Here is a 70,737-nt window from a genome sequence, read left to right as displayed (position 1 = left end):
TTTGATATTAATAAGATTGCTAAGAATAAAGATATTAATACTTTGACTTTTTTTCTTAATATTAAAAAGGAGAAGAGCCACTTTACAATTTTTTATTATTTTTATTATACAAAGAGGAGGGTATTTTCTTCTAAAATTTTTTAACTTGCTAAGTTGGTTTAATGGTAGGATAAATTGCCTAAAATATGACTCTAGGGGATAAATTGATAATGAGACTATAGTTTATGGGGGTAAAGTGATAATAATTTTAAGGGTTAAACATGTCTTTTTACTTTAATTAACAAATTCCGTTAAGTTGGACCGTTAGTTTTGGGGGTAAAGTGACCAAAAGATAACGTTAAGGGGGAAATTGACAGTGACACCAAATGTTAAGGGGATAAAGTGATAATAACCCTAATGTGATGTTTTGGACATGTATAGTCATGGTTATTATAGACAAAAGAGCTGGTTTCTCTATAGTTAAATTACAGACCATAAGCTTCCCACGAATCCATGGTAATGGATGGTAATAGTACATAAAATGTTAGTTTTACTTCCCTAATATACTTACACACACCAAAGTCACAAGAGAGAGGATTCGTGGTACAGAAGGACTAACTTCTCAGATCAAGATATTCGTATATTTGGTTGTAGTGTCATGGGAAGAGAAGTAAGTTATGGCCAATTGACCAAGCTTGAAATACAAAAAAAAATGGCTAGAATTATTATATTTTGTTCAGTGGCGACAGCCAAATGAGGTTATCTACTCAGAAGCCAGATTCCTAGCATCAAGTATCATTGTAATTGTTGGACAGGGGCAGGAACAGTTGCAGCCGTTCCTGAAGGTTTTGTGCAAAATACACAGCATATAATTCTATATGCATACAGTGTAATCAACTTTCAATAATGTATAATTATAGAACAAATTTTTTGTGTACCCCATGCATGGTATGAAAAATGATATACAAGATACAATTTGCATCTTATATATTTTTTCGTGATCAAATCTTGGCCATGAACCTTCGGAACGGCTACGGTTCCTGCCCCTCTTCCATAATTGTCAACCTGATCACTTATCTATTTGGCAAATGCTGGTTGTTTGCTCCATACTTTTTTTTTTTATTATTGTTAAAGTCAACTACGAATTTTGTCATTTATCAAATGATGACGTTGACCAAAATAAGCTTCTTATCTCTTAAGGTTAATATCAAACGCAAAAATAAACCTAATGGAGTTGAGAGATTGTACTGCATTGCAGACAAAAAAAAAAAAAAAAAAAAAAAGGTGAAGATCATGAAAACCAAAATAGCAAAAATTGTATAATGCAGTACTAAAAATTCATAATTGAACAAAGACCAAGTGTATGTAAGCATTTTTCCGACAATACAGGCCATTTAAAATTGAAAACACTACCATAATACCCATACTAATTACTATTATTCATGTCCTAATTGATTTAACGAGAGCAGAAATATTCCAATCCGAGACAAATATAGTTCAGTTACCACCTATGCTGCTCAGTAGCAACCTAGCAAGAATATTACCCATGCCACCAGGCCACAGAATTCTGCGCAAGTTGTTCAGTTTAAATGGATCCTGTCCCTTTCCACATCCAATTTTTGTATTCTATTTGGGAAAATAATCCCTATTTAATCACAGCCCAGAAGAGCTCATTTCTCCATACATACAGAAGGGGCGCAATCCATGTTCATGGAGGCGAATAGTACAGAAAATGCTGGCAATAATTCTGCAAGGGTTCTCATGTTACCAATGTTGGGGCATGGTCACACATCTCCATTCTTGCAGCTAGCTAAGAAACTCACTGAGAGAGGAATTCACATTTATCTTTGTTCTACACCTATCAATCTCAATTCCATCTCCAAGAAAATCACAGGCAAGTACTCAGAATCCATTCAACTTGTGGAATTTCATCTTCAAGAATTGCCTGAACTTCCTTCCCGCTACCACACAACCAATGGCCTCCCGAGTCATCTCCTTCCCATCTTTTTCAACTTCCTGACTGTCCAATCCTGAAATACACAACATCGTAGAATCTCTCAAGCCAGACTCGGTGACCTACGATAAAGCATTCGCTCGGTTTTCAGTAAGTCCTTTGTACACCTTGCCATCCGTTTGGCTCCATAATGTTAGCGCTGCATCTTTGTCATACACATTTCATTTGACATCCAACTCTGGCACCGAATATCCATTTCCAGCCATTTATCTTCGAGATTTCGAGTTACGCAGACTTCTTACTGCAGTTGGACGCAATGCTTTGGACCCTTGTGAAGATTCTCCCATTCCTTTACCGGTTAACACTTGTAGAGCCATGGAAGGGAAATACTTGGATCATCATGCTAGTTCGATGAACCTGAAAGTTGTCCCTGTTGGTCCATTAATTCCCAGTAGTCTTAATTCCACTGGTGAATCAGGTGACGACGATATTGAGCTCATGAATTGGCTTGGGCAGAGAAGTGAACATTCACCTGTTTTTGCTTCCTTTGGCACAATGTATTTCTCGTCAAAGGAAGAGATAAAAGAGATAGCTTTCGGTTTAGAGCTGAGCAATGTAAATTTCACCTGGGCTTTGGGATCTCCAAAAGGTGAGGAACGTAGGCTCGACGAGATCTTACCAGAGGGTTTTCTTGAAAGAGTGAAAGATAAAGGGAGAGTTGTTCAAGGATGGGTACCGCAGGCGAAGATTTTCAGGCCATTCGAGTATTGGTGGCCTTTTGTCCCACTGTGGTTGGACATCTACATCAGAATGCATAGAATTTGGTGTCCCAATAATGGCCATGCCTATGGCCTTCGAACATCCCATTACTGGTAGGGTGTTGGTGGAAAATGGTGTGGCTATTGAAGTTGTGAGAGATGAAAATGGTAGACATCAGAGGGAAGAGATAGCAAAAGTGATCAAGGAGGTTGTATTTGGGGGTGCAGGCGAAACCATGAGGCAGAAAATTAAAGATTCGAGGAAGAAGATCAAATCAGAAGAAAAAGAGAACCTGGATGGACTCTTAACATTGATTATCCAACTTTCCAAGAAAAATTCAAGTCACGATATCAATATCGCAAGAGCATAGTGTCTAACAATTGACCGGGGACTCTCTCCCTCTCCTCCTCCAATTCCTCTTTTAATTTCTTCATTTTTCAAAGGGAGGGAGACCATACCATAGTCTTCGTCCCATGAATTTTATTTTATTTTATTTTTTTAATAAAGTCTCTCTTAAATTTTCTTAGTAAATGCCACCTTGCCAAACAGTTGTTCAAATTCGAAGTTCATTATTTGTTCATTATAAATTTATTATTTTACATTGATCATGAACCATTAGTGTAATTTTAATTTAATGTACCCCAACGAATCCATGTAACATGCCCTAATTCTAGTACCTGAACACTAATTTCTACAAATAGAACTCTAACAAAATTGTGAGGCTATAAAAAATCATCTCATCTCTGTCAATTGTTCCAAGAAGTCAAAACTCAAAAAAGGCCAAAGCAAACAAAAGAGAACAGTACTGCCTATGGAGGATGCTAATCTCTTCTCCGCTCTGCAAAATCAAGAATCTACCCAATATCTTGTCAAAAAGCTTTATTAGAAGCATTTTGTGCTCATAGCAGCAAATTGACTAGATAAACCTGATCTAGCAACAAAATTCTCTGCCTTGTTTTCCTTCTTCCCATTAGAAGCTGATGCTGTCAATGTGTCAAAATTGGATGAAATATGCTCACCAACCATTGCTTCTTTATTGCCTAAGCCTACTTCTCTGCTAGGATTCAAAGGGATTATTCTTTGGCAGTTACTAAACCATTTGGACTGCATATAAGTGATTGTCCTCCATGGAGGAACATGCAGACCCCTTTCTTTAAGTGAGTTCTTAGCTTCTGAGCAAAGGATGGAGATTATCTTGTTCAATTTCTGAGCATCACCAACAAAGATTGCAGGAAGCGTATCTGTGAGCTCTTTGTAGGATGATGTAGGCCTTGCTAATTCAAATTGTGACTTGAAATCAATGTCTAAGATCAGCCTCAATGAGCTGCATTTTTTATCTTTAATCACAACTTCAATGTATTCATAATCACCTGTTTACCATTAGAAAAAGAAGTTTAGATCATTTTGCAATTAAAGTTCACAGAAAAATAGCAGATGGAAGGTGGATTCCTAGAATGTTAGTATGACTTATCTTGTCATCCCTTTAATTATCAAAATTTTTGGAGGTTACATGCTAATTTACTACATCCCATCTTACAAATTTGGATCTTTTGTGTTTTATCACTCTGGTCCTTGAGACTTAAACATAAAAGAGATTATGCTCATAACATGGAAAAATAAATATGCAAAGTTCTAAAGTAAACCAAATAATAATTTTAAAAAAAAATTACTTACCAGCAGGGCAGCCTAAAGTAGTAGGCCAAGAAGTTTGACATAGACAAACACCATGATAACCATCCTTTCTTAGTCTAATCACAAGCCATTTCTTGAGGCTAGTAGTTTTCTCTGCTTCGATTTTGTGCCTCATGTGCTTCAATACACAACCAAGAAGACCCTCTTCAGCTGCAGTTCTACTCGCAACAATCTCCTGTAATCAAGAAAGATTTTCATACCCTTTCAGAATTACACCAAATACAAAATGATCCAACTAAAAACAGAATTTAGTGTTTAGCACATGCACAAAAATGAATGATCAAGAAACTTAAAATGAAAAAGGGGAAAACAAAATACCTGCAAAATATATTGCTTAGCATGATGATTATTGAGAGACAGATTTTGAGAGGAATAAGAGGGATTTTCTGAAGTTGATTCTGGTTCAATAAAATCGTGCACCATTTGAAACAGCTTCTCTTCTTCTAAGCTACCCATTTTTGTTCTCTCTCCTTTTTCCCCTTTCAAGCCCACTTTGTATTTTCTTCTCTCGTTTGTAAACTGAATTCTGAGCAGAAAAGGGTCTATGTTCAAAGCGCAATTTTCACCTTATCCTAAGTGGAATTAAAACGGTGGAGGTCCATGTATATGTTGGCAGTGGGCAGATAAGGTCAAGATAACGATGAAAGGACTTTAATTGTGGACTCTAGTGGCACTATATGGTATATCCTAGGAACTTTGGCCGTGGCACACGGTTTTGATAGAGCATATCCTAAAAATTTTTGAAAAAGGACTCTGAAATTGACGGTTACAGGCCATCCTGGTCCAGAAGCAACCTCAAAAATAGACATCTTCCCAAGAATATTCTTGTCATAAACAAGTACGTACAAGCAATCTATTGTAGTACATGCATATCTTCTTGCCTACATTACGTAGTACAAAAGTATTAGGACGTAGTAGCTCAGTGCTTTAAGGCTTAGGATAAGGACATTTAAAAAATAAAGGGTATATTATTTTTTTTTTACTTTAACCATAGAGACAAAATTTTTAAAATACACACTTCAACATACAATAAATGTCCAATGACGAGCCATTTCTTGTCAACGAAGCTTTTAAATGTTTTTTTACAATGTCAAAATCTTTATTTAATGTTGAGAATTTGTTATTAGTAAATTATAAATTGAATATTTTTTTCCCATTTTGCAATAAGAAAGCACTAGGCGGGCACCATGAAATATTAGTTCTGAAAGAAATATATAAGTAGTTTGTATTGTCAAATAAAGAAGATGTCCAATGAAAAGTTAGAGGGCAAACACATTCCTTGTTTTTGTCATTATGTTTTTTAGATAGATACGGACCACCATTTACTTGTATTTTGTCATTTGTTCTGTTTCTTGCATGTTATCCATTTTCAACTTTTGTCACCTGACCGACCTACAAATGTTGATTTCCTTTTCTTTTTTTTGTTGCCCCTTTTGCACAATTGGTCAATTCGTAGTACATTGTTTTCAGTTTGTCTGTTGGCTTGGCTACACATATACGCCATCTGGATTAGTTTTTGGTGGGCAGGTGGATAAGATAAAAATAGTAGTGTCAATTAAAAAAGGAATTTGTTGCAGACATAATTCTTGAAAGGTCCAGTGGAGTGGATAATACGGGCATATCCTTTTTTTTTTTTTCAATAGGGATAATTTCAAAAACCTCCCCTGAGGTTTTTATCAGTATGACTAGCCTCCCTTGAAGTTTTAATAATATCATATACCTCCCCTAATTCATATGATTTTGTAACATGTCTGCCCAAGTGAACCAAAAAAACTAATTTCATAAGAGAGATAATAATTTAATCCCCTAAATGCCCTTTTGCTGCTATCCTCAACATTAGTTTGTTTATAAATCTAATTTTTGACTTTAATTCAAATTACCCCCTACAATTACAAGTCCATAGCAATTGCATCATGTGCTTTCATGCCCATATTAAGAATTTCTTTCATGCTAAAATACATTATTCCTTAAAAAATTTTTAATGGCCATAATTAATACATAAATGAAAATTTATTTAGAAATCGTATGTAACTCTCTTTTTTTTAATTAACAACCTCATATTGTTCATTAAATGTCAATAACGATAGAAGTTAAATATTTGGTAACAATGTTGCACCTTCAGTTTTAAATATATATTCTTGTTTTTCAAGAAGAATCTATAGTTATTGCAATTCAAAAAAGAAAAGTATAAAAGTTTTATAATTTTTTTTTATTTTTATAAGTGATACCTAGTTATTATCATACATTACTAGAATTGACTTTTTCAAGAAGAATATATAATTATTACAAATCCGTATAATAAAAGTATAAAAATTATATAATTTATTTTTATTTTTATTAGTGATTCCTAGTTATTATCATACATTACTAGAATTAACTTTTGTAACTTTACTTTTTATTAACAATTAATGTTTTCCCAAGAATTTAGTAATTTATTTTGAAAAAACACCAAACCAATAAATAAATAAATTGTTAAAAATGGAGAAAATATGGAGAAAAATGCTATTCACCCCTAGTTATATTGGTGCAATTTGTAATTGATCCAAAATATATATCTCAAGCAAAGGCAAGGCATAAGAGTTATTTTACCACTATTGATGTCAATAATGGGTGCCAATTAACTGAGAGGGGAGGTTTATGATATTTTTAAAAGTTGAGGGAGGAGCACAGTGATATTGTCCGAAACCTTGGAGGTTTCTGAAATTATCCTTTTATTATTAATCTTTCTTACATTAATAATATATAGGTTAGCTAGTTTGAATGTCTATCATATGTGTAAAATTTGGAGTTCAAATTTAAATTAAAATGACATAAACATAGATCTAAACCAGCAAGTAATATATAGTGTCAATATATAGAAAAAATTAATTCATTTTCAAATCAACGACTTTCTTGTTTGCAAATAAAGAGATGTTTTAGTTGGGCTTTGTGAGCCAGCTTTAGGAAGTTAAAATTGAGAACGAATTATAAGAGCAAACTTCTAGCCCATATTGAATTAGATATAAAAAAAAAAAACCAAAATTGAGCCCTTTTAGTTTGTTGAGTGTTGGTCTAGGACTATGATGGCCCAAGTTTAAGTCATGTATTTTAAATCTTCAAAAAATTCACTATGTCGTCAAAAAAATCATGTGCAAAACTTTAATCAAGTAAATCAAGTTATTTCATATTAGCAAGAACAATTATTTAAATAGTACTAACTTTTTTTTGGTTAAATGAGAATCCAACCTTGCAAGGGGAAGGGGAAAGAAAGGGTTTGAAAGTTGAGTTAGAGATCCTAAAATGACCTAATTAATTTTCTTAACAACTAAATTGGGTCTCAAAAACGTATTAAAATTTCATTAAAAAAATTTGCACTATTGATACTAAAAGAATTAATCTTTTCAGTCCATTTATATTATAGTTTTCCATTTTGGACCATCAAATACTCCCTCCATCTTATTGAAAGTAAATGTTTCAAAATATTTATTATCTTATTAAAGTCAAAGTTACTTTTGATTTCTTTTTTCAATGTTATCCCTCCTCCTACCCCATCTCGCCTCACCCCAACTAGACAAAAAACATATGGTCTAGTTATTTAGATCTGGTCTAGCGTCTTTGGGCCAAAATTTAGCCCCAAAAGGCGAATCTACTTTAAACCCAAATAAGTGTAATCCAATTATTTTGTACGTTTTATACCTACATGTTACTAAATCCCATCCCTTTCTTCACCTATTTTTCTTGGCTCTACAAATGTTTTGTATGTCTGATCCTTCAAGCTAGAGGTGGCAAAATAGGTGGGATGGGCGGGATTTGCTTGGGTTTGAAATGAGACCGAGTAATATGAGTTTGGACCCAACTTTATCCATACATATTTTGAAGCTAATTTGGATAGGATTACTTTAGAATGGTTTAGATTGATCCCACCCAATATCCAAGTCTATTTTTCATATTCTTTTTTCCTTTAATTCTTTTTTATTTTTATATAAATTTAATATTTTTGATTTATTAAATTTCTTTTAGTCTTATTGTGAATTTATATTTTTCTGAATTCTTTTCCCCCACAAATTTTCTTTTATTTATTTTCTATGTATATATTCCAATGTTGCTAAATTTTAGTTGAGGAAAAAAATAAATCCTATAAAAACTTAAAAGAACTTGTATTTATGAGTACAAAGAAATGGCATGTAGAACTATGAGCCATCATAAAACTATCAAAACTAGACAAAATATTTTCTAATAAAATTATAGATTAATGACTTTCATATTACTCCTAATATTCATTTTGATTAGTATTCTACTAGAAAAGAAGTTCAAAATTTTGATAAGATAAAATTTTGATGAGGTACTTGGGCCCCAATGGGTACCCAAGAATTTCCCAAAAATTCCCATCAATTAATGGGTATGAATAGGATTCGTCCCATTTCAAGCTTAATATTAAAATTAGAATATCTATCTCATCCAAAGTTCCTTTGCGTATGAGTAATCCGTTGGGGCTTGAGACATATTGCCACTTCTACTTCAAACAAAACAAGATTTAAAATTTTTCTTGCCATTCAAATGCCATACATATGGGGTTTTAAATTTATAAATCAGAAGCATAGGGAATAAAAGATAAACTCCAAACTGTTGCAAAATGAGAATTTAAATAGTGATTTATATTCTTGTATTTCATGGTAACGAGATATTTGTATTTTTCCTTATTAATGAATGCTCTTATGTTCTAATATAAAGTCATTTTTTAAAATATTCAATTTCTTATGGAAAAAAATATAAATGAGTTGGCACTAGATTAATTTTCATATATAACATTTGAATTCAAAATATTCACTTGGTAGATGTGTATTTAGAATTTTAAAAAAAAAGGCAACTTTTTCAAATGACAAATTTGCAAAGCAACTAGCATTTTCTATTAATTTCAAAATAACCACTCCTGTTTTTTTTTTTTTTTTTTTTTATGTATATTAACAATGAAACAGAGGGAATATCCGAGAAAAATGAGAGCACTTGAACCAAACAAAGACAAGTGAGATTTCAATCCTTTACCACTTGACTGGCGTTAGTATCCATCAACACTTGCTTCACTCTTTTTATCTTCCGCCAGCCGTTTTAGTTTCAGTTTTCAGTGGCATGGGACATCAATCATGCACTTGTGCTTTTGTGAAATGTAACGTGCGTCAGGCAGGAAAAGTGAGAGCTTCTTAGCCAAAGAGGCAGACATCTAGGTCAGCTTCTGCCCAAGTCATGCATGTTTTTCTTCCAACCTCTGATGAGATGAGCAAAATTGGCTGTACTATATCTTGAATTTCGAAACGAGTTGTGATCTTCTGTTACCCTGTTTCCCTTTACAAGTTTATTCTGAAAATAGGGCTTCTTCTTCTCACTCGCTTCAACTCTTTCAAGGCTGTTAAAGTTAAAGGTGATGGTTGAAAAGATGTTTTTAACAAATATGAACATACATTTCAGTGAGATTTGAAAGGTAAAAGCTGTTTTAGAAGCAAAAGCTGTGGACTTGTTTACAAGATTTGTTGCAAGCTCAAGTGCACCTTGCAGAAATTCTTTATTCAAGAGACTCAAAGGCTTTATATCCTTCCACTAATTTACCTAACTTGTGTGCCTAAATGAATTAGAAGCCATCAACAAAGATAGCCCTCTCTGCCCTACACTTTCAAGCATGTGGACTTGTTTGTTTCCTTCTTGTGTATTGCCAGCTACTTAGGCTGACATTCAGAACATGAGGATTGCTTTTGAGTTGGCTGTCCAAACTGTGGAACATGCTACCAAAGCCTTTAAATCACAAATATGCTTTCAAATTTGACTCCCTAAACTGTAAAGTATGCTGTAATCTTTTTCTTCCTACCAACTTTGGCGTCCTATCTTTTGCAAAACATGATCACCATGTCTGCTAGTCTAACCAGAATGGCGTCAGGGCTTGCTTGACAAATAAGTTCTCACATTATAGTATCTCCTATCTCTAGAGCATTTACCTTTTGTACCTGTATCAAGACCAACAATCAAGGTCCTCCAAGAACGAGTACATTTGATAGTCACGATGATCTGAGGGACGGCACCATCCAGATATGTAATGGATTAAGTACTAACATTCGATATTTGCTAGTAGTAACTCGGATACTGCAATAACATATATTACTAGGAGAGTTTTCACAATTAGGGAGTTGGTTTTGGGGTTTGTCTAACGAGTGTCTAATCAGTACTCAATATAAGTGGCTAACGAGTGTCCTAATGCAATGCAAAGAATGAATGTATGTCTATTTGAATGACAAGTAGGCGTAAATTAGACGTACTATAAGTGCTCATTAGGAACTGGTTAGAAAATCGAGTGCTTTAGTTATAGATAGGATTAGACATATTAATGCATTGGCCATTTCAAAACAGCATAGTCAGTTTTTACTGAACTTTGACTATAAGTCTGTGCTTGTAAGCAAGAATTCTCCAACCAAATAAACTCGCAGAAAAGGGGAGAAATTGATGCTGTGTTGTGGAGATGATGCACAGAAGACATGCAAGTGTGGTATCTAAAATGATGCCTAGCATATGGGAAAACTTGCAGATTGCTTAAAAAGTCCCTGTGACAGAACAGTCTTTCTGTACCAATACATAATCTGAAGCATTAAAAGAAGTTGATATATCTATCTATCTAGAAAATATTTCGAATGGCAGAAAAATGGAATCAAGAAAAGCAGAAGATAAACAATTTTTGGATAAATATCACTGAAGTTAAATGTTGTGAGGTTCCATTGTAACTGTACTACATAAGCATGTAACCTGTCTAACATTTGATATGTCAAATCCAAAAAAAACATCCTCTTTGGAATTTGCACTATCATGGCCACAATGATGGCCAGCAGTACAGCTACCTACTGTTAGAGAAAAATTTGCTGCTGCTATGTATATCTGAAGACAAAAATGAGAATTCTATGGTCCTGCAGTCTCATTGGCAAAAAATCCGTTGCTTCAGAACTTAGATGAAATGATGAGTTGGATATTCATGCTCGTGCCCATTGTAATCATAGTACAACCTCTCCCCCTTAGCAATATCGCGAGTAGCAACCAAAAGGACTCGGCATTTGCCATCTACATCATACCTCACGCACTTAAGATTCTGCTTCTTCTTACTTTCCCTGCACAAAAATGGACTGGTTTCAACAACTGTAGGCTGAATGTCAAGTTGTAAGTATTTCTGACATGAATAAAGATAATTTCGTTTCACTAAGGAGGTTCAGCTAGACATAGAAGTAAAAGTTTATTGAAGGGAGATATCACAGGAAAGAACACAAAAGGATGATAAGAACATTGTATAGATGTCTTGACAAGAAAAGAACACGGAAGGATAATAAAAACATTTGTATAGGATGGTTGCTGCGCTCTAAGCTTACGGCAAATGGTTGTTTATGCCGTTTATAAACCGGGCAATGTTGCCACGCTTGTCCGGGCAGACAACGAGACTCCTGGATGGCTGTTTTGCTGAAAGGAGCGTCATTAAGCTGTCACAGTCATCACATTCCCTTTTCTTCATATAATCCACATCTCCTGCATACTCTGCTATCAAAGTCAAGTCCTTTATTGGACCATCAGCCTCTACCGTATAACTGCAGCATTCAAGAGCAGTACATTAAACAGGCAAATAACAAATGACTGGGGGCTAAGACACAGAGACAAAGCACGGATGGGAGATGTACCCTTCACACGAATCAAACACAACCATAAGTGGGGGACATAAGCCACTTTTCTCCATAAGTTTACAGTACTCCAATGTTTCAACATTTTCTTTGCAAAGGACCTGATAAGAGAAGTGAAAGAGGAAATTAGATGACTGAAAACAAGCATTTTTTAATAATTACCACTAATTGCCTTGCAGCATTTTAAAGATTTTGAGTAAACTAATTGACAAGAGGTATTTAAGGTTGAACCTGCATTCCACCCTTTTCAAACTTGGCCTGATTGGCAGACCTAGGAGCCATGCCACGCACATAAGTAAGCTCAGCACTGAATTCAATGTTCATTGCGGTCAAAGCAGAAGCAAGAGATCCCATTTGCTTTAGCCTTAGATCAGCATCTTCCGTCGGTATATATGGCAGAAGTCTTCTCCTTTTCTTGTGGTACACCAAAGGCCCAGAACGCTTCCGACGTTTTCTAGTATCTGTAATTTAAATGAAAAGGATGAAGAGCAATAAAGGAAAATCAACAGCTGAAGACAGCTAAATGAATATGACACAGATGTTCTTTAAAGTTTAGAAACATAATACATTTTAGAAACATAATGCACTGGTTTCCTCATCTGAGATGGTAGTTATGTCGCGGAAATCATAGCTAAGTTTCAAAGCCAAAAAGGTAAGCCTCATTAAAATTGTAAATCAGCAGCATCAAAAAGTGCCTAGAGGAGAGAAAGGAAAGTCAAAAATACCACGAAAGGAGATTTAATCATATCTTCAGTTGGAGCCAGTTTGGGGGGGGGGGGGGGGGGAGGGGGACAGAGATTTTGTTTTTTTTACAAGGGATTCCAGGGTTCACTAACTCCAGAAAAAATGGGCCAAAAAGAGCAGCTCTTAGCAAACTATAGAAGTAATAGACATCTTTTGGCTTGAATTGAAAACCAAACTGAGACTCCCACCGAATCAGTTCAAGTTCCTGCATCCCATTCTTTAACTTGCCTGTAAAGAAAGTTAAACAGAAATGACCACCACGTTGGACACAGTTCATGGACATTTACCCCAGAGAACCAACATAGAAAACTCAATGACATGACAAAAGAAGGAAATCTTCATCTAGTTCAGAAACAGTAATCTCTATGTTACACTGAAAATTAGCATTTAGATGCAAGAACGGAACATGAACAGACTTCAGTGCCTATGTATTGTGAGAAGAACTACTGGTCCAAAAACTCAGCCTAAATAGGGAATACTCCAGTTAAACAACTTCAGGAAAAAAGAAGACTAGCTCACAGCAGTAGCAACTGAAGTGTAGATTGACAGAGTAATCATACATTTACGAGTAATATATATATTTTTTCTGTCAATGTACATTTATGAGTGACAAAGATCAGGTTTATTACAGAAAATATACATTGCACGTGTGTAGGTTTATAAATGTAGGATTTGATTACATAAAATATTCTTTAGGGACAATCACATGGAGTCCTGTAAGTTTCTGCATTTCAGCTATCAATGCTGTGATCATACAACAGGTCTCATGAAGGTAAGAAGGGATCATTGGTCACAAACAGACCTGTTGGCTCTAAAGCACTATCATAACTAACCTTTTCTGCATCAAAAAGAACTTACACCAGAAACAACTTTGCAAGATTACTTCAAAGCTTTCATTGGGAAACCATTGCACCAAAAATAAGGTTGTGGAGTTCTGATCGGGAAAATTATGCGATTGACACATGGGAACTGCCTCTAAGCATTTCTAGACCTGGACCTTGTGTGCCCTAGATAAAGTGTATCATATCTTTTTAATTATATCATCATTGACGCTTCATGTTCAAAATTATGAAGTGACAACAGCACTCCACCCCATCCAAAGATATGGTCAAACAATGCTGTCAAACATTTTAGGGGTTTGCACAAGTATCATATAGACTAGGCAAGTATATGCACTAACGGTTTTCTCATAGTGAGCATCAACAAGCAAACGGTGCATTCCACTCTTTCTCCTGTAATGATAATATTCTTTCTTCATAAAGATTTTAGGCTTGCGTTAGTCAGTAGAAACACTATTGAATTTGATAACATTTCATTTGGCTTCGCATTCTGCCATATTTGAGAACCACGTCGTGGTTCTAACGTTTCATTCTATACTGTCAAGAAGAAGAAGGGGAAACTGCACATGCAGTTCAAGGTCTAAAACCATCATGATGAGCAAGGGATTATCCATCAACTTTCGGAAGATTTTGAATAGGAAGGCTCCTGCTGAATTTTCTTGTCAAAGTCAATATACGTATCTTCTTTTCTCATTCTCTTTTAAGAAAATGAAAAGAAGTCAAGCGTTGGAAACTATCCAAGCAATAATACATAGAATACAGTTGCCATGCATAAAAAGGAGGCGAGGACAAGTATCAGCACATGTCTGTAAGGGAAACTTGGAAGTTATGAAAATTAAAAGCAAAAGCATTTCAAACTGTTCCCGACTAATTGCATTAACTTCCATAGCTAAATGCAGCAGCAATAATCACAGTCAACTAAGAAATACATGAACTACATTCACCAACCTAATCTTTTAATTGTACGACCAAACGGTACTCCTTATTGGGAAAAAAGGTTCTGCTTTATCGGAGCCTATATAACTATATTTTGTGGCAATCTTCTGGGATCTTTTGAGATGAGATACGTACTTTCAGTCAGCTGATTTACACCCTAAACCTAACTCACATCACCATAGAAGTCGCTTAAGCTTCTATAATACTGCTTAGTATATCTTCAGCTGATACAAATTCTGGTACTAAGCAAATGCAGAGAATAAATTGCCAGCAGAAGTTTTTATGCTGGCAAAACACTTATTTGATTGAAGCAGAACTCAAGGTTTCTACAGAGCAGTGCATGAATTCGGCTAAAACCAAGAGACAAAAAAGTATCTAACTTGCACCATTCCCTCCCTCAACTATCCTAACTGCACTAATCATACTGACAATTAAAGCCATCATCCAGCATGTTTCCAACATGAACGCTCAACTTTAACCTTACTTCCACTTCTCTTTCCAAATGATGGCTTCGACAAATCAGAAGCAAGATAATCACAAGTAAATCAACTAAGAAAAATGATATGTTCCCAGACAAAAAGGATTCACACGGATACATGGACTCCATATTCCAACCATACTGTAGCAGCCGTCCAAATTTACCTAGAGCTGAAGTAAAATCCGCCATTGATTCACTGCATTTCTGAATCCGAAAGAAATCAAGTATGGATGTCTGCGTAAGACCTAAACACAATCAAGAAATTAAAGGGTCAACAAAAGTTAACATTTTTCTGTACTTTCCAGTAAAACTGACAAACTGTACCTCCCTCAGTGGGAGAGAAAAAAAAACCCACACAGAGACATTCCCACACACTCACCCACGGAGTCAGTCATTCACACACAAACACTACATTGCTATCAAACAGTTAATTATATCCACTTGCATTGAGCTGACCTCCCAAAACAATCACTTGCATTGAACTGTATAGATGGAACATACACGACACATGGGCTAAAACACAAACACCAGCACACACAGGAACACATCTTTTTATTAAATTTTTGTACGAACACAATTGGATTAAACTTTTTGTGGGTTTTTTTGAATTAAATTAAAGGGTTTATCATACTTTTAGCCAGAGCCATGCTGGGACGAATGTGATCAGAGCAGCTAGGGCAGTACCAGTGCCCAAATGGCACCCGGGGCACAATTGGCCTTAGACAATCCAAATGGTACCCTTTATCACATTTATCACACAGCAAAATCTCCTCCTCGTTATCCCCTCTCCCACATTCCTGACACCCCAATTTGCTATAACAATCATCACCATCACCATCATCAACATTCTCCTCCTTCTTTATCTCCACCGTTTGATCAAAACCATCATCATCATCCTCATTTATAAGTTGGACCCTTCTAGCCACCCTCATTATTGCCACAATCGACCTATACTTCCTCACCCGCCGGGGCCGCCGGAGACGGTCCAGCTGATTGTCGTCGTCCTCCTCGTCAGCCCACCTCCGGTTGGCCCTGGCAGACGGCGCCATTTTGGTTAGGAGGACTAAATTGTAAATTAATCAATTGTACGAGGTTAAATTCGGAAAAGAAAATGAGCTCAAAATTTCATGTTTGTGTTTGTTTTTTCTTTTAAAAAAATTTTTTCGTTCTGGTCTGAGGTTGTAAGAAAGAAGAGCAAAAAAGAGAAGGCTATATAGGGAGGTTTGGAGATGGAGATGGGGCCCGCGGGAATGGGGTAGGCGTCCGTTACACAGATGACGTGGCGGAGGGAGAGTGGAATTACTAATGTAACGCTGTCTGTGACGGAGAAGAGACGAGAAGGAGAGGGGGGTGTGGCGTGCGCGCAAGGCGTAAATTCGGCTGCTTTTCATTTGAGCAAAGAATAGCCGTTTCTGATTTGAAGGCTTTTCTCAGCAGAGAATGCGAGTAGAGTAGACGGCTTGGAGAGAGGGGTTTAGGTGAAAGGTTCGTTGGATTTTTGGGGGGTTTTGTCCAATTTGGAGGAGTTTAGTGGGGTGGGTGGTTAGATGAATTTGAAAGGTTTACGTGTCCGAAGAGGCAGAATTTGTTGCGAAGCACATCAATGCATCATATGTTTGGGGGTATTTGAATCAGCTCATACGTATTATAGCTGTAAACTATTAAAGCATAAATTTTACGGTATCATTTAATCTATATGCGACGTTAAAAACGATGTACAAAGATTTTCAAATGTTATATAAAAATATGTAAAAATTGATTTTCAAATTCAAATTTTGTACAGTTATCAGTCATCCAAAATTGACGGTATATACACTGTTAGTGTATAAAAGATTAATCATTGTATATATTTTTTTTCCAAATTTTTAACAGCTCGTGAGTAGAGTTATTTTCCCAAATCTAAAAATTTGCACGTTAAATATATTCCTTTCTTATGTTTCAGACACTCACTTTAACTACTCATGCAATAGAGTTGTAAATTGTAATAGGGAATTTTGAATTTGGTCGGTGTGTACCTTTTTTCAAATGAAATATGCGTAGATGGAACAATTTATACATTTGATATTCTAAGCATCAAATCTAATTCAGTTTGGTATAAATATAATTCAAGAACAATTAAGGAAATTAAGGAAGAGGTAAATTGTGAAGGGACCAATATAATGAGAGGCAGGTACTTAATGTGCAGTAAATCGTTTCTATCATGGGTGGGATACAAGCCAATCAGTGATGCTAAAGTGAAACATCCAACTAATGCTGATATAAATAATTACTTGTCACGCTAGTTTCCATGTCTAGATTGTGTGTGCTTACACATAATCAGTGTTATGATTATTTGTTTAATACACATTTAGTGGTATTTAAATAATTACTTTTTATTACCACTGGGATCGATCCAGAGTGGTTAGGAAAAGGCTCCTAGAGTTTTCTGTGTTACCAGTTTTAGGATTCTAATCCTGGCAATTGCAGGTGGAAAGGATAAAAAAAAAAAAAAAAAAAGAGTAATTAACCCTCATATAATGATAAGGCAAATTTACATACATATGCATTAGTATTATATGTCTACTTCTCATTCTTAGTCAACATGTTGTTTCGAAAAATAGCTCCTATACCTGTACTTTTTAGACTATTTAATGTACGCAAATGTACATAATAGCTAAAAAAAATTTCTCATTCTTTTAAGAACTAGGGGTGTTATCAAGTCGAGTCGAACTCGAGTAGCACTATATTCGACCTTGAACTCGATCACAATCAGTATTATTCGAACTTGAGCTCAAACTCGAACGAGTAAATAAATTTGGACTCGATCTCGACTAAATATCAAACCAGATCTACTCGAGTTCGAGCTCGAATTTTGAACTAAACCTATTAATTTTTTCTCAAAATATATAATATGAATATAATATGAATATAATATGAATATATAATATAAATATAATATGAAAACTCAATTAAACTCGTTGAGCACTCGAGTATTTATTTTTGGAGCCCGAACTTGACTCGTTAAATGTAACGAATAGCTCGAGCTCGAGCTCGGTCCAAACTTTTGACCAAGCCGCTCGCGACAAACTACTTGCGAGCGGTTTGACTTGATTGCACCCCTATTGAGAACTTTGTAATCGAGTAGCACTTCATACTAGGAAATATTATCTGGTGAAGTGATTCGTGGATGTATTTTAGGGTCAATTTCTAAGGTTTTATTTTCCGTTTTCCTTCCTTTTTTTTTTCAAATTGATTAAGAAATTACAATAACTAAAGCATGCTTTAGATTAAAAGTTTGAAGAAATTGAGCAATTATTACAAGCATTTCAAGGATGCTGGATCATCCTTATATATATATATATACACTTAAAAATAAGCTGATGCAAAGGTTAAAAACCAAACAAGAATACCCAAGAATAATTTTTAACTTGAAATGTAATTAGCTGATTATAAGCAATTGGAAAGAAGGCTTAGTTGTAGCAACAACAATTACTCACCATTAAATTAAACAATTTAGAAACCTAATATAGACACAAAGAATTGCCATTTAAAAATACGATTAGAGCATCATATTTAATTGCACTAAATTTTTTATTCTATGCCATAACATAAACATAACAAGGATTATTTGGAATGTAACTAAACAATGAAAACAATCGTTTGCATAAAAATAAAAGAAAAACGTGATTTGCATTTAATGTTATTAGGTGCACATTCATTATATCAAATATTAGATGTTCATTCAAGTCGTTAACTAACTTTTTAGCACATTATTATCATTAAAGAAACTAGCATTTTGTTTATTTGATGGTCTTTTAGGATGATGACTTTTCAACAAAATCTTTTTAACTTTTTAATAATTATAGCATTCCTGATGGTAGTGTTGTTTTCTTCGGAAAGTGTTCTTGCCATGTATTTGCATGTTGTGATTTGTTCTGCTTTTCTCATAAAAATGTCTTGAGAAAGACGAACCTTGCTTCCTTTGTAGGCTGTCGTGTATTGGTAAAATGATTAGAATTTCAAATCAAATATTATAACTCCTTTATTTTATCACCATTATGGTAAATGTTTTGCTAAAAATCTAATTTTTTTTTGGTTTCAAATTCGCATGAATTAAAATTGGGACGTAAGGTTTTGGGATCAATCAATTAAAACCAGCTGGTATTTCCCAGAAAGGAAAAAAAAAAGAAAAGAAAAAGAAACCTTGCTTGCTTTCTAAGATTAATACATGACTGAAAGTTTAACTCTTAAACTATTATATTTTGTTCTGTTTTATTTTTGGTTTCACTCACAACTAAATTGCGTTAAATCTCGAAGAGATGTATTAAAAAAATATTGGTATTCAAATTCATCAGCTTTCAGTTTAATAGCAAGTAACAAAAACAAATATTGGTGTTTTTCTCAAGGAGTGTTTTCACAAGGAGACTTCTATTTTCTTTTATATTGCATATATTATTATCGATAAAATTGTTAGCTCCATTTTAAAATTTTTACCCGACAAAAACTTTAGTAGCGAAGAAAAATGGTAGGAATTGTATAGATATTAGTAGATCAAATAATGATAAACGAACACTGACTTAATAATGAAGTGTAACTCGATTGATTGATAAGACGTTTCACTTATTTATTTTTTAAGTCAAAAAAAGAAGTAGGAAGAAAAAGGTCTAGAAAGTATCTATCCAGAAACATAAAACATGTTCTTCACCTAAAAATCATCCATGCAAGTGCAACTAAATTTAGCAATATAGGCCAAATACAGTTGCCATTCTAACTGCATGACCATAAAATTAGCCAGCACTTTTATTTATTTTCTATTAAATTGTTGGAGGCCAGAATTGCCATAACCTAAAAAGGGCTTCCCTAAATCATGCCAGCATTATATATGTTCTAGTGAGACTCAGTGGATGTCCTTTTAATTTGCCAAGAAAAGGAGAAGAAGAAGAGTTAAATTCATGCATTTCCATAGTAATTTTAAACTTGAAGTACATTAATGACTTTTTAAATTAAAGGGTTTGGATTTTGCACCTGATCTTAATTAGGAATACCAAGAACCAAGACAGATATAAGATTCACGAACTAAATACTTGGTAGAAATTCATGGCCAACCAAAAGAGTTAAGTTCATGAACTTCAAAAGTCTGCTTTGCAACTTATCACATATTACTGCTAAGATGGAAGAAAAGTTTTACAAAAACAATGAGTCAGTATTCAATTAGCTACAAAGAATGAAGAAGTTAAGTTCATCTGTTGAGCCTTCTGCTGTTTACTGAGAACATAATTGAGAAGAACATATTTATATGAACCACTAATAAACTTGAGCTTTTCCTCCAAGGAATTGGGCAGTGTAGCAAAGTTGGATAGCACAGATTTGTTTGAAAATCAGCTGGCAGTTCATAAGGAAAACCATAACTAACATGATCTTGTACTCTTTTTCAAAAGCTGCAATTCTTTAAACTGTTTTAACATGAATTAAAACTAGCGGGGTATAGAATAGTAGGTTCCTGCCTCCTTTAGCTGGCCTCCCAATAGAATGTGGAGAATTTAGAAAAGGACAACCTTAACATAACTCATAACTATGTAAAAATTATTTAGCTAAAGATTTTTCCCTTTTTATTTTGTGTTCATTAAGCAAATAAATAGATTACTAATTTGAGTTAAAACACTTTGAAGACATCTATTCATTAGGTTTCTCAAGGATAAGAGTGATAAAGCAGATGCTGAGAGACCTACGGACAATCTTCAAGCCAAATCTTCATTTGAATAAAAAAAAAAAAAAAAAAGCCTTTTCATTTTTGTACAACTTTGGATCTGATTTAACTTTTATGGTTTATCCTCACAGAACAACCAACAATGATACTAAGACATTCAACATGTTAGCTGATTTGATAATACTATAAATCGGATAACAGAACTTGGTAGAGCAAATGAAAGTATCAGCTTTAGGTAAAACAATCCGTAGGCATGCTTTATTGATAGCTTAAGGAATCCTCAGAATCAAAGGAGTCCGTAGAATTCCAGCACCAGCTGGAGACATCACAGATGAGTCAAAACAAATAAATGTTACCTGTGAAATCTACTCAAAACATCACAGATAAGGATTATTTGTAAAACAATATCGGCAAGCAATCCATCGCAAGCAGAATATAGAATGTCATGATAAAACAGAATGAAGAGATGCTGGCAGCAACTCAGGTATGAAAACTGAAGAGTTTCTTTCTAGGTTTGTCAAAGATGCCATAACCGTATGTGCGACTGATCATCTCAACCAGAAGAGGGAATTGCAGCAATGAGTAAAGAGCTATTGGAATAACAGAGAAAACAATGATTGGATAGGCAATCCAAGCTACTTGTTTGATCAGCATCAGATAGAGAGCAGTACCAAATGACGTCATCATGGTGACTATCGAGATGAACAAGCATGTGATTCCAAATATTAACTTTGTGGGTAAGGACTTGAGAAAATTTTCTTCTGCATAACGTGCAGTGAGAATCCCCAAGAACATCAGAATCGATGTTGAAGAAGTGAACATCGCCAGTGCATTTGATGCCATAAAAAACAAGAATGCCTTTGGTTGAGTTTCTAGCATGACAGGGAGCCCTGTTGTACCATGATTACCGCCTGGAACTGTGAAGGCAGTTGTAAACATGACTGCAGAAATGAGAGTTCCCACAATCATACTTGATCCTGCTGTATTTTTCATCCATCTCTCTCCTTCCTTGGCCAAAACCTTATGCTCATCAGAAAAGAGGGCGGAAGGTGTTTTATTACTACCATTCTTTTCTTCTTTCATCTTTGGTTGTACAATACTCTCAACCTCCTACAGAATATATAATGTCAGGGACAAAGCCTCACTAGGACTGTACGATTAGATAAAGAATTGTTCCAGCTTTTATATCCATGTGCCATAAGACATCAAAACAAAAGCAAACGACCACAAAAACATGGCAGACTAAGATAAAATAGGATATTGACCACAAATTAAATTGCAACCTGAAACCATTGTAGTTCCCTTTGCATTTGAAGAGCTGCTCCGGAAACCCTGTCAAGTTGAGACTGTGGAGACAGCTTGGCTGCTAGATGTAAGAAATTGTTTTGGAAATAATCATGCCTACGTGCCAGTATGCTCTTTCTTCTTCCCAAGGCGTATATAAGGCTATAAATTTTCTCTTGGCGAAGCACAATTGCATGTGAAAAAAGTGTTCTGCCCCTTTTGTCTTTTTTATATATGATTTCAGGCGTAAATTTGAAAATTTCATCAACGAACTCAATGATTCCATGCTCAATCGCATCATACAAAATTTTATCAATGTCCATCTTTTCAAGTTCTTTCTTGCTCAATGTCCGGATTTCCTTAAAGATGCAGGTTAGCAGTTGAATGGCTTCTTTATGAATCAATTTCCTGTCATGTATTTGTTTTATATCTGGGACTGAAATCAACAGAAAACATTAGAAAATTATCATAGTTTGCCTGAGTAAAAAATGTTAGTTCGTGAAACAAACCGAGGCATCTTAATATGAGCCAACCAAGTCCACGCAAAATCTTCAGTACTGCAAGAAAAATATGCACAGGATGAATAAAATGAGACGGAACCAATTACTGATATAGATCAACGGAATAAAAAAGAACTGTAGCAGCGTATTAGTTGCACAACTGAATAATGATATCTAAATGAATGGTGTACTCGAGTAAATAATAGTAGGCATAGAAAACTTGCGTGCCTGCTTAAAGCATGCATGCAAGCTAAGCAGAGCAGAAAAAGTGGGGTTTAAAATACAATACCACTTGACACTGAAACTAAAAAGAACAGAATTAGATGGACAATCTTGTGAATTAGATGATATGAATAATATCTAGTGGAATAGACAAAGGATGTAAAGCTCAGAACAAGATGGTAAGGATAGGAGGCAGCAACCAACTGGATACAGTGGTATAAGTTGTCAAAAATGGAAGAGAGATCCACTTCTTCCTATAGACAAGCTGAGGTAACTAAGACAAACGAGAAAGCACCTCACATTCTGATATATGGTAAATTAACATAATCCTACATATCTGAATTTAGATAACTCTGTAGATTGGAGATGATTTTAAGTGGTTGTCAGTACAATTGCCTGAGCAAAATTAATAAAGATTCCATGAGTTGAATCTTGAGTGGTGCAGATACAAGTCCACAGAACTTGGTAAGATCTGAGGATGAACATTACCATCCCTATACATGTTTTGCCTTGTTGTTTACATCTCTTGTTGCACTATCTACATGGATCCCTATGTAGGTGATCTTCTCATAAGCTATCTTTACACTTAGGAGTCCAACTTGCCTCAGGAGGAGTAAAGGTTGGTGACCTAACCAATCCACTCTTGTCTAACAGAACATAGGCTTGAGTTTCAATCCCCTAGGAAAACCTGATGTTGGGGTCCTTTACATACTAACAAGATTTGACTATCTTGCCTTTAAGATTAGCAGTAGTGAATGATTTGGAAAGCTGTATGCAAGTCAGGAGGTCAATTGACCCCCTCTTTCATGGTGTAGTCGTGAATTATTCTTGTAGCTAGTTAGGTTAAGATTCTTCAGCATATGCCAATGCAGCAATGCTAATGCTAGCTAGATTACGTTCTTAAGAACTCTTGTGATAGACACTGTTAGCAAGGTATATTCAACCCCCTGATATTACCTGATGGCAAATGCCCCACTACCTGGTGGCCAATGGGTCAAGCGCCACTTCATTTTAGTTCACATGGAAGCAGCTGAGTTTATTATTTTACCATTTATAGTTAATGCACACATGAATTGAAAAGTTCCTCATTGCTCGTCGTTGAAAGGAAACGATGTTCTATCTTTACTACAAAAAGTTCCAAAATGTGGGGCTGAATCCTCTTAATTTTTGAACTTTCCTCTGGTTTCTTCCAATCCTAGATAGTCCACCACATATCAGATTATTTACCTATTAAAATCCAATGCATTACACGTTGTCATCAAACTACTGCTAAAAAATTGAGAAAAAGTTAGGAGAGATCCCACCACAAAAAAGTAGAAGTCTTTAATGTGCAACAGAAGGAATTTTGGAAAAGAAACTTGGTATTTTACATACCAGAGCTAGTGAGGCCTTGATTCCCTGTCTTAGGCATCTCATCATCACTAGGATCATGAATGTCAATGTTGTGGTCTTCAGTCATGCTTGCTCTTTGAGCATTTGTTACCTCACCTTCATGAGAATCTGTTGTACTCCCCCATTGAAAATGTACCATTACACCTGGGGCATAGATAGATGGTATGAGTAGCATTCCCTAACACTAGTACACATTTACTGATCACGGCTACTTAATATTCTTGTTGGTGGAAGATTTTATCTTGCCCGACAACTTGGACTGAAAAACAATCCACATTGCATACTGACATGATAACTGAAACATCATAAAAATCCACAAAATGTAGAATGGCCATTGTTCTTAGACTGTTGGGCTTATTATTGATTTGGAGAGCAGAATATTTTGATTCATTACATACAAGTCAGTGATCAAAGTAAAATAGAACTGGAAAAAGGACACTCACATGAATAGATCCAATTTTTCCAGAAAGAAAGTTTGGTTCCACTAGGAAATGCAGATGGCTTGTGAGCCAGTAACCTGAGAGTGTAGTCACCATTATGATCAGGGGTGACGCCAAGTTTTGGATACCGTCGAAGCAGCATTGCAGCAACATCTGTAACAATTAAAAAGCAGGAGTTAGAGGCACATATAATGAAGAAGTGTGTGTTGCAGATTGCTATGTTGCCTTTTATATCTATAATCTAACCATATACTTCTGCTGTAATTAGCGAGTTAAGCAATGTAGCTCCATTTTCACCCCTATCTGGACTTAGATGCTCCTTTGGTGTTACCCTGTATAGATACTTAACAATATGCTTTTGACCATACAAAGCAGCCTCAATGACAGGAAGCTGCCCGTCGTCACGGTCATTTGCCTTGATAAGTAGCCTGTCATTTTTTTCCACTATTGCCTTTGCCAACCTTGTTTCACCACTGATTGCAGCAAGAGTCAGGGCTGTGGATCCATATTCATTAACAACTTCCAAGTCTTCTGGTGCCATTCTGTGCAATAACTCCTTTGCAATTCTTATGTGTCCACCCAGAATGGCAATGTGAAGTGCAGTTTCATTATGTGATGAAACTATTGCCTTAACAGCGTGTTGCTCTTGATCAAGGAGATGTTTTGTGAGATGAAAATGACCTTTCTCGATTGCTTTGTACAATCGCTCATAATGAAGGTACTCTTTCTGTCCTGTAAACATTAGAATTTGTTTCATTTAATATCTCTAACATGGTCACATATAACAATGGGCTCATACAAGGCACACGTGAAATTTTGATGAGGAGCATAAAAAATTGAGGAAGTAAAGATCAAAATCAGAAAATCTTTGAAATAATTTTTGGTATGAAGGTGACATTTTACTAATCTATTCGTGGAATATGTACTCTTTAGGAGCAAGTTTATGACTATCATAGGCTGGAGAATAATTTTCCCTCTTTGGTTCAGAGTAGGCACTGAAACAATATTGTTATTGGATATTGAGCAATGATTAAATGACACAATCCATGCTATGGAGGATATGCTGCAGGGCCTCTTTTGGCAATTTAGCTAGGACTCCCAACCCCCAAGTCTCCAGCATTATTTGGTGCAACAGAGCTTGAATAGATGAATTGGAGCTCTATTTGAAGTAATGTACACAAAAATCTCTGGTCAGGAATTGGTTGCTCAAAGGGCAAAAGAAAAGAAAAGGAATGGACCAAGAGCAAAATCAGACAAAAATCTGAAATTATTAAATAATAATTTTTGCTCCTAATGCCCCGTGGCATCAAATGAACCACATAAAACACTTAAATTTTTCCAAGAGAGAAAAACTCATCAGTTAACTTCTAAATTATATGTCAAACATAGACATTTTATCAGCAACATGATTGAGAGTTACCTTCATCTTCACAATGGCTGTTTTCATCTTCAAGGTCATGTGCTGTGAGTAGTTTGTGGGGCTTTAGTTTTTCAGCCAAATGATTCCATGCAACATGGGCAGAATTGTGAGCTGCTTTGAATTTAACATATGTGCGTGTTCCGCATGAAAGTTGGATGGCATGTAAGGCCAGTGCATTCCTCTTCTGCCATTCCTCGTGTTCCTGTTTCTTATCTTCACTCTCTTTTAGAGGATCCTGCTCCTTTCCACTAACAACACCCCAAAGGCCATGACCAACCAAATAATATTTCAAGCATCTTTTCCATTCCTCATAGTTATCCTCAGTGAGCTCCTCAGGAACGATTCCAATTGCACCTCTACTAATCCTATCAGCTCCTGCTTATATACATCACGTTAAAGGATGCCAATATCCAAAACATAAAAAAGAGGTTCAAATTAAACATTATTACTGAAAGTTACAAAAGAACATGGAGAATAAATAAGTTCATCCACATTAGTCAAAAGGCAACTAGCAAGCACGTTTATCCCTGTAGCTTCAAGTCCGTCAAATTACAGAACAATGTAGGTAGTATTTTAGAGGCTGTATTAGAAGGGCTCAAAAATATGATCTTTCAAGGGAAACAGGTTTCCATGCACAATGTTATGTCATTTTACAATAGATGTATGATTAAGTTTTTTCATCCAATTGATGAGTCAAAGATTGAGAAAAATATTAGCTAAGTTGAATGTAGCTGTCCAATATATTAATCAGTGTTGCACCATTCAAAATGCCTAATTCTTTATCAGAGAAAGAAAACACTCCAAAAAAAGGTCTACTATAAATTTACCAATCTTGGAAAGAAGGTATGATTATGTGTTGGAAGTTAGAAAAGTAATCACAAAACACAAAAAAGCAGCTTAGAATATAAAAAAGTAGTTAATTGAGAAGCTTACCTAGCTACCACAACTTGGGATTCAGAAAGCAAGCAGGAAATTAAAGCTAAAACAACACAACCAGTAATCAATTTCCTTCTAAATCCTTCATGACATAAAGGCTTTTCTCCTCAACTTGTTTAACTGATTAATGAACTTAAAATCCCATCAGATTTCTTCCTTATTTTGGAGATTTGGGACATTGAGAATTCAAGAAACACAGCAGGTCTGGAGAATACTGCAGTTTCTATTGCCATTTTTTTGCTCTCCCAATTGATTCAGAAAGAGCTGTGAGATTAACTGATAGTCCTTTCCACTGCTCATTGGACTCTAAATCAAACTAATAGTGAAGGCGCCGTTGCAGCAATATTGATGGCTCAAAATGTAACCATTTACGAGGACCCAGCCTGTGGTCTCACCAGCCAGCCTGTGGAGGGAGCAAGGCTTCAAAGCGTAACGGATTGGGACTCAAAAATTGCCAGTGCCAGACGGTATCCATTTGGCTGGTTCGACCGGTTGAAAAGGGAAACCGGCCATAAAACTTTCTCCAATTTTATATTAGAGTACAATGAAAAATAAATAACCCATCAAAAACCATCCAAATTGGTCAAAACTGATAAAGCTTACATGGTTGAGCCAGTTAGTTACTAGAAAATTTTTTTCATAGATTATTCAGATTTTCTAATTCTAAAATGAATAAAAAGCTGTATATTTGACTCAATCACTTAAACTGGTTGAACCGCAAACTAAAAGCTCATTTGATTCATCCACTGATTCGGGTCTAAAAATATTGTTTAGTATTATTGTACAAGGCACTATATATACACTAAACCAATGCTTGTAAATATTACAATGTAACAGACCATGATAACATTGTTCATCTGCATGGCTTATCACATTTTCAAGATTTCTTCCATCTTCAATCTCCACCACACAAAATCCAATTCGGGGAATTTGAATGATAAAGTGTTACCTATAATGGTCTATGACATATTGTTGAGAAAGTCAAACTATAATGGATTTAGATAATGTAATTTGAAGATACCACTTATATTATGTATGACTTTGCTGATGTTACAATGACTAGGACTCAAGCTTATGAATAGGACTCAGTACTTGAATATTAGAAGTGGTTATTTGAAAAAATATATATATAGAGTCATTTATTGACTATTACAACTGCAGCTATATAATGCTCAAAATTATGAGCAAAAGGATCATCATTGAGAGCCTTATAAGATCAGCTATAAAATGTTGTAATGAGCACATATGTACAATTAAATATGGGAACCAGGGAAAAAAAATACAATTTTCAGACTAACCTGAAGTTTTCGTCATCCTTTAGCCGTAATCTTTTGCAACAGAGAAAGTGAAACTAATACAGTCATTCTATTAAGACTAGTACTTGCATTTATAGATGCATAAAACATTCTTTGGCCAAAAATGAAATTAACAATATTCTTACTCTCTATTTAAGTGATTCTCATTCTTACCTCTTTTGTACTTTTTTCCTTCTTTTTGTCTATCTTGTTTCTGACTAAAGATATGATGTAACTTGGAGTAAAGTGGTTAGAGATGCAGCCATAATATTATTCCCATGTGGTTCACATGTCAAGGTTCCACTATGTAAATTTGAAAAAAAAGAAGAAGAAGAAGAAGAGGTATTCACTGTATAATTTGTTTGATTAAGTTAACAATCTTAGGGAGGGGGCGGAAATATCTATTCATGATCCAAAAACTTGCAAGGCCCAATTTGATCCGTCCCAAGAAACACAGTGTATTCGTTCTGCATTTTGTTACCGAAGCAGGTCAAGGGGGCTCTCTATGATTGCAGAATGGAATCATGGATATGATCACAATTTTGGGGGTGGAATTTGAAATTTACTAAAAGTGCTTCACTTTTACGGGTCAATTCTGAGAACCCTTTAGTTGTACTCTGGAATCACTGCCCTTATGTTTCAACTAGGGATGCAAACGAGTTGAACCTGAATCTAGTTTCGGCTTAATTGAGTCGAGTTTCAACATAATTTTACAAAACTGGAACTGGAATTCGACAAGTTCAAAATGTCAAGTTCAAACTTAAAAAATAAAAAATAATTATTTTATTTTTTAAAAATGAATAAAATAATAATTTTTCTTAACAAATAATAAAATATTAGGGATATATATGTAATTTTACTATTAAAATAAAAAATAAAAAGATATATAATCGAGTTCGATCCGACTCGCGAGCTAACGAATTTAATATTTTTGAACTTGAGTTCGAACTCAAGTCGAGCTCAGACTCGACCCGCTTGCAATCAGCTCGCAAGCGGTTCGATTTGTTTGCATCCCTAGTTTTAACTGCATCAATGCACATTTTTGATACCCAATGTTTGGTTTGTATGTCAAATGAGTCTCTAATATTTTGACTAAAATAAAAGTGATTCTCAAAGTTTCTGATTTTAGACAAATTTAAGACAATTAACCAAAAATTGCAACAACTAAGAGTCAATACCAAATCGTTGTTAATTGAAAATTTTAACTTTGCATTTTTGGTTCCTAATGTTTTGAAATTTCAATTAATATTGTCCCTTAGATTTCAAATAGTTATCGTTAGGATTTTAAATATATGAAAAATGCATCCCTTGATCACAACAACCTTCCTGAAACCACTTCAAATTGGCACAACATAATTGTTTTGCAGAAGAGGCACCACTTTGTTAATACACAAACAATATTCAAAATAAAAACTAGCACAAGAAAATAGAAAAACTAATTACAGAACATTATTCTAATTATTACTACACAAATTCTTGCATGACTTGTGAATGTAGACCTTCGAATGTTTATAGTTTGGGATTGCAATTATTAAAGCTAGTAAAAGTAGGTACCAACATCAACTACTTATGGGAATGTTTTAAAAAAGTGTAAATTTCACATAGACCCCTAGTGGTTAAACACTTTTTAAGATGCACCTTTTATAGTTTAAAAAGAATTGTCCATTTACACTCCTTGTGCTCTGGATTTGAGTGGAAAACAAACCAAAACACACTCAATAAAAGGAGGATTGAACATACATGCTGCAATAGTGGGATTGGTTATTTGATTTTAGTGTAAGGATTTAGGGGCATTTTTCTTCCAGAAATGCCTCCCAAATGAACGTTATCTATCTATAAAAATGTTAAAAATAGATTTAGTAGCCAAATCCATTTTTAGGCTTTTTATAAATGGTAAACATTCATATGGAGGCAGTTTCGAAAGAAAAAACATACTAAGACCTCACATTACTAGAATCAAGTAATGTGATGCACTGTAGGAGCAATTATAGTGAAATCTCCATTGACGGAGTATGTTTCTATTTTACTTCATCTTGAATCCAAAGCACAAGGGGTGTAAGTAGATATTTTTGAATCATAAGGGATGTATTTTAAAAAGCGCTTAACTACAAGGGGCGTATAAGAAATTTACCTTTAAAGAACTTCATTTTGTTTTTTCTTGTCTTTCCTACCTATTAAAATAAGACATTCCATAGGAAAGTTTTAAAATATTAACTTTCATGTTTGTATACATTGATGATTTTACTAAACAATTCAAATACTTCTAAAAAATATTTGCTTCCTTTTAAACTTAAATGATAACACATTCAAATGGAAAAAAGAAATATGATCAAGTTAATTTAAATATAGTATACATTCTTCATATTCTAAAGGCATGTTTTGGATTCAGAATTTAATTTCAACATAAGTGACCAAATGATACATCTCATTATCAATTAATAATTCATTGTGCAAAACTACAAACACATACCTTATGCCAATTTTGTAGCCAACTATGCAATAGAGAAAAAGCATATGCATAATTAGTGGCATGAAAATATGAAATGAAAACAAAAAGATGGAGTTTAATATATTCTCCATGCTTTTTTTCATTAGAAATTCTAGTACATATTTAACAAAATTTTGATCTAATTCACATTTCATTTCATTCTAAAACATCAATACTAGTATTTAGAACTTAAGGAACTATAATGATTCAAATGTTTATAGTTTGGGATTGCAATTATTAAAGCTAGTAAAAGTAAGTACAAATATCAACTACTTATAGGAATGTTTTAAAAAAGTGTAAATTTCACATATGCCCCCTTGTGATTAAACTCTTTTTAAGATGCACCTCTTATAGTTAAAAAAATGTCCATTTACACTCCTTGTGCTCTAGATTTAAGTGAAAAACAAACAAAAATGCAGTCAATTAATGGAGAATTGAACATAGTGTGATTGGTTACTTGATTTTAGTGCGAGGATTTAGTGATGTTTTTCTTCCAGAAATGCCTCCAAATGAACGTTTTCTGTCTACAAAAATGTTAAAAATAAATTTAGTTGCCAAATCTATTTTTGGGCTCTTTATAAATGGTAAACATTCTTTGGAGGCATTTTCAAAAGAAAAACATACCTAAGACCTCACATTACTAGAATCAAGTAATCTGTTACACTATAGGAGCACGTATATTGAAATCTCCATTAATAGAGTATGTTTCTATTTCACTTCCACTTGAATCCAAAGCACAAGGGGTGTAAGTGGATATTTTTGAACTATAAGGAATGTATTTTAAAAGTGTTTAACCACTGGGGGTGTATAAGAAATTTACCTTTAAAAAACTTCATATTGTTTTTTCTTGTCTTTCCTACCTATTAAAATAAGACATTCCAATAGGAAAGTTTTCAAATATTAACTTTCATCTTTTTATACACTGACAATTTTATTAAACAATTAAAATGTTTCTAAAAAATAGCTGCTTCATGTTAAACTCAAAGGATAGCACATTCAAATGAAAAAAGGAAAAAGAAAAGAAAATATGATCAACTTAATTTAAATATAGTATATATTCTTCATATTCTAAAAGAATGTTTAATTGAGAATTTACAAATCAACATAAGTGAAAAAATGATACATCTCATCATCAATTAATAATTCATCGTGCACAACAACAAATGCATACCTTATGCCAATTTTGAAACCAACTATGGAATAGAGAAAAAGCACATGCATAATTAGTGGCATGAAAATATGAAATGAAAACAAAAAGAATGAAGTTTAATAAATTTTCCATGCATTTTTCATTAGAAATTCTAGTACATATCTAACAAAATTTTGATCCAATTCACATCTCATTTCATTCTAAAACATCAATACCAGTATTTAGAACTTAAGGAACTATAATGATTCGAAGTTCAAATATTGGAGATCTAAAGTGTAAACCTAAAACTGTTGAATGATGCCAATTTACTTTTGACGGTCAACCATTGTTGAATTTCTATTAATTGTCCAAAATATGCCCATAAATAGCAGCTTTTTGGACTACGTTTTAATTGTTTCAAATATTGGGGACTAGTTTAGTACATAGGGCAAACATAAGTGACCAAACTTGCACCTCTTCCTTTTCTCAATTAACCTCAATTTGACCTACATCACTTTAGAATGTTATTTAGGCTTTCAGTAAGAGGTAAGAAGTCATTTTTGCCCTATATGAAAATAACCTTGACCTCTTTTGCTTTAAAATTCAAATCCGTTTTTCCTAACCTATTTTACAAAGCAATTGTTTTAGACTTCCTATCTTGTCCCCTGTGTGCCTATATTTGAACAATTTTGCTTTGTTTAAAAGCATTGGGGTTGAGAGCCTACAAGAATTGTGGGGCCCAAAAATAAGGGGAAAATACACTTTATCCTCCTGTGATTTACGGATTTTTCACATAATTTTTTATAGTTTTAAAAATTATATATAACCTCTCATAATTTGAATTAAAGTGTCGAAGTGACGGAAATAATCATTTATAACGAAACTCATAAAAATATTGAAATTACCCTTGTTTAAAAATTATAATGGCTGAAGTGACTAAAATATATAAATATAATGTGTATGAAACTCTAATCCTGCATAGTTTTATATTTTATCATATAACATCTTTATGGTTTAGTGTTTTATATAACCCCCGGTGATTAATAGATAATTTTTAACTTTAAATAGAGACACTTTGATATTTTAGTTGACTCCATTATTGAATGTAAATTTCGTTATTTTGGCACTTTAATTCAAATTATGAGGGGATTATGTATAATTTTTAAAAATTTAGAGAGGTTATCTTACAAAGTGCTAAATCACAGGGGGCTAAAGTGTATTTTACCCAAAAAATAAAGGGCACATGTGATGAGTTAGATATCTGAGCGTAACTTGTGGAGATGATTCTTTATTAGCGCATACAAGACATTCTGACTTGACCTAGGGCAAAATTATAGAAAATGGAGAAAATATGAGAAATGGAGGTGACACTTTGACGCAATTGGAATTTGGAGCAGCAAATTGATTTTGTAGTGGCAGGTTGTCGTTTGAGTTTACCCTTTTTTTTTTTTTTTTGACAAAACCTAGACAGGATAAAAGGAAGTCAAGTATTCCAATATCATTCACTCTTTGATAACTTTAAAAACGAAAAACAAAAAAGATTCAGAACTATTTGAAAATAAGTAAATAACATTATCCTAGAAAAGAGTCAAGAAAATGAAAAGGCAAGCTTTGCAGTGCTGATCATCTTGATTGTTTACAAAGAACTGAAAAATTCACCTGTTGCCTTATATATGTAATATTAACATTCTTAAGTTGACATTTTGGATAAAGGAGGTGAAACCATGTAATTTCCTTCCACAAGAACTTGCCAAGAAGAAAAGTCCAAAAAATTCTGTGTTAAATTTGAAGAAAAAAAAGAAAAATATATTATAAGGGTATTCAACACATATTATGGTAAAAGGTACTCCACGTCCTAAAATTAGCTTAGTTGGCAAGAACAATAATCAGGTAAGGACAATAATCAGGTAACTCAGAAGTCACTCAATTTACTCAGTCTTCCATTGTTCAAGTCCTTCTCTTTTCTAAGGCTTCAAGTCCCTCCCATGCCGCAAAGAAAAAATGATAATGAACTGATGAAATAATGGCACAGGCAATTAAATGCATGTTATTACTAAGTTTTTTCGGCTCAACGAGGGCTCCTAGGCAGATAAAAGTTTCTATAGAAATTTTTAACATGGGAAAATTTTAACAGATGAAACTTTAAAATGTTTACAATTAGGAGGGCACGTAGGGATTCCACCAGAATCTGTAGTTTACCTTGAGATGTTACATAAGGAATGGATAGATAAAAGTCACTCTCGGTTACTCTATATTTTTCCTCTGAAATCACAGTTTCAGGGAAAGAACTGCTGGAGGTTGTTGGGATTTGACACCTCCGCTGATGCTGTCGAGTTGCAGGTCTGCATGTATAATTTAGGGTTAATTTCGCTTTGTACTCTTCAATTACGCTTAAATTTTTGAATTTCTAAACGAGACATTTTAGTTTTTAAATTATGAAATCTGTCCCATCTGAGTAAAATCTATCTCATTCAAATAGCCTCCAAGTCTTGGACAATGGTATCATGTGGTATACTGCTCTCCTTCATCTTTCGAAGATTGTTCTACATGACTTTTTATATTGATTTGTCGATTGATTTTTAATGAGACTTTTGTTTGCACGGCGTAGTACAAACTTTTCACCCAAGGGGAAAATCATAAATGAGATAATGTGGCCGGGGGAGGGAGGAGAGAGGGGGGAGGGGAGAAGTGCATTGGATAGTTCGAGGAGAGAAAGTATAAATGAATGAGATGATGTGAAATCATTTTTGGAAGTAAAATCTGAAAATAACCAAGTTACTCTTATTTTCTTGTTATTTGTTTGCTTCTCAAAAATTCAAAAAATGTTACCTATTGTCATTGCTTGTTGTCTCTAAAAACATGAAAGAAAGAAAGAAACACAAAATATTTTCAGTTTTTCCTTGATATAACGTGGTTTGACATCCTCATCGTAGGTATGGTAAACAATTAAAATGATAGGGAACATTAAAATGATTTAGGACTTCACTAAATTCTTGTAAATCAAAAAGTGAAGGGTTATCAATTAATTAAAGAGAACACCGTAATCACTTTGGATTTTGTCGAGTTATTTCTGTTATCAAATAAGTGAAAGATATTTTAGACATTACCCAAAAAAAATACGATTATAATACCTACAGCTATATCATTTACTCATATCAAGAACACTATGTTAGATTTGATTCAAGGTTTATCCTCATAGCACAACCAACAATGATGCTAAGGAATCCCATCTTTGCTGCATTTGCTAACACTATATAATCTATCTACCTATCGCTCTATCATCTATCTATTATCTAAATAAACACGGTTGCATTTCGGTCAAATATTGCATTAATTGATGAATTTTACTCATATTTGGTAATTGGTGTTGGTTGTAGAGATCCAGAACAATTGTAGTGATAGTTACAAAAATGAAACATCCTTTAAGTTATGGTGAACTAAACAAAAAATTTTATTTTTCTATAAAATATCCAATTTCAAAGAGTACTTTTTTTGTTTTTTTTTTACTAGAAAATTTTATTAAGTGGAAAACATGCGTACACTATGTCACCCATAACCAACCACCCTTCTATGAAACGATGGGAAACCCAACTTATCCATTCAGACATCCCCCTACCAGTCACGGGAGCTCAGCGAATCTGTGAAACAGCTGTCCTATCTCCGAGTTGGCACCAACATTTGCCAGGCGATCTGCTGGCGAGTTCGCTTCCCTGAAACAGTGCAAGATTGTTTGAAAATGCTGTTTAAACACAAGCAACTCGTCCAGCTCCCTTTGCAACTCCCATGGACACGCACAAGCCCCTTGAACGATCCGAATCAGTATACGCGAATCTGCTTCCAAATGTAAATCCAAATACCCTCGGTCAAAACAGTACTTGACCCCCAACAGGAGCGCTCGCAACTCAGCCTGCAGATTGGTCAGTGTACCAAAGTACTCCGAGTAGCCAAATACAAAGTCCCCATGACAATCCCGCACCAGCCCACCCCCTTCACTCAAACCCGAGTTCCCTCGAGAACACCCATCTGAATTCAACTTCCACCCACCCTGCGGTGACCACCATCGCATAGGTTGAATGGTCAACCTCGCTTTCCGGCTAGCTACCTCGCCCAGGAACCCTTCCCACGAAGCTTCCGACCACCGCAATCCCAGGAACTATGCTTGAAAGATCTCAATCAAACATTGGACGATCCGATTGACCAACTCCATGATCCGCAGCCTCTGTCCTTCAAACACTCTCCTATTCCTTGCCGTCCACAATTCCCAGCAAATCACCGATGGGAGAATCCTATACAAGAACTTCAAAAAACATATTATTCCCTCTCCTTAACCACCAAAACCACACCAGGTGACACATCGTGCGCACCCCCTCCATTTCCCCGGCCCGAATCTCGAAGTGACGCCAAACTAATCTTGCCCCCTCCCCTAAGCAAAATACATGGTCCAGATCCTCCTCCTGCAGCTCTCGACAGCACCAACACTAAATAATCTTAGTATCTTGCAATCTTTAATCATATAAACTCTATAATCATAAAGTATATCATCAATGAGAAATACAAATAAGTTTCACCGAATCAAAATATTTCTCTTCAAAGTTAAGCTAGTTAAACTCGAACAATGGAATTTCAATATATTTAAATACTATTATAACTACAATAGCACTATAGACCATTTTACAATCCACTATTAGCGGGAAAAAAAATTAGAAAACTCATTAAATCTAACAAAAAATTCATAGAATGACTTAAAGGGGAACAATAAATTTTTCAAAAAGTAAAAAATTTTAACTAAAAAGACATAAAAGAGAACATTTAGGTTATCCAAATGTAATAAAAAAAACTAAAATATTGATACTATTACAAAATAAAAATGCTCTGGGGACAAAGAATGCTTTATTACTTGTGCAATTGTGTTGGTTACTTATGACAAACTAAGTTCAGAAACATATTTTTTTTTTATCTCAATTACATTTATTCCTTCAAAACAAGTGATTTTCTAAAAACTTTAAGAAAAAATCTAAAAGCATCATATTCACGTTGAAAGCGTGCACGTGATCCATTACCAGTGAATAAGATAACCCAGCAAAGCCAATTAAAATAGTGTCAACACTCAATGTTAGGTAGAATTTGATGTGGCAAACAATCAAAAGCAATCCATAGGCATGACTTATCGATAGCTCAAGGAATCCACAGAATCAAAGGAATCTGTAGAATTTGGGCTCAAGCTGGGCACAAGCTGGAAACAAAACAACAGAGTCAAAACAACTAGATGTTGCCTACAAGATCTATTTAAAACATTACACTGAAGGATTATTTATTTAAAAAACAACTTCTTGAAGCAAACTACTGGAAGTGAAATACAGAATGTCATGATACGCAGCAGAATGGAGATCAGATGCCGGTAGTAGTGTCGGTTTCAAAACTATAGAGCTTCTTTTTAGGTTTTTCGAAGATGCCATGTCCGTAAGTGCGACTGATCATCTCAACCAGAAGAGGGAATTGCAACAATGAGTAAAGAGCTATTGGAACAACAGAGAAAACTATGATTGGGTAGGAAATCCAAGCTACTTGTTTGATCAGCATCAGATAGAGAGCAGTACCAAATGATGCCATCATGGTGACTATCGAGACGAACAAGCATGTGATTCCAAATATTAGCTTTGTGGGCAAGGACTTGAGAAAGTCTCCTTCAGCATAACGTGCAGTGAGAATCCCCAAGAACATTAGAATTGATGTTGAAGAAGTGAACATTGACAGTGCATTTGATGCCATAAAAATCAAAAATGCTTTCTGTTGAGTTTCTAGCATGACAGGGAGCCCTGTTTTATTATCATTGCCACCCGGAACTGTGAAAGCTGTTGTAAACATGACTGCAGCGATGAGAGTTCCCACAATCATACTTGAACCTGCCGTATTTTTCATCCATCTTTCTCCCTCCTTAGCCAACACCTTATGCTCTTCAGTAAAGAGTTCAGAAGGTGTTTTATTATAGGCATTACGTTCTTCCTTCATCCTTGGTTGCACAATACTCTCAACTTCCTGCAAACTAATTCACGTCAGGAACAATCTCTCACTAGGACAATACAAGTAAATAAAAAATCTTGCAGCTGTTATGTCTCTATTTCATGACACAGTGACATGAGTTGCAACACAGAGATAGTTTGGCTCTCTTTACGACACCTATAAATGCCGCTATTAGATGCCTGCCACAAGTACATTTGCAACATTGAAATTGTGTCGCATACATTTTTTGCAGCATCATAAAAGCCAAAATTCTTGTAGTTTCATGAGACATGAAAACAAAAACATATGCCTAAGAATTGACTTTGAATTAAATTGCTTACCTTAAACCATCGTATTTCCCTTTGCATTTGAAGAGCTGCTCCAGAAATCTTGTCAAGTCGAGACAATGGAGACAGCTTGGCTGCTAAATGTAGCAAATTGTTTCCGAAAAAATCATGCCTACGTGCTAGTATGCTCTTTCTTGTTCCCAGGGCATTTAAAAGGCTATAAATTTTATCTTGGCGAAGCACAATTGCATGTGAAAAAATTGTTCTGCCCTTTTCGTCTCTTTTATATATGATTCCAGTCCTATATTTGAAAATTTTATCAACGAACTCAATGATTCCTTGCTCAATCGCATCGTATAAAATTTTCATGATATCCATCTCTTCAAGGTCTTTCATGCTCAATGTCTCGATTTCCTTAAATATGAGGGTCAGGAGTTCATTGGCATCTTTATGAATCACTTTCCTGTCATGACACAAACCGAGGCAACTTAATATGCTCCAACCGAGTCCATGCAAAACCTTCAGTACTGCAAGAAAACAGATACACATAGGATGAATTAAATTAATGAGATGGAAAAATGTGAGATCGAAGGGAATAAAACAGAAGTCTAGCAGTTTATTAGTTGCACAACAGCGTAAGGGCAACTAAAACATTGTTAAAACTCGACTAAAGAGCCTCTTCACAACTAAACAGACATGAAACTAGCATTATATGTCTTCAGAGATAGAAACTTGCATGCCTGCTTAGTGCATATGAAGGAAGTGCCAAATGATAGGAATAATGCCTATTGGAATGTGCAAAGAATGAAAAGCGCAGAGAAAGATGGTAAGGATAGGAGACAGTTAACAACTGTTTATAAATCAACGTGAAACCTTTTCTCAATTTTATTTTGTTTTCTTCTAAATCAACGTGAAACTCATAAGAATCCGGATCAATCAAGTAAAGGAGAGCTAAGAACTATAGCTTTGCCTACTTACCGAGGTAATTTTAGTGGCTGAGAACAATGGCTTTGCCTTAAAAAAGTGAAACCCATAAGAATCCTTAAGTTTAGCAGTCGTATTTATGCACACATGTGAATGAAAAATCCCTCGTTCTTATCCTTAAAAGGATTTTTTTTTAGTCTGTTTTCTTCTTTTATTTTAACAATCTTTTATTCTTACTGGAAAAGGCTCCAAAATGTTGGACTCAATCTTATTAAACTTGAACTTCCCTCTGGCTGCTCCCAAATCATAGATAGCCCAATTCAAACACACAAAGGACTGTGAATGGGGCGGATTGGTCCCAGGTCCATTGGCCCAAAAATTTGGGATTAAGTACCGTTTAAAATTGATGGTGTATACACTATCAGAATATAATATAGAAGATTAATACTATTTTATGGATCTTGCTGTAGTGATGACAAGTTATTGGATCTTAAGAAAATAAAAAAGAATTAAAATATGATATTTATAAATAAAAAATAGTAATATAAAAAAAAGTGAAATAGAGAGTAGGACAGAATATTCATTGCGAAATACAACGCACTCCATTTTGTCATCTAGCTACAGCAAAAATTGAGAGAAGAAAGAAAAGTAGTAATTTTGCAACAGAAGGAATTTTGGAAGACGAAATTTGATATTTGACATACCAAAGCTAGTAATCTGTAGGCCTCGATTTCCTGTCAAATTCGTTTCACCATCACTAGAATGATGAATCTCAATGCTGTGGTCTCCAATCATGCTTGCTTTTGTCGTCTGATCATCTTTAGCAGAATCTGTTAGACTCCTCCATAGAGAATGTCCCATTAAACCTGGGGTATAGCTATAGAGTATAAGTAGCATTCTCCAACACTAGTACACAATTACTATCTGCGGCAGGTTGGTATTCTTGTTATTGAAAAATTTTATAGAAAGTAAGAAAAAAATGCACAATGGTTGTTCTTAGATTGTTTTCCTTGTCACTGAATCAGAGAGCATAATATTGTTCTTCGTTATATACAAGTCAGTGATCATTATTAAAACATTTACCCTGAAATTTGATGTAAAAGTAAAGTAGAACTGGAAAAAGGACACTAACATGAATGGATCCATCTTTTCCAGAAAACAAGTTTGGTTCCACTAGGAAATGCAGATGGCTTGTGAGCCAGTAACTGGAGAGCATAGTAACCATTCTTATCTGGGGTAACACCAAGTTTTGGATATTGTTGAAGTAGCATTGAAGCAACATCTGTAGCAATCAAAAGGAGTTAGGTTAGGGGCACATATATTGAAGAAGGATCTGATGCAGATTGGTATATTGCCTCTTACATCCACAATCTTACCATACATTTCTGCTCTAATCAGGGAATTAATCAGCGTAGCTCCATCCTTACCCACCTCTGGACTAAATAACTCCTTTGGTGTCACAGAGTATAGATAATTAACCATATGCTTTTGACCATACAAAGCAGCCACGATGACAGGAATCTGCCCATCATCAAGTTTATTTTCCTTGCTAAGTAGACTACCATTTTTTTCCACGATTGCCCTTGCCAACTTTTTTTCACCACTGATTGCAGCAAAAGTAAGAGCTGTGCATCCATAGTCATTAATCATTTCCAAGTCTGCTTGTTCCATTCTCCTCAACAGTTCCTTTGCGATTTTCATTTGTCCATTTAGAATGGCAAATGGAAGTGGAGTTTCTCCATGTGATGTAATTATGGCCCTAACAGCGTCTGGATCTTGATCAAGGAGACTTTTTGTGCGATCAAAATCGCCTGTTGCAATTGCTATGTACAAGGGCCTATAGCGAACGTACTCTTTTGGTCCTGGAAACATTAGAATTTGTTTCGAACAATGTCTCTAATATGGTCATCTATCATAACTAATGAGCTCGTAGAAGGCACAATTGAAATCTGAATGAGTATAAAAATTTCAAGAAGTCCGGAAAAACAGAAAAGAGCAATAATATTTTCATTGGATATTAAGCAACGACTAAATGAAAATTCCAGATGTGGAAGATATATTCTAAGTACTCTTTTGGAAAATTAGGCCTCCCAACTCTCAAGTCTCCGCCATTGTTTGGCACAGCAGAGATAGCACAGATGAATTGGAGTTTTATTTGAAGTAAAGTACAGCAAAATTCCCTAGTGAAGAATTGCTTGCTAAATGAGCAAAATAAAACTATATCAAATGGAATAAGTAAAAACATAAAGAAAACCTGCAATTGCTGAATCATAACTTTGCTCCTGATACCACATGATTCAAAATACTGATCGAATGAACCATAGTGTCCTTCAAAATACTTATCGAATTGACTTCTAAAATTATATGTGAAACCGTAAACATTTCATAGCAACATGATCGAGAGTTACCTTCTTCTTCAACACGGCTGCTTTCATCTTCAGGATCACCTTCCGCCCATATTCTGTGGGGCTTCAGTCTTTCCACCAAATGCTTCCATGCAACTTCCGCAGAAGTGTGAGCTTCCTTAAGTTTAACATATGTGCCTGGTCCACACGAAAGTTGGATGGCATGCAAGGCCAATGCATTCTTCTTCTTCCATTCCTCATGTTCTTGGTTCTTTTCTTCTCCATATTCTTGTCTCTCATCGTTTATAGGATCTTTCTCCTCTCCAGAAACAACACCCCAAAGGCCATGACCAACCAAATAATGTTCCAAGCATCTTTTCCATTCCTGATAGTTCTCCTCAGTGAGCTCCTCAGGAACAATTCCGATTGCTGCTCTCCCAATACTATCATCTCCTGCTTAGATGCATAATCTTAATGGATGCCAATGTCCAAGATATAAAGGCGGATGCACAATTTCAATTAGACACTGTTACCGAAAGTTACAACCAACATAGATAACCAACAAGTTTATTCCTATTAGTCAAAAGGGTTAATTTCACTTTCTCCCCTCAAACCTTGGACGATTACCCACTTCAGTTTCTAAACTTCAAAATGGGACACTTAAGTCTCTAAATTTATAAATACCTCCCACTTAAGTCCCTAAACTTATAAAATGGGATACTTAAATCCCTAAACTCTTATAAAATGGAACACTTTGACCACCAACGACATTCAGGATTTGTTAACAATTTTCCTTAAGTGGAAGGTATTTATAAGTTTAGGGATTTAAGTGTCCCATTTTGAAGTTTAGGGACTGAAGTGGACAATCGCCCAAAGTTTGAGGGAACAAAGTGGTATTAACCCTAGTCAAAAAGCAACTAGAATTGGTCCCTTTAGCTTAAACTGTGTCTCAAATTAGAGGACATTAGAGCCCTTTTGGAGGCTGTGCTAGAAGGGCTCAAAAAGGGCATTTCCACAGAAAGAAAACACATAAAAAGTGATGTATACGAATTTGCTTTCGTAAGATGGTATGGTTATCTGTTGGAACAATAATCAGAAAACGCAAGACGCAGCTTTGAAAATGCAAAATTAGACCTAGCCCAAAACCAAAAAAAATGCAAAATTAGGTCATTGTTCAGAAGCATACCAACCAAAGCTAGAGATCTTGAAACCAAGCGGTAAGATGAAATAACCAACCAGTAACAAATTTCCTTCTCAATTCGTCATGAAATAAATCAAGGCATTCGTCCTGAACTTCATTAACTGATTAAACCACCTCACAATCCCATCAGATTTCTTCTTTATTTTGGCCATTTGGAATTATGGACTATGGAAAAGTCAAGAAATACTGCTCATTTTGACTCTTCCGTGATTCTACATCTAATTAAGGAATGCATGGTGATATTTCACTGTAAATCAAACCGATGAGTGGCCATGCAGAGACATTGAAGGCCTCACAATGTATGGTGCAGGCCTCCAAAATGTAGTTACAGACCCACGTCCCACTCCGGGCGGTACGGTTTAGGCAAAGCTTCATATTCCTATAGTTACCAAAAGGTTCTGTTTGTTTGGCGGAAAAGTGAAGTAAAATGAGGTAAAGAAAAAGGAACTTTATCACTTGTTTGGTTAACAAAAGAGATTCCACGGACTCAACATTACAAGATTTTTTAAATGGGTGCCTATAATTTGTATTAAAAAAATTCTAATGGATGCATCAGGATAACTATTAAAACACCTAAATTACAATTTAACGTAGTATATGAATACACACGCATCAAATCGTTCAGAAATAAATATTAGAGAACAGATCAGCTCTATTGTTAAGAGTGAAATTGGCCATTTTAACAATGGAAATTTTAAGTCATAAGTAGAAAAGTCACTCAATTCAGAAATATGACTTTGCACCTCTTTGGCTGCTTACAATTCCAATGGAATGAAAAGAGGAAAAATAGAAAATAGGAAAAGAAAAAGAAAAAGAAAAACCAAATGGGGTAAATGGAAAACAGCATGACTTTTATGCTAATCATAAGTGAACAAACTATCACAACTGAGCACTTATGTAGAATAAAATGAGGGAACCAAAAAAACATGTATTTTTTTGGTCTAACCTGAAACTTTCGTCATCCTTTGACCGTGACTTTTTGTAATAGAGGAAGTGAAACAACAATGGCGCTCTAAGTATTTATAGAACCATACAACAAGTGACTCTGATTAATGGGAATAGCATCTATATGCAGTTTATACAACAAAGTGATTCTGATTAATGGGAATAGCTTTTATATGCACTTTAATCAATTAGTGATTCTCATTAATGGGAATAGCATTTATGTACACTTTTGCACTTTTTCTTTCTTGTTATCTAGTATCTTGTTTCTGATTAATGATATGATGTAACATAAATTAAAGTGGTTATTCGATACAACTGTGATATGCTATGCTATTCCCATGTGTTTCACGCAATCAATGCAAATTGATTGATTTTTAGCTAATAAAATTCGAACGAGCTGCTAGTCTTACTTTTTTCATTGTAATTATGATAAGTATTAGTATGATTATTCACAGCTGATTTTTCTTCATTTTATTATTCATATTATTATTGTTATGATCATTATTATAATTATTACTACTATATTATATTAGTATTGATTTTATTTTTAACTTGGGTTTTAGTGAGACTCAATGGATACCCTCTTATTTTACCATGAAAAGGAGAAGAAGAAGAGTTAATTTCATGCATTTCCAATCTAATCTTTACATACATTATGGTTCATGCAACCTCACTTCCGCAGACTACTATAATAAACCATTAGAAACCAGAAGACTACAGTTCACGAATATCAAAAGGCTGGTTTACAACTTATCACATATTGCTGATAACATGGAAGAAAAGTTTCACCCAAAAAAAAAAAAAGGGTTAGTGTTCAATTTTGTATTTATTAGGTAAATTGGTATTTATCCTTAAGACCATAGTCATTTCATCCACTCACATATTTACATTTTAGAAGCACTTATTATCTAATTCTCCTAAAAAACTAACCATTTTTCTTCTTTGCTGTATACAACTCTTCTTGAATTAAACGTAATCCGTTACATTTTAGATTACATAGTCAAAGATAAAAGTACTAATAAATCTTAATAAACTCCCTTGAGGTTTCTTACAATTTCACTTGGCTCCCCTCAAGTTTAAGAAATTGCACTTACCTCCCTTGGCATAATAAAATACCTATAATACCCTCCACTTGGTAGACAATTCTAAATTTAAGGCAATAGATTTACAAAATCCAAAAAAATTATCTTTTTATCTCTTGTCTACTTTCGCTCCTTTCTATTGTAGTTAATATAATGCTATACGCTTTTTTTTTTTATCTTCAGTTTTGTGGATATTAGCAAATTAAAATTATAAAATTAATACAGAGAGTAGACTATATATCAAACTAAATAATGAAATTGATGATTGAAATAGGAAGTAGAACTAAAAGTGTGAAATTTGTCATATTTTGTTTGTTGTCTTGAAAAACTTTTATAAAATGTCAACAATTACATAAGGATTTCTTTCATTGGATTGGAAATTTTTTGTTATGATTTTATTGTGGAGGTGGAATTTATTCTCAACTTTTGAAATATTAATATTTTTAAGACCATAAGAAGGTTGTAATGGTGGTTCTAGATCAGATTAGCTTGTATTGAAAAGATATTTAAGCATTCAAATAATAGGAGGTATGTGTCTGTATGAGGTTTTTTTTTTTGCTATATATGCAATTTGGAATCTTTTTGAATGGTTATTTGGATTTGAAACTTATACTTGGATGGTTGTTAAGGATTAAGCTTGTTGATTTGTACAAAATGTGGAAGAAAATGATTAACCATACTATATTTTGGTTTCTTAGTTTAAAGGGCAATTTAGGATTTTTGAAAGAAAATTTAACTTGTTGGACTTATATTGTTATATAAACAATAAAAGTAGGGGAGGTAAGTGTAATTTCTAAAAATTGAGGGGAGCTCTTTGTAATTATTAAAAACTTCAGGGGAAGTTTGTGGAATTGTCCATTCCTTCAGAACAATTGATTTTCTAAAAATTTTAAGGCAAAAAAAAATTAAAAGCATCACGTTCCCGTGCAAATAGACCTGACAATTATACCCAAAACCCCAACCCACCCAACTCACCCACTAATTTAAAAGGTTGGATTGGGTAAATTGGGTGTTGGGTCAATTTTGGGTTGGGTAATAAGAACCCACATATTTTTTGGGTGGTTTGGGTATTTGTGTTGAGCACCCATTATCCAACTTAAATTAAAAAAATAAATAAACAAATTTGATTTTTTGCTCAATGAAGGTCATTAGGAAGTTGTCGACCTGTCGAACTTAAATCTAGTTTCTTATTATTTGTTTGTTAGTTGCTAAATCTAGTATTTCGTAGCCAAGTAATTAATTAATTTCTACTCGTTTCCATGTTTTTACGAAGTACTACTGTCATTGCGGGGGAATTGATTCAAGATTTTTTGATCTACATGATAGAATACTGATTTGACTGTAGAGTCCTGTATAACTCAATTCTTTTCAAAAAAAAAATGGGGAAAAAAAAGAAACAAATTTTCAAAGTTTGAAAGCGGGTCCAATCTGCCATCGTTTTTATATGGCATAATTCCAGAAACCTCTCATGAGGTGAAATTTCTAACCTTTTTAGAGTTTAAATAGTTAGTATGTGCGTATATTTGTGAAAATATATTAGGATGTATTTTAGTGTGTTTGTGTACGTAAAAATAGTGTGTGTGAAATGCATATTATTTACACTTTATTTACACATACTGACTTGCTTGTATCATCTATACATTTTTCAATCACCTTTTTATCTCATATACATCACATCAAAAAAGTGTTAAAGTATTTTTTTCACAAAATTATTTCAAATAATTTACTATCCAAACAAACTAATTAATGTATTTCAAATGAGTTTAAGAAATGAGTGTGTGTTTGTATCGTGAGTGTTTTAGTGTGTGAAAATATGTCTATCTATGTAAAAATGTGTTTGAAATTTTTTTTTGTTGTATGTGAAAATGTATTTGAGAGAATTTATATATTAAAATCTATTAAATTAATATATTTGGTCATATTTGGATCATGGATTTAAGATGACCCAATATGACCCAATCCAAAATTAACCCAATTTTAAGTTGGACGGGTTGGGTATAACCCATTTAAATGAAAATTCAATATTAACCCGCCAACCTACCCAATTGCCAAGTACACGTCCAAAACACGTAATCTATTACTAGTGAATAAGAGAACTCGGCAAAGACAATTAAAATATCAATACTAAATAATAGGCAGTATTTGATGTGGCAAACAATCAAAATCAATCCATAGGTATGATTTATTGATAGCTACAGGAATCTGAAGAATTCCAGTACAAGCTGGAGACAAAATAAATGGATGTTTCCGACAAAATCTATTCAAAACATCACACTGAAGGATTATTTATTTAAAAACAACTTCTTGAAGCAAACTACTGGAAGTGAAATACAGATACGCAGCAGAATGGAGATCAGATTGTAGTAGTAGTGTCGGTTTCAAAACTGTAGAGTTTCTTTGAAGGTTTGTCGAAGATGTCATGTCCGTAAGTGCGACTGATCATCTCAACCAGAAGAGGGAATTGCAGCAATGAGTAAAGGGCTATTGGAATCGCACAGAAAACAATGATTGGGTAGGAAATCCAAGCTACTTGTTCGATCAGCGTCAGATATATAGCAGTACCAAATGATGCCATCATGGTGACCATCGAGAAGAACAAAAATGTGATCCCAAATATTAACTTTGTAGGTAAGGACTTGAGAAATTCTTTTGCTGCATAACGTGCAGTGAGAATCCCCAAGAACATCAGAATCGATGTTGTAGAAGTGAACATTGACACTGCATTTGATGCCATAAGAAACAAGAATGCTTTTTGGTGAGTACCTATCATGACAGGGAGCCCTGTTTTATTATCATTACCACCTGGAACTGTGAAAGCCGTTGTAAACATGGCTGCAGCGATGAGAGTTCCCACAATCATACTTGATCCTGCAATATTTTTCATCCATTTCTCTCCCTCCTTAGCCAATGCCTTATGCTCGCCAGAGAAGAGGGCAGAAGGTGTTTTACCATTAGAATTCACTTCTTTCTTCATCCTTAGTGGTAGAATACTCTCAACTTCCTAAAAAATAACTTATGTCAGGTACAAAGCCTCACTAGGATAACACCATTAGAAAAAGAATTATTGCAATTTTTGAGTCTCTGTTTCATAAGACGGAAATAAAAAAAATAAAAAAAAAGACGAAATGACAACAAACATGATACACTAAGATAAAATAGGATATTGACTACAAATTAAATTGCAACCTGAAACCATCGTAGTTCCCTTTGCAATTCTGTGTTTTCAGACTCGGACCGGACCGGCCGGTCGAACCGGTCGGACCGGGAATCGGCCAGGCATCCGGTCCGAATTAGTTAAAAAAACTTGGATGTTATAAAATCGGTCAAACCCGGTCATAAACCGGGTCATAAACTCAAATGTTATAAACCGGGTTTGACCGGCGAACCGGAAATCTTGATTAACCCCGGTTTTTTTTCTTTTTCTGTTTTTCGGCCTTTTTTCAGTCAGAGTTTGACAAATCGGACAAAATTGAAAATTGACAAAGCCACAAAACTTGCGTCGGCTACTCTGCTGCTTCTCTTCTGATACATTTTCTTCCTTTCTTGACTTTCTTCTTCAGATCTCCACCGCCATCTCTTGAGATTCATCGATCGTCCTTCAATCTCTAGCCTCCACCGCCGCAACAGCCACCTGTTCCTTCAGATTTCAAGACAATCAAGTAATTAGCATGCGGGTGAACTAAAGCTTTGTCTGGTAATTTTTACAATCTGAAAGCTATTATTGCTGATTCGTTATGCTAAAGTTGATTTGTGACTGGAATTTTTTGATTCATTATGCTGGACATTTGGGATTTGGATATTACGGGTGTGAATGAGAAGCTGGAGTGTTTAATTATATTTGGGATTTGGGATTGGAATAGTGGGGTCAGGGGATCAGGGAAAACGGCTCTTGCACGGAAGGTGTTTGATAATTTGCCTGTGAGGAGGATGTTCTCACCGAGGATTTGGGTTTCTTTATCTGATACCTTTCATGATGAACCGGTGAGCGTAGACTTGAGAGTGAAGATATTGAGGAAAATGCTAGAGCAGTCTGGTTGTGATGTCTCGGAAATGATGACTACCTATGTTGACATTCCCAAGCTCACTTAGAAGCTTTACCAACGGTTAATGGGCAAGAAACTGAGTTCTCACTTCTGGTCTATCTTCGCTTGGATGTTCAAAGTTCCATGCAGCCATCAATGTAAATTTCTGTGATGTTTGTCTCTAAGCAATGAAACCTTATTTTGTCTTTTGTCTTAAAAAAAAAAAGATTGATATTTATCAAGCATTTGAACATGAACTTGCTACCTTATTTGGATTGCTATTTTTTAAGGATTAAACATGTATGGGATTTCTATTTTATAAATTTTGTGAGTTTGGATGAATTTGGTTATATTTTATAAATTTGATTTGCAGGTATATATATATATATATATGACGTATATATGACATCATCCGAGTCGACCTCCTATTGACCCCCGGTCGAACCCATTGACCCCTGACCTCGACCGAGTCGAGTCCCGGTCCGAGTCTGAAAACATAGCTTTGCATTTGAAGAGCTGCTCCAGAAACCTTGTCAAGTTGAGACTGTGGAGGCAGCATGGCTGCTAGATGTAAGAAATTGTTTTCGAAAAAATCATGCCTACGTGCCAGCATGCTCTTTCTTGTTCCCGAGGCGCATATAAGGCTATAAATTTTCTCTTGGCGAAGCACAATTGCATGTGAAAAAAGTGTTCTGCCCTTTCCGTCTCTTTTATATATGATTCCAGTCCTATATCTGAAAGTTTTATGAACGAACTCAACGATTCCTTATCCTTAAAAGGACATAATCTTTTATCTTTAATAATCTTCTATGTTTTTTTGTGCTAGTCTGTTTTCTTCTTTTATTTTAACAATCTTTTATTCTTACTAGAAAATGCTCCAAAATATTGGACTCAATCCTATTAAACTTAAACTTTCCTTTGGCTTCTCCCAATCATGGATAGCCCAATTCAAACACACAAAGGACTGTGAATAGGGTGGATCGGTCCGAGCTCAGGTCCATCGGCCCAAAAATTTGGGACTAAGTACCATTTAAAATTGATGGTGTATATACTATCAGAATATAATATAGAAGATTAATACTATTTTATGGATCGTGCTACAGTGACGATAAGTTATTGGATCTTAAAAAAATTTTAAAAACTAAAATATGATATTTATAAACAAAAAATAGCAATATAATAAAAATTGGAACAGAGAGTGAGACAGAATATCCGTTGCAAAATACAACACACTCCATTTTGTCATCTAGCTACAGCAAAAATTGAGAGAAAAAAGAAAAACTAGGGAGAAGATTCCTAACCCAAAAATGTTGTGCAGCAGATGGAATTTTTGGAAGACGAAATTTGATATTTGACATACCAAAGCTAGTAATCTGTAGGCCTCGATTTCCTGTCCAATTCGTTTCACCATCACTAGAATGATGAATCTCAATGCTGTGGTCTCCAATCATGCTTGCTTTTGTTGTCTGATCATCTTTAGCAGAATCTGTTGGACTTCCCAATGGAGAATGTTCCATTAGACCTGGGGAATAAATACAGAGTATAAGTAGCATTCTCCAACACTAGTGCACAATTAGTATATGCAGCAAGTTGGTATTCTTGTTATTGGAAGATTTTATGCTGACATAACAATCAAAATTCAAATTTCATACTGACATGATGATTAAAATTCGTAAAAAGTAAGACAAAAAAAATGCACAATGGCTATTATTCTTAGATTGTTTTCCTTCTCACTGAATAAGAGTGCATAATATTGTTCTTCATTATATACAAGTCAGTGATCATTATTAAAACATTTACCCTGGAATTTGATGTAAAAGTAAAGTAGAACTGGAAAAAGGACACTGACATGAATAGATCCATCTTTTCCAGAAAACAAGTTTGGTTCCACTAGGAAATGCAGATGGCTCGTGAGCCAGTAACTGGAGAGCATAGTCACCATTATGATCTGGGCTGACACCAAGTTTTGGATATTGTTGAAGTAGCATTGAAGCAACATCTGTAGCAATCAGAAAGGGGTTAGGGGCACATATATTGAAGAAGGGTTTGATGCAGATTGGTATATTGCCTCTTACATCCACAATCTTACCATACATTTCTGCTCTAATCAGGGAATTAATCAGCATAGCACCATTCTTACCACCCTCTGGACTAAATAACTCCTTTGGTGTCACCGAGTATAGATAATTAACCATATGCTTGTGACCATACAAAGCAGCCACGATGACAGGAAGCGGCCCATCATAAAGTTGATTTTCCTTGCTAAGTAGACTATCATTTTTTTTCCACGATTGCCCTTGCCAACTTTTTTTCACCACTGATTGCAGCAAGAGTAAGGGCTGTGCATCCATAGTCATTAACCATTTCCAAGTCAGCTGGTTGCATTCTGCTCAACAGCTCCTTTGCAATTTTCATGTGTCTATTTACAATGGCAAATTGAAGTGCAGTTTCTCCCTGTGTTGAAATTATGGCCCTAACAGAGTCTGGAGCTTGATCAAGGAGACTTTTCGTGAGACCAAAATCGCCTGTTGCAATTGCTATGTACAAGGGCCTATAGCGAAGGTACTCTTTGTTGGAAAAATAGCCATATCCATTGTAGAGTGAATGAGAAAATTTGTTCTCATAATGGCACTCTTGAAAGAATCCAGGATAATTATCTATCATTCATTCATGTATATAGGATTCATGTGTATTAATTATTGATACATGATTTTGGATAGGATACATGTACTTAATACATGATTTTGGAGTTATCTTATTGAGATACATGTATGTACATGAATGTGGTCCTTTGACAAACGTGAAGATAATTATCTGAAATTTAACACTTGTTGCCAATTTCTAACAGTCACCCTTAGCCAGCATCTATAAATATCTCTTTTTGTTTCAAAAGAAGGCGCGCTCTCTCTCTCTTTTTCCTTCTTGCATTTTCATCTTTTATAATGTTCCATATTGCTCTAGTTCGAGTTCGCTGTGGTGAAGAAAGTTTGGTGCTGACATATTCACCTTTAATCCGTTGTATCCTGGGAGACAGATGCCTACTCAATCTCGAGCACTCTACCTGGAGGGGGCGAATCTGTTTTAAGGAAATTGTGCTCACAAGTCTCGGATTGTTATTATTGTTATTTTCGATTATTACTTTCTTTCTAGGTTGTATTTATTCTTCTCTTTTGTATCAGCCTATTTTATTATTTCACTAACAATCTTAAAACAGACTCGGTTCTCAATGACTGACAATACAGGAAGAGAAACCAACACATCTACTTTTGATGCCTCTGCTTCTGGCACAATTGTGAAACAACCTGAAGGAAAGATTACTCCTATGGTTTCTACCAACCATAGTGAGAAACCTGAGAAGTTCCATGGCTCGAACTTCAAGACATGACAACAAAAGATGTTGTTCTATTTGACAACATCGAATCTCTCGAGATTCTTAAGTGAGGATGCTCCAAAGCTGCCTGAAGGCTTAACTGATGCACAAGCTGTCACTGCTATTGATGCTTGGAAGCACTCCGATTTCCTTTGTCGAAATTAAGTCATGAACTGCTTGCATGACTCGCTGTATAACGTGTATCAAATACACAAGACGGCGAAGGCATTGTGGGAATCCTTAGATCGGAAATATAAAACCGAAGATGCTGGGGCAAAGAAATTTGTCGTTGGAAAATTTCTAGACTATAAAATGGTGGATTCCAAAACTATTATCAGTCAAGTGCAAGAAATTCAGATTATCTTGCATGAGATTCTAGCTGAAGGCATGGTTTTGAGTGAAACCTTTCAAGTAGCTGCTGTTATTGAGAAGCTACCTCCTGGGTGGAAGGATTTCAAGAACTATCTCAAGCACAAGCGCAAAGAGATGAGTATGGAGGACCTTATCGTTAGACTTCGAATTGAAGAAGACAACAGGGGTTCTGATTGCAAGGCAACAACTTCTGTTGATGCTAAAGCAAATATTGTGGAGTATAATCAAGGGCAAAACTCCAAAGGCAAAAAGCCAACTCGAAATCTTGGGGTAAAAGGGAAAATCTCTAAGCAGAAATTCCAAGGGAAGTGCTTCAACTGTGACAAAAAAGGTCACAAGTCCACTGAATGTAAGCTTCCAAAGAAGAAGAAGCATGAAGCAAACTTGCTTGATAGAATCGAGGGAGACATGGAAAACATGAACCTGACTGCTATGGTTTCTGAAGTAAATATGATAAGGTCAAATCCGAAAGAATGGTGGATTGACACTGGAGCTACAAGACATGTTTGCACAAACAAAGACTTGTTTACTACCTTCGAAAAAGTTGAAGGTGAAAAAATGTTCATGGGGAACTCTGCCTCATCTGCTATTGAAGGTCAAGGGAAGGTGTTGCTAAAGATGACTTCTGGCAAAACATTGACTTTGAACGATGTCCTGTATGTGCCAGAAATCCGCAAGAACCTTGTTTCTGGATCATTGCTGAACAAGCATGGCTTTCGCATGGTTTTTGAATCGGATAAAGTTATATTATCCAAATCTGGGATGTATGTAGGAAAAGGATATACAACCAATGGGTTGTTCAAATTGAATGTAATGACCATTGTGAATAATAAGAATAAGTCTTCTGCTTATTTGCTTGAGTCTTCCAATTTATGGCATGGTAGACTAGGTCATGTTAATTATGATACTTTGCGTAGACTAATTAACTTGGATCATATTCCTTCCTTTCACATCAATTCAAACCATAAATGCGAGATTTACGTAGAGGCAAAATTAACCAGGTCATCTTTTCAAACAATTGAAAGAAACACCGAACCTTGAATTGATTCACACAGATGTCTGTGATTTGAAATTTGTTCAAACAAGAGGTGGTAATAAATATTTTATCACTTTCATTGATGATTGCACAAAATACTGTTATGTGTATTTACTCAAAAGTAAAGATGAAGCCTTGGAAAAATTCATTCTCTACAAGAATGAAGTTGAAAATCAACTTAACCGGAGAATTCAAAGGTTAAGAAGTGATAGAGGTGGTAAATATGAAACACCTATTGGTGATTATTGTGCAAAATATGGAATTGTTCATGAAGTAACTGCACCTTACTCATCACAATCGAATGGTGTTGCTGAACGGAAAAATCGCACACTAAAAGAAATGATGAATGCGATGTTACTAAGTTCAGGATTGCCACAAAATATGTGGGGTGAAGCTATTTTGTCAAGCAATTACCTTTTAAATAGGGTACCCTGAAAAAAACAAGATAAAACTCCTTATGAGTTATGGAAAGGTAGGAGACCATCCTACAAATTCTTGAAAGTGTGGGGGTGTCTTGCAAAAGTGGCTATTCCAGCACCAAAGAGAATAAAGATAGGTCCTAGAACTGTGGACTGTATCTTTATAGGCTATGCACATAATAGTGCTGCTTATCGATTTCTTGTGTATAATTCAGAAATTTCGGATATACACAAAAATACGATAATGGAATCAAGGAATGCTTCATTCTTTGAAGATGTGTTTCCTTGTAAATCGAATGGTGCATCAAGTTCATCAAAACGAACACATGAAGTTATGAATCAAGAAAAACATGATCATGACTTGATTCAACAAGATGAACCGAGACGTAGCAAAAAGGCTAGAGTGGAAAATCATTTGGAGATGATTTTACAACTTTTCTATTAGAAAAGGAACCACAAACCTATACAGAAGCTGTAAGTTCTTCTGAAGGATTTTTATGGAAAGAAGCAATAAAAAGTGAGGTTGATTCTATCTTACAGAATCATACATGGGAGTTAGTGGATCTTCCTCCTGGTTGTAGACCTTTAGGGTCCAAATGGATCTTTAAAAGGAAAATAAAACCTGATGGCTCTGTCGATAAGTACAAAGCCAGACTTGTAATCAAAGGATACAAGCAACAAGAAGGTTTGGATTATTTTGATACTTATTCTCCTGTTACGAGAATAAATTCTATCAGAATAATTCTTGCTATCGCTGCATTGAGAAAACTGGAGATACATCAAATGGATGTAAAGACGGCTTTCTTAAATGGTGATTTAGATGAAGAAATCTACATGGAGCAACCTGAGGGTTTCATAACTCCGGAAAAAGGAAATAAAGTTTGTAAATTAGTCAAATCATTATATGGACTAAAACAAGCGCCAAAGAAATGGCATGAAAAGTTCGACAATGTAATGATAACTAATGGATACAAAATAAATGTGTGTGACAAATGTGTCTACACTAAAGAAACAGAACATGGCTATGTCATCTTATGTCTTTATGTAGATGACATACTTATTGTTGGTAGTAATGACAAAATGGTTAAGTCTACCAAGGACATGTTGAATTCAAAATTTGACATGAAAGATATGGGGCTCGCTGATGTAATTTTAGGAGTTAAAATTACAAGAATATCAGACGGGTTGGTCTTGAGCCAAACTCATTATGTGGACAAGATTCTAGAAAAATTAAATCAGAATGATTCTGGAATTGCAAGAACTCCATTAGACAATAGTTTCCATCTATCTAAGAATAGATGAGAGAGTATTTCTCAAGTAGAATACTCAAGAATCATTGGCAGTCTAATGTATTTAATGAGTTGTACTAGACCTGACATTGCATATGCAGTAAGCAAATTGAGCAGATTTACAAGCAATCCGAGTGCTGATCATTGGAAAGCAATTTTAAGGGTACTCAAATACCTACTGTACACTCGGAACTTTGGACTGCATTACACTAGATACCCTGTTGTTTTAGAAGGGTATGCTGATGCAAATTGGATATCTGATATAAAAGATTCAAAGTCCACAAGTGGGTATGTGTTCACACTTGCTGGTGGGGCAGTATCCTGGAAGTCTTCTAAACAAACTATTGTAGCTAGATCTACAATGGAATCTGAGTTCATTGCCTTGGACAAATGTGGAGAAGAAGCTGAATGGCTCCACCATTTCCTTGAAGACATTCCAAAATGGGAAAAACTGTGCCACCAATATATATTCACTGTGATAGTCAATCAGCAATTGGAAGAGCACAGAATAACATATATAATGGTAAGTCTAGACATATACGTCGTAGGCATAATACCATTAGACAACTACTCTCAACAGGAGTTATCTCTATTGATTATGTGAAATCAAAGGATAACATAGCGGATCCGCTAACCAAAGGATTGAATAGAGAGTTGGTTGCAAAAATGGCAAAGGGAATGGGACTAAAGTCCATGGAAGGCTAAGTGTTATAAAGGAAACCCAACCTAACTGACTGGATATCCCAAGATCTAGGTTCAAAGGGACAACTTAATTATAAGGTCTTAGCGCAGTCATTGTGGGGGGATACCCCTAGACCCATTCCATAATGAAACAATGATGCAAAGGAGAATTAAGGATAGCACAATGGTGTGCTTTAATGATTCTTAAGTGAAGTAATTTATTACTGAAGACTTAAGTAAATCACCTATGTGAGAGTGAAGTGGGGCCGCTTCAAAAGAGAATTGTTTAGGGCTCAATTCTTAAAAACTCTTGCTGAACCAGGTTGATGTTCATGGCCAAAACGAATATAACTATGAGAACTGAATAAATGGAGCATAATTCCTGTGTGAAATATATGATTCATTTACACTAAAAAGCGAGACAGTTCAAAGACATCATGTCTACTGGATTGCTAGTAAAGTAAGTTTATTTCACAAGAGAAGGTTCAATGGGTAACACCAACCTATCTTATGCAGATTTCAGTCGTGGAACACTACTGTAGAGTCAAATCAAAACAATTTTTCCATTCATGTAGGGAATTGTTGGAAAAATGGCTATATCCATTGTAGAGTGAATGAGAAAATTTGTTCTCATAATGGCACTCTTGAAAGAATCCAGGATAATTATCTATCACTCATTCATGTATATAGGATTCATGTGTATTAATTATTGATACATGATTTTGGATAGGATACATGTACTTAATACATGATTTTGGAGTTATCTTATTGAGATACATGTATGTACATGAATGTGGTCCTTTGACAAACGTGAAGATAATTATCTGAAATTTAATACTTGTTGCCAATTTCTAACAGTCACCCTTAGCCAACATCTATAAATATCTCTTTTTGTTTCAAAAGAAGGCGCGCTCTCTCTCTCTTTTTCCTTCTTGCATCTTCATCTTTTATAGTGTTCCATATTACTCTAGTTCGAGTTCGCTGTGGTGAAGAAAGTTTGGTGCTGACATATTCACCTTTAATCCGTTGTATCCTGGGAGACAGACGCCTTTAATCCGTTGTATCCTCGAGCACTCTACCTGGAGGGGGCGAATCTGTTTTAAGGAAATTGTGCTCACAAACCTCGGATTATTATTATTGTTATTTTCGATTATTACTTTCTCTCTAGGTTGTATTTATTCTTCTCTTTTGTATCAGCCTATTTTATTATTTTACTAACACTCTTTTGGTCCTGTAAACATTAGAATTTGTTTCGAATAATATCTCTAATATGGTCATCTATCATAATTAATGAGCTCGCAGAAGGAACAATTGAAATCTGAATGAGTATAAACTTTTCAAGAAGTCCAGAGAAACAGAAAAAGAGCAATAATATTGTCATTGGATATTAAGCAATGACTAAATGAAAATTCCAGATGTGGAAGATATATTCTAAGCACTCTTTTGGAAAATTAGGCCTCCCAACTCTCAAGTCTCCGCCATTGTTTGGCACAGCAGAGCTAGCACAGATGAATTGGAGTTTTATTTGAAGTAACGTACAGCAAAATTCCCTAGTGAAGAATTGCTTGCTAAATGAGCAAAAGAAAACTAATCAAATGGAATAAGTAAAAACATAAAGAAAACCTGCAATTGCTGAATCATAACTTTGCTCCTGATACCACATGATTCAAAATACTGATCGAATGAACCATAGTGTCCTTCAAAATACTTATCGAATTGACTTCTAAAATTATATGTGAAACCGTAAACATTTCATAGCAACATGATCGAGAGTTACCTTCTTCTTCAACACGGCTGCTTTCATCTTCCGCCCATATTCTGTGGGGCTTCAGTTTTTCTACCAAATGCTTCCATGCAACTTCGGCAGAAGTGTGAGCTTCCTTAAGTTTAACAAATGTGCCTGGTCCACACGAAAGTTGGATGGCATGCAAGGCCAATGCATTCTTCTTCTTCCATTCCTCATGTTCTTGTTTCTTTTCTTCTCCATATTCTTGTCTCTCATCGTTTATAGGATCTTGCTCCTCTCCAGAAACAACACCCCAAAGGCCATGACCAACCAAATAATGTTCCAAGCATCTTTTCCATTCCTCATAGTTCTCCTCAGTGAGCTCCTCAGGAACAATTCCGATTGCTGCTCTACCAATTCTCTCATCTCCTGCTTAGATGCATAATCAGAAAGAGCTGTGAGATTAACTGATAGTCCTTTCAACTGCTCATTGGACTCAAAATCAAACTAACAGTGAAGGCTGCCTTGCAGCAATATTGATGGCTCAAAATGTAACGGATTGGGACTCAAAAATTGCCAGCACCAGTGCTAGATCGTGCCCATTTGGCTGGTTCGACCGGTTGAAAAGGAAACCGGCCATAAAACTTTCTCCAATTTTACATTAGAGTACAATGAAAAATAAATAACCCGTCCAAATTGGTCAAAACAGCCTACATGGTTGAACCGGCCAGTTATTTACTAGAAATTTTTTTCATAGTATTATTCAGATTTTCTATGTGAATTAAAAAACTGTATCTTTGACTCAATCAAACTAAAAGCTCATTTGATTCGTTCATTGATTCGGGTCTAAACATATTGTTTAGTATTATTGTAAAAGACGCTATATATACATTAAACCAATACTTGTGAATATATACAACGCAAAAGACCATAATAACATTGTTCATCCGCATGACTTATCACATTTTCAAGATTTCTACCATCTTCTATCTCCACCACACAAAGTCCAATTAGGGGAATTTGAATGCTCAAAATTATGAACAAAAGGATCATCACTGAGAGCGTTATAAGATTTTCCAATGAAATTGGAAAAAAAAAAAAAAAGGAACAGCATGGCTTTTGTACTAACAATAAGTCAATAAAATGTTGTAATGAGCACATATGCACAATTAAATATGGGAACCAGAATAACCTGAAGTTTTCGTCATCCTTTAGCCGTAATCTTTTGTAACAGAGAAAGTGAAACTAATACAGTCATTCTATTACGACTAGATGCACAAAACATTCTTTGGCCAAAAATGAAATTAACAATATTCTTACTCTCTATTTAAGTGATTCTCATTCTTACCTCTTCTGCACTTTTTTCTTTCTTTTTGTCTATCTTGTTTCTGACTAAAGATATGATGTAACTTGGAGTAAAGTGGTCTGAGATGCGGCCATAATATTATTCCCATGTGGTTCACATGTCAAGGTTCCACAATGTAAATTTAAAAAAAAAAAAAAAAAAAAACTTGCATGGCCCAATTGCTTGATTTAGCCAACAACTTTGGGATTCATGGTCCAAAAACTTGCAAGGCCCAATTTGATCCGTCCCAAGAAACACAGTAGTGTATTCGTTCTGCGTTTTGTTACCGAAGCAGGTCAAGAGGGGTTCTCTATGATTGCAGAATGGATATGAATCACAAGTTTGGTTTGGTGCTTCACTTTTAGGGGTCAATTCTTAGAATCACAAGTGGTTTCAACTGCATCAATAGGATAGTTTTTTCATTTTGTTTTTTCTTGCCTTTCCTACCTATTAAAATAAGACATTCCAATAGGATAGTTTTAAAACATTAACTTTCATCTTTTTATACACTGACAATTTTATTAAACAATTAAAATGCTTCTAAAAAATATCCGCTTCATTTTAAACTTAACTGATAGCACATTCAAATGAAAAAAGGAAAAGAAAAGAAAATATGATCAACTTAATTTGAATATAGTATATATTCTTCATATTCTAAAAGAGTGTTTAATTGAGAATTTAAGGATCAACATAAGTGAACAAATGATACATCTCATCATCAATTAATAATTTCATCGTGCAAAACAACAGATGCATACCGCATACCTTATGCCAATTTTGAAACCAACTATGCAATAGAGAAAAAGCATATGCATAAGTAGTGGCATGAAAATATGAAATGAAAACAAAAAAAAAATGAAGTTTAATAAATTTTCCATGCATTTTTTCATTAGAAATTCTAGTACATATCTAACAAAATTTTGATCCAATTCACATCTCATTTCATTCTAAAACATCAATACCAGTATGTAGAACTTAAGGAACTATAATGATTCAAAGTTCAAATATTGGAGATCCAAAGTGTAAACTCAAAACTATTGATTGACGCCAATTTACTTTTGACAATCAACCATTGTTGAATTTCTGTTAATTGTCCAAAAATGCCAATAAATAGCAGCTTTTGAGACTACACTTCAATTGTTTCAAATATTGGGGACTAGTTTAGTACATAAGGCAAACATAAGAAACCAAACTTGCGTCTCTTCCTTTTCTCAATTAAGCCCAATTTAACCTACATCACTTTAGAATGTTATTTAGGCTTTCAGTAAGAGCTAAGGAGTCATATTTGCCCTCTATGAAAATAACCTTGACCTCTTTTGCTTTAAAATCCAAATCCGTTTTTCCTAACCTCTTTTACAAAGCAATTGTTTTAGACTTCCTATCTTGTCCCTGTGTGCCTATATTTGAACCAATTTTGCTTTGTTTAAAAGCATTGGGGGTGAGAGCCTACAAGAATTGTGGGGCCGAAAAATAAGGGCAAGATACACTTTACCCTCCTATGGTTTGCGGATTTTTCACATAATTTCCTATAATTTCAAAAATTATATATAACCTCTCATAATTTTGATTAAAGTGTCAAATCAATGGAAATGATCATTTGGAACAGAATCCATAAAAATGTTGAAATTACCCTTGTTTAAAAATTAAAATGACTGAAGTGATCAAAATATATAAACATAATATGTATGATACTCCAACCTTGTATGATTTTATATTTTACCATATAACCTCTTTATGGTGTAGTAGGGGTGAGCAAATTCAGTTCTTACCGAATTCATAACCGATTTCAAATTCAATTCGATAATTTGAAATCGGGTATTTGGTAATTTGGTACAAATTCGGTACGTACCAAATTCACCGAATTCTAATATGGTATGAAATAGGTAATAAGATTATGAATTAGGTAATAACCGATTTCACATTCAAATTCGGTAATTGAAATCGGGTACCGCATTACCGCATTCGAATTACCAATTTGGTATATAAAATTATAGAATATATAGATAAATGCTATTTAGTATTAGTATATACTACTAATACTTTATTATATTATATAGGTAAATGCTATTAATAATAATTAGTATATGGTATTATCAATTTATCATCATATCATGTACTTATAATAATAATAATATATAATAATGTACAATATATTATTTTAGTATTTGTTAATTGTTATATACTTATATGACTATAATAATACAAATATATAGTAATACATAACAATATAAGATAACTATAATCCTTATTATTTTATACATGAGTAATATGACTAGAATTAGATAATAATTAACACATATATGTACAACACTAAATATTAAACAATAAACATAATTAGTAATTAAATTTAGATAATGGTAATTTGATACATCATTCATGTTTGAATTATTGAATATTTGAATGCGTAATCTCTAACTTGCAAGTATTAGTGTACTTTACATATTTAACATAAAAATTCATATTATCTATTCACTAATCTTAATTCTTAAGACTTTAAATATAGATAAGACAACTAAGTAGTTAGCAGTGTAAGTGAATGCTTATGAATTGCAAATCAATGTACTAGTGTATTGACTTTCACAATAATATATGTAAGTAAATGAGTTTTATTTTGATTTGAAATAAATTATAAGTTTGTAAGTAATATAACTTATCACTACTCATTGTAATTTGTAAGTTTGTAACTAATATTACTTATTATTAATCATTGTAAATTATAAATTCATAAATTATCACTAATCATTGTACAGTCTAAAGTTTATTCTAGTTTAAATTAATCACTTTTTATGTGTTCCTTAAATCATAGACTAATGATTTTAGGCATAAGTTATCAAATAAGTTAAAATTCATATTATCTGTTTACTAATCTTAAGGCTTTAAGTATAGACAAGACAACTAAGCAGTGTAAGACTGTAAGTGAATGTATGTGAATTGCAAAACAATGTATTAGTATATTGACTTTCACAATAACACGTGTAAGTAAATAAGTTTTTATTTTGATTTGAAATAAATTATAAGTTTGTAACTAATATAACTTATCATTAATCATTGTAATTTGTAAGTTTGTAACTAATATTACTTATTATTAATCAGTGTAAATTATAAATTCATTGTAACTACTAACTAATATTGCTTATTATTAATCATTGTAAATTATAAATTCATAAATTATCACCAATCATTGTATAGTCTAAAGTTTATTCTAGTTTAAATTAATCACTTTTTATGTGTTTCTTACATCATAGACTAAGGATTCTAGGTATAAGTGACCAAATAAATGCCAATTAAACCACAAAATGATTAGAACATAAGTAATGTATTCAATTATGAATAAATTTGGAGATCAAATCAGTAATAATTTATAAATCATTGAGGAGCCTAATGAATGTATTATAATTTAGGAGCCCCAATTTATAAATTAAAAATTATACAATCACTTCGGATGAATTTGGGAAAAGTCAGATTTCAGCTGATAATTTGAACAATCACTGCCTAGTGCGGTAGTGCCTTCACTTAGGGCTTTCACAGCTTCACTCCCAAGTCCCAATTCCCAAATCGAAGCTGCTCTCCGCCGCACTCTACGTCTCTCCTGTCTCCATCTCAGTCCTCATTCGACCGAATTTCTCACTTCACCAGTTCATCCCTGCCGTGCTGGTTCATCGCTGTTGAGTGCCAAAGCCGAAGCACCAATCACTGCTCATCTCTGGCTCACTTAGGTAAGTGCTCATCTCTGGCAGTAAAATGGCCAAGATCGACTTGGAAATTTGTTATCCTGAATTGATAAGGGGACGAAATCTGAGCTTCCAATTGCAAACTTCAATAACTCTTTAAAGATAATGGAAGTCTGGAACTAAATTATGTTGCAGTCAGTTTTCAGATTTTGACTGAGTTTCTGTTATCTAAGCCATAATAGCCATTTGTAATTTGAATTTTCAAGACAATTTGCCATTATGTATTCTTTTCAATTTGAATGATTTCTGATTTCTGGTTTCTGCATTCAGTTCATTGTGACTTGTGAAATGTGAACTTGAAAAGTGTGTGTTAGTGTTACTTTGAATAACTTGTAGTTGTATTGTATATTGGTAGTTGGTACTTGGTACTCCAGATTTGTATTTGATGGATTTTGGCATTTGTAATGTGTGTGTAATAATTTGGATGTTGATTTCCTTTGGATTGGTGTTGTAGGCTTGTAGCCTGTAAGTTTGCAATTAGAATTAGTTTGCAATTAGCCTCATAGCCTGTAAGTTGTACGGAAGCAGCGTTGCAAACTTAAGCTGATAACAGGGTATTATTATCTTTTTTTTAAAATAGATGAATTCGGTTTAACCGAATTCATTACCGTTTTCGAATTTGAAATCGGTTGCGGAATGAATTCGGTTATGCTCAATTCGGAATTGAAAACGGTTTAAATTTTTACATGTAGAATAACCGAATTCAGTGCACCGAATTACCGAATTTGCACCGAATGCACACCCCTATGGTGTAGTGCTTTATATAACCCCTTCGGTGACTAATAAATAATTTTCAACTTTATATACGAGTACTTTTGACATTTTAGTTGACTTTATTATGGAATGCAAATTTTGTTATTTTGATATTTTAATCCAAATCATGGGGGATTTATGTATAATTTTTGAAAACATATGGAGGTTATGTTACAAAGCACTAAATCACTGGGGGCTAAAGTGTATTTTACCCCAAAAAAAATAAAGGGCATATGTTATGAGCTAGATATCCGAGTGTAACTTGTGGAGATAATGGTTCTTTATTAGACCATACAAGACCTTTTGACATGACCTAGGGCAAAATTATAGAAAGTGGAGAAAATATGAGAAATGAAGGTGATACATTGACGCAATTGGAATTTGGAGAAGCAAATTGAGTTTGGAGCAGTTTCAAAACCTAGACAGGATAAAAGGGAAAATGCCGGTTTTCATCCTCCAACTTTTAGGAACGACACATTTGATGTCTGAATTAATAATTTTTGACCAATGTCATCCTCAAACGGCAATTTAGCCCATTTTTAATGGAACTAATCGCGTGAAAATCATATGACCCTTAAGTAAAATTAAATCACATTTTTAACAAAACCTACTAGTTTCTTGCATGCAATCAGTCAACTTTTGGCAATTTTGACTAAGCATCCATCCAAATACTTGCGTCCCGTACGTAAGGGGAGAAAAAGCTAAAAATAAGGATAAAATGAAAAATAGGCAAGAAAAGAAATAATCAGCATGAAAAATGAAAAGGGATAATTTCACAAACATCCCTTGAGATTTTTAATAGTTACAAAAAGCACCTCTCAAAATTTAAAAATTACATATACTTTGCATACTTTTACTATTTATATAAGAGCAAATTATTTGAGCAGCCATTGAACTATTTAAATAGTAAAAATTTGGCCCTTCAATTATTCATAACATATTTTTACCCATTGAACCATTAAAAGTATAAACTTTGAGTTATTCATAACATATTTTTACCCATTGAACTAGTATGTTTTGTATTTAACATAAATTAAATATGTGAAAGTTAAAAAAAATAATAAATTGCCCATAACATACCAGCTCTTTATGGGAAGTTGGCAAGTTTTGTAGTATGTTTTGTACCAGCTTTTTATACGAAAAATTGATTAAATAGCGCCCAAAGGAAAACTAGTATGTTTTTTATTTAACATAAATTAAATATGTGAAAGTTAAAAAAAATATATAAATTGCCCGTAACATACCAGTTCTTTATGGGAAACTGGCAGGTTTTGTAGTATGTTTTGTACCAGTTCTTTATGGGAAACATACCAGCTCTTTATAGGAAAAATTGGTTAAATAGCACCCAAAGGAAAACTAGTATGTTTTGTATTTAACATAAATTAAATATGTGAAAGTTAAAAAAAATAATAAATTGCCCATAACATACCAGCTTTTTATGGGAAACTGGCAGGTTTTGTTAAAAATGTGATTTAAGTTTACTTAACGGTCATGTGATTTTCACGTGACCAGTTCCATTAAAAATTGGTTAAATTGCCATTTGAGGATGACATTGGTCAAAAATTATAAATTCAGACATCAAATGTATCGTGCCCAAAAGTTAAGGGACGAAATGTGTCTTTACCCCAAAGTTTGGGGATGAAAACCGGTATTTTCCCCAGAATATAACGAAGTCAAGTATTCCAATATCATTCACTCTTTGGTAACTTTAAAAAGGAAAAAACAAAAACAGAAAAAATGATAGGGTGTAATTTCACTATTTATTTTATTATTAATTCCCCTATTACCTGACCTGATGTGAATTAATTAGTAGATTCTACTCACTTTTCATAATTTGCACTTATTTCAGGGAGTAGAACGAAAATATGATAACAGGTGCCAATTTGACAGGAAAAAAGTCCAGATGATAAAGATTGTCCCAGGGGCATTTTTGGGAAAGAGAAGATGTCAGTCACGCCCACTTTGGTAATTTCCGCAAAGAAGTGACGGACGAAGGGCTTCTTCCTCCTGGTGAGCCGCGGCAATAATAAAAAGAAGGAAAAGAAGGAAGTTTGGCGGCTGGCCTGATGATTAGTTTTTGACCGTCTGTAATTGAGGAGGAATGGTTGACTTTTCCCAAAAACAATGCTTTTTACTTTTCATACGCATGGCAGGCATTAGGAATTGGTAGCTTTTGACTTTTCTTCATGTTAAACACTTGGAGCTTTTCTTTCTTTCCTCGTATGTCGTCTGTAGCGAGGCAGAGGAGCATGTCGTGTAACTTTATTATCTCCTCCTGATTGGAACGGACTGAATTCTCAAATATCAATGACAATGGCCGCAGCGTTATCTTCAATTTCTTGGGGATTTTGTTCATCAAATATGAACTAATCTCCTCACCCTAGTCAAGGAGAAACGGAGGCTCTGGTTGTCTAAAAATTGTGAGATCGTTCTAATTTAATCTTTTCCTTATATTTATTGGTATCCGCATATTTCTTGATTGCTATACTTATGGTTATTTAATTAATTGATTGTCTTGGATCCGGATAGTTAATTGATTTGGTAACCTATTGTCATTTAGGGAATTAAATCCGTAATTGTTTAATTGTCCTGAAATAGTGACAACTGGCATGATTAGATTTGTGTCAAGGGAATACGCGGGCTAATCTAAAATAACCCTGGTAGTGCATTATTTGGTTAGAATAGGGCTCCTCTAATACGTAAGACAGTTGGGTAATTAAATCTTACGGGCGTACCTGAGATTATTTCCTAATTAGAGCAGTGATTAACGCGCGTACCTTAATCACCGACACAGTAAGGAGGGGTTGACTGGCATCGCTTGTTTGGCAGTTATAACCTATTTATCAGTAAATAATTGGAATTGGCTTGCATCAATGATCAATTAGGTGAACCATTGCTGAAGTTACTTCTTGGCTAGCTCCTTAATTAATATTATCTTGGTTTTAGTGAATTGCCATTTGATTTTAAGTTGCCTACTTGATTTTATTCTTAATTGTTTTCTTGTTTTAATTGATTCAAACCTTTAATTATTGTTACTCTGAGTTCAGTGAAGTATTGTTTAGTTTCTAGTCAGTCATTTATTTTTTATTTTCATTTTCTTATTTGAATTTATTTGCTTGTTATCGTTCCTACAAAATCACCCCCTGTGTTACTTTGGATTTCTTAAGAAACAAGTATACTCAGTCGACCATTTTATTCGGGTATATCGGATCAAGCAAACTCTTCGCGAACAGGGTGAATCAAGTAACCCATTGCACACCTAAAGTCCCTGCTCCAGTACTTGGAATTGGGTTTGGTCATTTAAACTGGCAACTAGGTTTAATTTTATTATTGTACAGGCTTCGACACCCTGTCAATTTTTGGCGCCGCTGCCGGGGACTGGCGTTATTATTTGTTTCTTTTTAAATTCATTTTTTTCTGTCCTAATTTTCTGGTTTTCTTCTAGTGTATGCCTCGATCTTCTCGTACAGGTGATTTGATTTTTGATCCGGAGGTAGAAAAGACCGCACGTAGAACGAGAAAGAAAACCGGACAGCTCAGAGAGGAGCACTCCAGTGCTGCATCTCAGAGACCTGAGCCAGGAGTTGACCCAACAGATTCGTTTGGTGACACTTCAAGTGACTCTGACCAGGAGGAAGGAACCATGGCTAATGCACGAACATTGAGGGAGTTGGCTGCCCCTAATTTAAAGCAGCAGCCTCTATGCATTACCTTCCCCACCTTAAATGATAACATTCTATTTGAATTAAAATCTGATCTGATTCAGTTTTTACCCTCTTTTCATGGTTTACCAGGTGAAGAGCCGTATAAGCATCTGCAGGAATTTGATGTCGTGTGCAACAGTATGAAGCCCCCGGGTATCACAGAAGAGCAGATAAAAATGAGGGCATTCCCCTTCTCCTTGAAAGATTCTGCGAAGGACTAGCTGTACTACCTGTCACCAGGTAGCATCACCACGTGGGACCAATTGAAGAAAAAATTTTTGGATAAATATTTTCCTGCGTCCAGGGCTGCAAGTCTGAGGAAAGAAATTTGTGGGATCAAGCAGCATCCAGGGGAGTCACTCTATGAGTATTGGGAACGGTTCAAGAACTTGTTGCACAGGTGCCCCCAATACCAAATAAGTGAGCATTGATCATACAGTATTTTTATGAGGGGCTCCTTTTCAGAGACAGGAGCATAATTGATGCTGCAAGTGGAGGGGCGCTGGTGAACAAAACCCCTCAGGAAGCACGGGAGCTAATAGAGGGTATGGCAGAAAATTCACAACAATTCGGTACGAGAGAGGATGTTCCAATACGTATGGTGAATGAGGTAAAGACACCCTCCATGCAGCAGCAGCTAACTGAGTTGACCGCGTTTGTTAAGCAATTGGCTGTGAGAAATGCATCACAAGCCAGGGTATGCGGGATTTGCACTGATATAGGTCACTCTGCAGACATGTGCCCAATGATTCAGGAAGAAACTGCAGAACATGTGAACATGGCTGCTCACGCGCCCGCGCCAAAGAAGTAGTACGACCCTTATTCAAGCACCTACAACCCCGGGTGGAGAGATCATCCCAACCTCAGTTATGGAGGGAATAGGCAACCCAACTTTACACCGAACAGGCAGTCTAACTTTGTGCCAAATAAGCCACCAGGGTACCAGCAGCAATACCAACCCCGACCACCTCCGCCCCCAAGCTCTGGTCCATCTTTGAAGGAGATGATGAAACAAATGATGACAACCATGGCGCAAAATCAGCAAAGGACGGAGGCAACCATTATGCAAAATCAGCAAAGGACGGACTTCGAAATGCAGGATATAAGGAATCAGATAAGTCAAATGGCCACAACAATCAACCGTTTGGATTCCCAGAACCAAGGTAAATTGCCATCTCAATCCGAATTAAATCCGAAGAACGTGAGCGCAATGACCCTGAGGAGCGGGAAGGAAATTCAGGGGCCTGAACTTGTTATCCCTAAAGATAAGGATGAGGAAAAGATCGAAAATGAGTTTGAAAGGGAGGACAGCAATGGTGCAGATCTAAAGGTACTTCCTGACCCAATAATTACAGCTAAAACTAACCCGCCTCCTTTTCCTAGCAGGTTGGAAAAATTGAAAAAATAGGATAAGGAGAAGGAGATCTTGGAGGTTTTTTACAAGGTTGACATAAATATCCCCCTCTTAGACGCAATCAAACAAGTACCAAAATATGCCAAGTTCCTAAGGGACTTGTGTGTCAATCGAAGGCGGTTGAGGAGAGATGAACGGGTTATTGTTAGGGAGAATGTGTCAGCGGTCCTGCAGAGAAAGCCCCCACCAAAGTGCAGGGACCCAAGTATGTTTACTATTCTCTGTAGGATAGGTAATACTGTGATCAGAAGGGCCATGTTAGATATGGGAGTATCAATTAATGTCATGCCTAAATCTATCTATACTTCTCTAAAATTAGGTCCATTAAAAGAAACTGGAATAATCATTCAATTAGCTGACCGAACTAATGCATATCCTGATGGGTTGGTTGAAGATGTGTTGGTAAAAGTTAATGATTTGGTATTTCCAGCTGATTTTTATGTACTTGATATGGATGATGATCACTCCCCTGATCCCTCACCGTTGTTATTAGGTAGACCCTTTATGAGCACAGCACAAACAAAAATTGATGTTAATAAGGGCACCTTATCCATGGAATTTGATGGGGAAATTGTGCATTTCAATATCTTTGATACTATGAAATATCCCTCAAACTCCAACTTTAGCTCAGTTTTCTCTGTGAGTGCTATTGACCCTGTAGTGCAGGAAGTGTTTGAAACTGATGGCAGGGATGAGTTGGAGGTGGTTTTAACCAAGCACCTCGAGTTGGAGACAACTCCTGAGGTGGAGTGGAGCGAGGATCTAAAATGCACAATAGGTACATTACACTCATTGCAGACCACCACGAAAAGGTATGAAGTCTTACCTATTTTTACTCCTGAACCTCACCAGAGGGTGTTGCCATCTGTGGTGCAGGCACCTGTACTGGAGTTGAAATCTCTACCAAAGCACCTGAAATATGCATATCTGGGTGATAATGAGACACTCCCGGTGATTATCTCATCGGCACTGTCAAAAACCCAGGAGGAGAAACTGATCCGAGTCCTTAAAGAGCATAAAGAGGCGATAGGTTGGACAATCGCAGACATTAAGGGGATCAGCCCGGTCATCTGTATGCACCGGATTAGACTGGAGGAGGATGCTAAACCTGTTCGGCAGGCTCAAAGGAGAATCAACCCCCTCATGATGGAAGTTGTAAAGAAAGAGATTTTAAAATTGCTAGATGTGGGGATCATCTTTGCAATATCTGATAGCCCTTGGGTGAGTCCGGTCCAGGTGGTCCTAAAGAAAGCAGGAGTGACGGTAGAGGCCAACCAAACGGGTGAGCTCGTGCCAGTGCGCAATTCCACTGGATGGAGGCAGTGTATAGATTACCGTAGGTTAAACGCCGTCACCAAAAAGAACCGTTTCCCTCTCCCTTTCATTTACCAAATGGTTGAACGTTTGTCTTGTAGGGCTTACTATTGTTTTTTGGATGGATTTTCAGGATACTCTCAGATAGCAATTGCCCCAGAGGATCAAGAGAAGACAACCTTCACGTGCCCGTTCGGGACCTTTGCCTATAGACGAATGCCATTTGAGTTGTGCAATGCACCTGCAACGTTCCAGAGGTGTATGGTAAGTATTTTTTCTGAATATGTGGAGAAAATTATTGAAATTTTTATGGATGATTTCAGTGTGTATGGTGATAGTTTTGATACATGTCTAGATAACCTGAAATTGATCCTGATAAGGTGTATAGAGACTAATCTTGTGCTTAATTGGGAAAAATGTCATTTTATGGTTGACCACGGGATAGTCTTAGGTCATGTTGTATCGTCTAAGGGTATCGAGGTTGACAAGGCTAAAATAGATATTATATCGGCATTACCTTACCCCGCAAATGTGCGGGAGATTCATTCTTTTCTTGGACATGCAGGTTTTTACCGAAAGTTCATGAAGGATTTTTCAAAAATTGGAGCCCCGTTGTTCCAACTTCTATAAAAGGATGTGACCTTCGAATTCAATGACAAATGTGAGAAAGCCTTCGACAAGTTGAAAGAATTGTTGACTTCACCTCCAATCATCTAGCCCCCTGACTGGAGTCTACCATTTGAGATCATGTGCGATGCCAGTGACCATGCCGTAGGGGCTGTATTGGGGCAAAGAGTAGGGAAGGCAGCTCACGTCATCTACTATGCATCCCGAGCATTGAATGGAGCCCAATTAAATTACTCCACTACTAAAAAGGAGCTTCTTGCGGTTATTTTTGCTTTAGAAAAATTTAGGTCATACTTGTTAG

General features: G+C 35.0%; 8 protein-coding genes and 1 long non-coding RNA gene across 13 annotated transcripts; 4 read left to right on the top strand and 5 right to left on the bottom strand.

Annotated features, from left to right (window-relative positions):
• Positions 1–1,294: 1,294 nt before the first annotated feature.
• LOC113697987 (uncharacterized) lies at positions 1,295–4,975 on the bottom strand. The gene is made up of 3 exons (XM_027217630.2): positions 4,703–4,975; positions 4,367–4,559; positions 1,295–4,062 (listed from the first exon to the last, which is right to left on the bottom strand). Exons 1-3 carry the CDS (start codon positions 4,838–4,840, stop codon positions 3,575–3,577), a joined length of 819 nt encoding a protein of 272 aa, XP_027073431.1. The 5' UTR covers positions 4,841–4,975; the 3' UTR covers positions 1,295–3,574.
• LOC113699631 (beta-D-glucosyl crocetin beta-1,6-glucosyltransferase-like) lies at positions 1,690–3,062 on the top strand. Its single transcript, XM_027220001.1, has 3 exons — positions 1,690–1,873; positions 2,031–2,724; positions 2,810–3,062. The coding sequence occupies exons 1-3, from the start codon at positions 1,690–1,692 to the stop codon at positions 3,060–3,062; spliced, it is 1,131 nt and encodes a 376-aa protein (XP_027075802.1).
• A 6,084-nt stretch (positions 4,976–11,059) lies between the features above and the next one.
• On the bottom strand, positions 11,060–16,561 carry LOC113698607 (probable Histone-lysine N-methyltransferase ATXR5). 2 transcript variants are annotated; one of them, XM_027218484.2, is made up of 6 exons: positions 15,689–16,557; positions 15,222–15,302; positions 12,292–12,521; positions 12,061–12,161; positions 11,758–11,970; positions 11,060–11,502 (listed from the first exon to the last, which is right to left on the bottom strand). In XM_027218484.2, exons 1-6 carry the CDS (start codon positions 16,104–16,106, stop codon positions 11,343–11,345), a joined length of 1,203 nt encoding a protein of 400 aa, XP_027074285.1. In that variant the 5' UTR covers positions 16,107–16,557; the 3' UTR covers positions 11,060–11,342. The 2 variants fall into 2 exon arrangements, with proteins under 2 accessions (XP_027074285.1, XP_027074286.1); XM_027218485.2 differs by lacking the exon at positions 15,222–15,302 and having other exon boundaries at positions 15,689–16,561.
• A 4,412-nt stretch (positions 16,562–20,973) lies between these two features.
• Positions 20,974–28,283, bottom strand: LOC113698299 (uncharacterized). Its single transcript, XM_027218076.2, has 8 exons — positions 28,236–28,283; positions 26,002–26,376; positions 24,828–25,313; positions 24,585–24,734; positions 24,124–24,285; positions 22,537–22,584; positions 22,027–22,463; positions 20,974–21,853 (listed from the first exon to the last, which is right to left on the bottom strand). The coding sequence occupies exons 1-8, from the start codon at positions 28,249–28,251 to the stop codon at positions 21,224–21,226; spliced, it is 2,304 nt and encodes a 767-aa protein (XP_027073877.1). The 5' UTR covers positions 28,252–28,283; the 3' UTR covers positions 20,974–21,223.
• A 7,001-nt stretch (positions 28,284–35,284) lies between these two features.
• On the bottom strand, positions 35,285–43,582 carry LOC113699238 (uncharacterized). Of its 3 annotated transcripts, XM_072058173.1 has the most exons (8): positions 43,553–43,582; positions 41,469–41,858; positions 40,437–40,922; positions 40,193–40,342; positions 39,765–39,926; positions 38,191–38,663; positions 37,447–37,885; positions 35,285–36,303 (listed from the first exon to the last, which is right to left on the bottom strand). In XM_072058173.1, the coding sequence occupies exons 1-8, from the start codon at positions 43,566–43,568 to the stop codon at positions 36,161–36,163; spliced, it is 2,259 nt and encodes a 752-aa protein (XP_071914274.1). In that variant the 5' UTR covers positions 43,569–43,582; the 3' UTR covers positions 35,285–36,160. The 3 variants fall into 3 exon arrangements, with proteins under 3 accessions (XP_071914274.1, XP_027075250.2, XP_027075251.2); XM_027219449.2 differs by lacking the exon at positions 35,285–36,303 and having other exon boundaries at positions 36,993–37,885; XM_027219450.2 differs by lacking the exons at positions 35,285–36,303; positions 40,437–40,922 and having other exon boundaries at positions 36,993–37,885.
• Positions 43,583–46,986: 3,404 nt separating this feature from the next.
• On the bottom strand, positions 46,987–47,607 carry LOC140010566 (uncharacterized). Its single transcript, XM_072057859.1, has one exon. It carries the CDS (start codon positions 47,605–47,607, stop codon positions 46,987–46,989), a length of 621 nt encoding a protein of 206 aa, XP_071913960.1.
• Positions 47,608–48,090: 483 nt separating this feature from the next.
• Positions 48,091–50,670, top strand: LOC140010756 (uncharacterized). 2 transcript variants are annotated; one of them, XR_011817873.1, is made up of 2 exons: positions 48,091–48,327; positions 49,029–50,670. It is a non-coding gene; the product is annotated as an uncharacterized lncRNA (long non-coding RNA). The 2 variants fall into 2 exon arrangements; XR_011817872.1 differs by lacking the exon at positions 49,029–50,670 and adding an exon at positions 48,453–48,997.
• Positions 50,671–52,193: 1,523 nt separating this feature from the next.
• LOC140010565 (uncharacterized) lies at positions 52,194–55,154 on the top strand. The gene is made up of 3 exons (XM_072057858.1): positions 52,194–53,277; positions 54,020–54,151; positions 54,298–55,154. Exons 1-3 carry the CDS (start codon positions 52,194–52,196, stop codon positions 55,152–55,154), a joined length of 2,073 nt encoding a protein of 690 aa, XP_071913959.1.
• A 54-nt stretch (positions 55,155–55,208) lies between these two features.
• Positions 55,209–56,186, top strand: LOC140010564 (secreted RxLR effector protein 161-like). The gene is made up of 2 exons (XM_072057857.1): positions 55,209–55,664; positions 56,145–56,186. Exons 1-2 carry the CDS (start codon positions 55,209–55,211, stop codon positions 56,184–56,186), a joined length of 498 nt encoding a protein of 165 aa, XP_071913958.1.
• The last annotated feature ends 14,551 nt before the right edge of the window (positions 56,187–70,737 follow it).

This window comes from Coffea arabica, chromosome 7c, assembly GCF_036785885.1.
Source record: "Coffea arabica cultivar ET-39 chromosome 7c, Coffea Arabica ET-39 HiFi, whole genome shotgun sequence".
NCBI classification, from domain to species: Eukaryota; Viridiplantae; Streptophyta; class Magnoliopsida; order Gentianales; family Rubiaceae; genus Coffea; species Coffea arabica.
This window is presented reverse-complemented; position numbering and strand designations above follow the sequence as displayed.

Coding starts and splice junctions, on each gene's coding strand:
- LOC113699631 (XM_027220001.1), top strand. CDS start 1,690: ATGGAGGCGAATAGTACAGAAAATGCTGGCAATAATTCTGCAAGGGTT. Junction 1,874..2,030: donor CATCTCCAAGAAAATCACAG/GCAAGTACTCAG, acceptor ACAACATCGTAG/AATCTCTCAAGCCAGACTCG. Junction 2,725..2,809: donor TGGCCTTTTGTCCCACTGTG/GTTGGACATCTA, acceptor CATTACTGGTAG/GGTGTTGGTGGAAAATGGTG.
- LOC113697987 (XM_027217630.2), bottom strand. CDS start 4,840: ATGGGTAGCTTAGAAGAAGAGAAGCTGTTTCAAATGGTGCACGATTTT. Junction 4,560..4,702: donor CTAAGCAATATATTTTGCAG/GTATTTTGTTTT, acceptor TCTTGATTACAG/GAGATTGTTGCGAGTAGAAC. Junction 4,063..4,366: donor TACTTTAGGCTGCCCTGCTG/GTAAGTAATTTT, acceptor AATGGTAAACAG/GTGATTATGAATACATTGAA.
- LOC113698607 (XM_027218484.2), bottom strand. CDS start 16,106: ATGGCGCCGTCTGCCAGGGCCAACCGGAGGTGGGCTGACGAGGAGGAC. Junction 11,971..12,060: donor GTGTTTGATTCGTGTGAAGG/GTACATCTCCCA, acceptor TGAATGCTGCAG/TTATACGGTAGAGGCTGATG. Junction 11,503..11,757: donor GGCATAAACAACCATTTGCC/GTAAGCTTAGAG, acceptor ATTTTTGTGCAG/GGAAAGTAAGAAGAAGCAGA.
- LOC113698299 (XM_027218076.2), bottom strand. Junction 25,314..26,001: donor CAGCCATTGTGAAGATGAAG/GTAACTCTCAAT, acceptor TAATGTTTACAG/GACAGAAAGAGTACCTTCAT. Junction 24,286..24,584: donor GAAAAATTGGATCTATTCAT/GTGAGTGTCCTT, acceptor TCTATGCCCCAG/GTGTAATGGTACATTTTCAA.
- LOC113699238 (XM_027219449.2), bottom strand. Junction 40,923..41,468: donor CAGCCGTGTTGAAGAAGAAG/GTAACTCTCGAT, acceptor TAATGTTTCCAG/GACCAAAAGAGTACGTTCGC. Junction 37,886..38,190: donor GGGAAATACGATGGTTTAAG/GTAAGCAATTTA, acceptor ATTAGTTTGCAG/GAAGTTGAGAGTATTGTGCA.
- LOC140010566 (XM_072057859.1), bottom strand. CDS start 47,607: ATGAAGAAAGAAGTGAATTCTAATGGTAAAACACCTTCTGCCCTCTTC.
- LOC140010565 (XM_072057858.1), top strand. CDS start 52,194: ATGAACTGCTTGCATGACTCGCTGTATAACGTGTATCAAATACACAAG. Junction 53,278..54,019: donor GTCTTCCAATTTATGGCATG/GTAGACTAGGTC, acceptor GTATCTTTATAG/GCTATGCACATAATAGTGCT. Junction 54,152..54,297: donor GTTTCCTTGTAAATCGAATG/GTGCATCAAGTT, acceptor CTTTTCTATTAG/AAAAGGAACCACAAACCTAT.
- LOC140010564 (XM_072057857.1), top strand. CDS start 55,209: ATGAGTTGTACTAGACCTGACATTGCATATGCAGTAAGCAAATTGAGC. Junction 55,665..56,144: donor ACAGAATAACATATATAATG/GTAAGTCTAGAC, acceptor TTGCTGAACCAG/GTTGATGTTCATGGCCAAAA.